The sequence below is a fragment of the Lepisosteus oculatus genome, chromosome 12, assembly GCF_040954835.1.
Source record: "Lepisosteus oculatus isolate fLepOcu1 chromosome 12, fLepOcu1.hap2, whole genome shotgun sequence".
In the NCBI taxonomy this organism is placed as follows: domain Eukaryota; kingdom Metazoa; phylum Chordata; class Actinopteri; order Semionotiformes; family Lepisosteidae; genus Lepisosteus; species Lepisosteus oculatus.
The window spans coordinates 14,107,898-14,159,188 of NC_090707.1; the positions used below are offsets into that span (position 1 = coordinate 14,107,898).

Genomic DNA, 51,291 nt, shown 5'->3' on the forward strand with positions numbered 1-51,291 from the left:
TCTTGCATTTAAAGCCCAAAACAATCATACTTTTAGCCGTACTGTAGTGGTATCCTTAATGCAATCCCACAAACGAAACAAGACATGCTCATGTTCTGCGCCATTTCAGGAGAAAGTGAGAAAAAGAAAAATACTGGAAATCTAAACAACACACTCACTGTAGACACATTGAATTGCTTAGAAACATTATTTTAAATGTTTCTGACAAGCTGGGAATGAATTGGGTGACTTTTCGAGCACAGTATTTGTAGACGTGTTTTTTAAACGTATGTGAGTTCCCAAAGTGCCCGACCTAGGGTTAGGGTTAGGGTTTCAATAAGAGCTAGACCCTTTCTGATGGATTTGCTGTGCTTTAGGAGGCTTTTGAAATGCAGGAAAAGAGTTGTTGGGTTGTTTCCTCGAGAAAAAAATATGGCCGTATTTTGCCATTTTTCTTAAGCCGCGCGGCTGTCGCTGAAAAAGGGTAAAAAATCAAAAGTTTGAAAACACACATTCTGTATGTGAATTTATGCTGATTTTTGCATTTAAAGCCCAAAACAATCATACTTTTAGCCGTACTGTAGTGGTAACCGTAATGCAATCCCACAAACGATACAAGACATGCTCATGTTCTGTGCCATTTCAGGAGAAAGTGAGAAAAAGAAAAATACTGGAAGTTTAAACAACACACTCACTGTAGACACACTGAATTGCTTAGAAACATTATTTTAAATGTTTCTGACTAGCTGGGAGTGATTTGGGTGACTTTTCAAACACTGTACTTGTAGACGTGTTTTTGATACAGTATGTGAGTTCCCAAAGTGCCCGACCTAGGGTTAGGGTTAGGGTTTCAGTAAGAACTAGACCTTTTCTGATGCATTTGCTGTGCTTTAGGAGGCTTTTGAAATGCAGGAAAAGTGTTGTTGGGTTGTTTCCTCGAGAAAAAAAAATGGCCGTATTTTGCCATTTTTCTTAAGCCGCGCAGCTGTCGCTCAAAAAGGGTCAAAAATCAAAAGTTTGAAAACACACATTCTGTATGTGAATTTATGCTGCCTCTTGCATTTAAAGCCCAAAACAATCATACTTTTAGCCGTACTGTAGTGGTATCCGTAATGCAATCCCACAAACGAAACAAGACATGCTCATGTTCTGCGCCATTCCAGGAGAAAGTGAGAAAAAGAAAAATACTGGAAATTTAAACAACACACTCACTGTAGACACATTGAATTGCTTGGAAACATTATTTTAAATGTTTCTGACTAGCTGGGAGTGATTTGGGTGACTTTTCGAGCACAGTATTTGTAGACGTGTTTTTGATACAGTATGTGAGTTCCCAAAGTGCCCGACCTAGGGTTAGGGTTAGGGTTTTAACAAGAGCTAGACCTTTTCTGATGCATTTGCTGTGCTTTAGGAGGCTTTTGAAATGCAGGAAAAGTGTTGTTGGGTTGTGTCCTCGAGAAAAAAATATGGCCGTATTTTGCCATTTTTCTTAAGCCAAGCGGCTGTTGCTCAAAAAGGGTCAAAAATCAAAAGTTTGAAAACACGCATTCTGTATGTGAATTTATGCTGCTTCTTGCATTTAAAGCCCAAAACAATCATACTTTTAGCCGTACTGTACTGGTATCCGTAATGCAATCCCACAAACAAAACAAGTCATGCTCATTTTCTGCGCCATTTCAGGAGAAAGTGAGAAAAAGAGAAATACTGGAAATTTAAACAACACACTCACTGTGGACACATTGAATTGCTTAGAAACATTATTTTAAATGTTTCTGACTAGCTGGGAGTGATTTGGGTGACTTTTCAAACATAGTATTTGTAGACGTGTTTTTAATACAGTATGTGAGTTCCCAAAGTGCCCGACCTAGGGTTAGGGTTAGGGTTTCAGTAAGAGCTAGACCTTTTCTGATGCATTTGCTGTGCTTTAAGAGGCTTTTGAAATGCAGGAAAAGTGTTGTTGGCATGTTTCCTCGAGAAAAAAATATGGCCGTATTTTTCAATTTTTCTTAAGCCGCGCAGCTGTCGCTCAAAAAGGGTCAAAAATCAAAAGTTTGAAAACACACATTCTGTATGTGAATTTATGCTGCCTCTTGCATTTAAAGCCCAAAACAATCATACTTTTAGCCGTACTGTACTGGTATCCGTAATGCAATCCCACAAACGAAACAAGACATGGTCATGTTCTGCGCCATTTCAGGAGAAAGTGAGGAAAAGAAAAATACTGGAAATTTAAACAACACACTCACTGTAGACACATTGAATTGCTTAGAAACATTATTTTAAATGTTTCTGACTAGCTGGGAGTGATTTGGGTGACTTTTCAAACAGTATTTGTAGATGTGTTTTTGATACAGTATGTGAGTTCCCAAAGTGCCCGACCTAGGGTTAGGGTTAGGGTTTCAATAAGAGCTAGACCTTTTCTGATGCATTTGCTGTGCTTTAGGAGGCTTTTGAAATGCAGGAAAAGTGTTGTTGGGATGTTTCCTCGAGAAAAAAAAATGGCCGTATTTTGCCATTTTTCTTAAGCCGCGCGGCTGTCGCTCAAAAAGGGTCAAAAATCAAAAGTTTGAAAACACACATTCTGTATGTGAATTTATGCTGCCTCTTGCATTTAAAGCCCAAAACAATCATACTTTTAGCCGTACTGTAGTGGTATCCGTAATGCAATCCCACAAACGAAACAAGACATGCTCATGTTCTGCGCCATTTCAGGAGAAAGTGAGAAAAAGAAAAATACTGGAAATTTAAACAACACACTCACTGTAGACACATTGAATTGCTTAGAAACATTATTTTAAATGTTTCTGTCTAGTTGACTTCCTGTTCTCAGTTTTAAAATGCACATCCTGTGTCCTCTGATTTGTGTTTTGCAATTAACTAAACTTATTACTGAGTTAATGATGGAACAATTTCTTTTAAACTGCAAAACCTTTATGAACATTGTGAATCATGGTAATCTTTGTAGGGAATCCTAGTACTGAATGCAAAAGTGGGTCCACAGAGATTATTGAAATGTGAATCTTGTCTTTTTATGTTTAAATTGAACGTTTTCCCTCTCTTTTGCTCAGTTTTTCAACCTAGCAAGAACCCTTCATGAGCACATGGATGATCTTGAAAGTACGTTTTGAATTTCTTTTGGGATATTGGTGTGATATCCATTTTTTTCTGTCATTAGTCATGTTCAGAAACTCTTGCGCAGTAATTTAATCATTGGCAGAAGAAGGCATTGAAGAATCAAAAGTGACATTGCCAACTTGTCACAATATTACAATAGATGTTAGTGCAAAGTGCCTTCTCTTTTCAAGTACATTTACACTGACCTATGAAATTAAGATGTAGAGAATAGTATGTTTGATGGGAATTACCCATCTTGTCCAAAACATGAATTGTCCAGCATGAAATAATCCCCTGGTTCCTGAGAGCAGTAAGGTAGTAGTAGACTTATTTCCTTAGTCTGATGTAAATGACACCACAAGAGGCTTGATTAGCCAGCTCTGCTGTTGCCTTCACCAGTAGTGTTCCAGTACTGGGTCTTAAGGATTTCCAGGCAAAATTTGTCAGATTAATGAAAACTGCAATTCAGACTGTAAGAAAATAATTAACTAGTGAAAGTGAGGTAATACAGATTGCTTTTTGTGAGCAGACCATCGTTAAATATCTTCATGGACATCCACAAACATTTAGTGGAGTCAGTTGTGTTACAGCTTTAATTTGTGATGGAAGCAGATTTTACTCACTAGAATTCTCTAGTATTTTTGAGTTTATGTGCAGGTAGTTACCAAGAGGATTAAATAAATTTAGCATCTTCAGACTTTGGCAATTGTTGCAAAGTACATGGAGGTTGAGATGCAAATGAACACTTGTAGCTGAAGCTGTGTTTTACTATTATATGAAATGCATGACTTTATGAAATAATGCCATGGATATTGTATTAATTGCTTATGTCCATACCATTCTTCTTTATGGTATATAGGATTTTTAGCATAAATAACATGACGCTTTTGAAAAACAAAAGTCTTCTCAACTGGAAAGTCTTGTTAAAGGCCACTATATTGATAGGAGCTGTTTGTAGCGTTTTGTCGTGTCTGAAACATCATACCAAGTTCCTTCACCTTTTGCAGGCTCTTATGAAGAATCTGAAGAGGAAGCTGAAACTGTCAGCAGACCATCCTTTGATTTTGAAGATGATGATGAGGAACAGTACTGAATAAAATGGTACTCAGGACGACGTGTAATGTCCCATTGTGTTATAAATCCTTTTCTGGAAACCATGCCTTTTTCAGTGTTGTTTCATGGGCCAAAAATCCCAATTTAGATTTGATTCTTTGTAAAATACAGATACGTTTTGCCTTAAAGGGTGGTTAATAGGTATGTGTAGGTAGTGTGAGGAATGTTATAGTGGTTGTGGGTTTTTCTTTATCAAAATTTAAACTTTTCTTTTTTTTGTCTGTATCATGATAAATTTGAGTGACTTCATTTTCATGCCTTGTTCATTTCATTCATTTATAATGGTAATCCACAACAAGTTACTGTATACCATGAGTGCTTTAAATACTTAAATGTAAAGTTAAAACTTCCTGTTTGGGAAGAAGACTCTGGTGTGTTATGTCTTACAGATGCAAGCAACTGTCATTGGTTTTTGTAGAGGAATGCCTTGTTTTGAATTCACTTGTGGTTTGAAAGTGTCTAAAAATTTTCAAACTCTGCGATGTGTTTTTCCTCTCAGACCTTTTATACTCTAATGCATCTGTTTTCAAGTAGGCCCTTCTTGTCATGAAGGGTGGAACAGGGCAGGAGGCCAGAGGTAATGACATTGCAAGAACCAGGAAAGATTATTGGAAAGAGTTTTGGGACATTTTTGTTTTTTTCACTATTCACTTTTTCGTTATAAATTAAGATAATTTACATAATTCACATTTATACTGCAATTCTAGATTTACTTTATGTTTAATAGTTAATCAGTATGTATTTGCCTTGACTTACATTTTGATGAAATTGTTGTTTTAAGATTAATAAAGTTAGATGTTCCTTCATACTTGCCTTTTTGTCTTTTATAATGTGTCATTGTCAGTACATGTTTTGTTCACAAATGTGCAGTCTTTTGTTGCCCAAATGGTTTAATTTTATAGCTTAACAATTTTCAGTTGTGTGCTCATTCTACTTGGGTTTGCTACAAAAATTAAGGTATGTGCATTAAACTAAGACATCACTTTAAAAGAAATATGATTCAATGTTTCATTAGTTTGAAGACTAAGTTATGGTATACAGTAAAATCAACAAATCATAAAATTCTTGAACCATCTGGCAAATATTTGTACCGTCTAGCAACATTGAAACATTCTTGTAAGATTGCAGTAGCAAATCCCCTTTCAAAGATTTGGAAGACTTGTTTAAATAATTGATTAATCAAGCAAGAAATGTTCCAGCGAAGAATCACTGGTCATTGAGAGCTGAAGAATATTTAGATTTTTTCCAAATGATCTCTACTTAATTGAACAACAGGTTTAATTGATAAGTTAAATTGTTCCAGGCCTTTAAAAATGGATGATTTAAAGGCTGCCTATAAAATGTGCTGGATTGGGGTTCTCTAAGAGTGGGTCTGGAGATCCCTGACCTAGTCTGTTTGGTTGCTAGTACCTAATTTATCCAGTTATGCTACCCAGCCATTTCTTGAAAGAAGCTAATATTTCAAGGCTTTAGCAAGCCTTTATGTAAAGAAGTAATTCCCATTCTTAACTTAGTCACTACTGTGCAGATTCCACTTCTGTCTTCTGAGCTTCACTTGATTATGAAATCGTCTATTTATCAGTGCTTTTGAAGATGCTGGATATGTGAATCAGATTTCCCGTGAGTCTACTCTTTAAAGACTAAAAAGGTTCAGTTCTTTTATCCATTACTTGGCGGACAGAATGTATCTGCAGTTCATGTTTTAAAGCTGTTCTTTACATGTGAAATGACATTAGTCCATCAACAGTTTCGGTTAACAATTTAAGGTTCAAGTATTATCACTGCCTAAGAGCATACTAAGGTTCTCTTTTTTTTTTAAATACTTGGTTCCCCTGAGAAAGTTGGATGACCTCTGGGAACATGGAGACCGCTTGTATGGGCAGGAGATTCATCGCAGATTAAGGCAATAACGGTGTAATTAAAAGTCTAAAAACCAGCTCTTTTCCATGTCATTTTAATTTATCTTATTACTTAATATAAAAATATGATATTCTCTTTCTATTGTGTTAAGGTACTTGATCGTATGTTGCATCACTATTTAAATGTAAATCAATTCACTTAAATAGTTTCGTGAATGGAAAATTATTTGATCCTTTCCGCGTTTCCCAGGAATAATCTGGGCCTTTTATCACTGAAGTATTATACTGGTGTAATAATTCTTTAAATTTATATAGTTCTTATCTGGACACTTCACTCAAAGAGGTTTACAGTTCACGGGGACTCCCCTCCACCACCACCAATGTGTAACCCACTCTGGATGATGTATCGCAATCAAAGCGCACCAGTATGCTCCCACACATCAGCTATTGGGAGGGAGGTGATCCTTGACAAGTTTTAACAGTGTTGCTAATGTAAGACAATGCTTTATTATACACTGCAGAATGTGCATTTTTTAAAATGTTTTAAAGTTTCCTGTTCCCTAGAGCTCCTTTACATTAATGAAATTAATGATAATCCCAGAAAAAGAAAGGAAAAATTTAATAGTTCTGTGAATCTAAAAATATTATGGAATATTACTGGTAGTATTTTTATACTGTGAGGCTATGGTTATAATATTCATCGAACCCCACCATGAAAACACTGAAAAATGTGCAAGAGATGGGTACAGTAATGCATCAGCCTTCCTAGCAATGTAATAGATAATGAAGTAGGGAAGGTTGGAGAGAGAGACATGCAGATAAGGGAGGGATCTTGAACAGCTTTTAAAGCGAAACCTTTTAACCCTTAATACTTAATACTTAAGAAATATAATGTTCCATTAAGTCCCCACATGAATGTAAGCCGTAGAAAATGGAAGCAAATGAGGTGGAGAAAGCAATGCAGAATAGAGGAAGGCAAGTGAAAAACCTTTATAATTAAAAAACATTTCAACCTAAATAAATTTTTATTTAAGGTAATTTTACATTGACTTGCTACGTTGTGTTACAAACAGTTTGCACTGGTAGTAATCACTGTTTTTTGTTCTTTGGCACAGCTTATGCAAAATGCTTGAGGTGGAGAGGCAAAATCAGAAAAGACCAGCAGACTACAATAAACAAGTGCAATTGACAGCACAGTGATTAAAAAGATACAGAACACAGCGGAGTATCAAAATATAAATTGGATACTTGGGATTCCAAACGGCATTTGGGAAAAAAATGCTTTTAAAAGATGTTAAAATAGTTCTTCAATGTTATAATGAGGAATATTCCTTTTGTACATCGGAAGTCATAATGTCACTTAACAATCACGAACCACAGCCAAGTGTGACAAACAGAAGCCAGCAGCAGCCTTCTTATTCTGTGCACAAAGTTTCTCATTATATCTCACTAAAAGAGCAAAATAATGAGGAATGGGTGGTCGTAAATTCCACTAAAATGTGTGTCTTGTGTAAGGGAATTGCTCCCTGTAGTGGTTGTTCTAACTGTTCCCAGAAGAACAATTTCCAGAGCTGATTAATTATTAAACCCTTTTTAATAAGGACTTCCAGCTTCTTGGGTGATTGTTCATTTACGCCGTGTATTCTTTTTCTTCTGCTTCCACTAAAGAAGTCTCATCGCCAGACGGTGATCTAAATGGAGGGTGGTACTCAAATGATGTAAACGAAGTGGAGCTGAAGTAATTTTTCTGATGCAAGAACCAGACCACAGCTGATATCCCGATAATGATCAGAACACTCAGAATAACTAGTGCCGAGAACAGAGGTCGATTATCTTTACCTGAAAGGGACAAAACATTTTTTTTAAAAGGATGCAGTTCAAAAGGATGTCATCATTGTAGACCCCACAAACATTATGCACTTAGCCAAAGGAAGCCTTTAGTACAAACTGTTTACCCAAGTCTTACAGTGACCTTAAGGCCTGAAGGCAACTAAATTTAATTCAGCCTTAATTTGTGATTTATTATACTTAAATAATCTGGTCCACTGCATATATATATATGTATGTACAAATGTGAGATATAAATATTTTCTGAAAAAAAGTACCTGTAAAACTTTGAGACCAGAAAGAAAAAAAAACACAATTTGTCTATTTTATCACATACTGTACAAGGTAAATAACATAATCTAATAAGATTTCCCAAACTGTGATGCTGACTTTCCTGAGCAAGACTTTTAAAGCACTTTCAGAAAACTTCACAGAACATTTTAGGGAGATTGGAAACCCCGTTATACAAGAGGCCTTGATGATAACTATTAACCGAGCTTGTGTTGTTAACACACCGATAACCTTGGACCAGACATTTCTGAATACAAAAAGCATACTCTTACTGTTACTCTGAGCGCTTTCACAGACAACACCGTGTTCAGGGTCGTCCTCACAGCTCACTTTCACCCACTTCCCTGAGCTGGTGTGTAAGGCCGCACAGACATCAATCAAAGCCAGGTCTGTGGAGCTATTGTCCCAGTTGTTTAAAACTACATCCGTTTTATCAAACCACTTCAGAGAATCACCTGCTCAGAGAAAAAAGGGAATGAGTGCACTCTACATAAAAGATCCACTACAAAAATGACTGTGCCTTTAAATTGTTTTGTTTTTTCTCCCTACAAGGTCACTGGATCCCCTGTTTATCTGGTGCGTGGAATAAGATAAAGGAATGCAGAGGCTCAAAAAAAGGCCTTGATTTTCTGGAGCTCATGAAATTGATCTGGAAACAACAAGCAGCTGCTCTGTCAGTTTTTTCACCAAGATAGAAATGCAGTTTTCTTTTATGATGTCTTGGGTATTGCCAAATGCATGAGGAGTAAAGTAACCACTATTATATCAAATTTGAAACAACAATAACAAAAAGAATGGTACAGTACTTTACTCATGAAGAAACATATGGTCCACAAATATAGAGGTTATTTTATTCCAAACCATAGGTAAAATAAGGGAAAAAAACAGTAATGGGTATATCACCTTGTTTAGAAATATCTGACCTGGCACATGAGATTAGGTTCAACATTACTCTGTTTATAACTGGTTTTATTTTTTGTACTGTTAAAAATTAGATTTTTGTACCTCGTGACTATCGGGTAGATAATGAATGCAAGGAATGACTTGCCCATCCTTTAGGGTATTGGTACTACTTGTGGCTTAACATTAGCACTTTCAGCTTAGCACTAGCACTTTCTGTGTGTTTTGATCCAACCGAGCTTCCAAATACTTCACTGACAACTAAGTGAACATAAGAATGGTTACAAAGAGAGAGAGGCCACTCATTCGACCTAACATATTTTGTTTCCAATAGCTAAGTGATAGGCATTTCTTTAAGTAAGTCATGGTGTCAGCTTTGCCAGTTTTGTAGGGTAGCTTAACTCCCATAACCTTACTATGTTTCCACTTGTGTCCTCTGGTTCATTTTTTTAATGGTTGATTCTGAAGACCTTCAATAGATTGACACTGTAGATAGCCTTAAGCATTCTGAATGCTTAAATCAGGTCTCCTCAAATTCTTCACTGTTCAAGTTTATAAAGATAGAGTTATCCGAGACTGAGTAGGATATTCCTTTTCTGGGAATAATTCCAGAGCCTAAAACCTTTTTAAATTGTTATCAGATAAAATCACCTAGAATGAAACCCAGAGAACACATGGGTCCCCAGAAATTAGGTCAATTTCAATAAAATAAATTCAGGAAGTCAAAAAATAAAACTACCCACACGGGAATACAAGGACATCAACCATCTTAGTTTCAGTAAGAAGGCCTTGATCTTACGTAATGTAAATTGTGTTTTCTATAGTACTGTTTTCCAAAGAACATTAACTTCCTGATTTTGTGAAGCCTCGAAATAAAATTATTTTCTGAGTTGAAAAGGCACAAAAGCAATATCTAGAAATTACAGGCTGATACGAAATTAACTTTTTTTTCCCTTCAAAACTCCATTTTCTGATGCTTGTTGACCTCAACCTTACCAAAATAATCCCTAAGTCCTCCCCTGAGACCAGAAAACAAAATCCAAACAAAACAAAACTACTTGGTGAACTGAGCAGGTTCAATGGTAAAAGAACCAAATCAGAAATGAACCACTAGTCACCTGTTCTGCTTGTTCTAATCAACCTGGGACATATCAAATATGGGGGAAAGGGAATTGAAAAAACTAGATAAAAATAAATTAAAACAGTTTTCTGAACAAAGTAATGTGTGAGTAAATTACACATAACTTGCATTATCACTAACCCTTCCAGGTCATTTAATACTTTTTCATATAGTAATTTTCATTAATGTCATTTAATGTTTTTTACTTACTGTCACTATCATAGAACATGCCCAACCACACATTTATTTGGTCTTTCCACACAAAGGAGCTGTATTTAACAATGAAATTATTCTCTTCAATAGTGTTGATGCTCAGAAGACCTGTCAAGTAAAATTTTAGAAAATAACATATTGCCAAAAAGAAGGTTCAGTTTTCTTCAGTTAATATTGCAAATTTTAAAATAATCAACTAATCCTGAAAATTAATTCTATAATTCCAAATCTCTTCATAACAGAATGTAAAAATTGTTCTTAGATTTTTATAGCATATGGCTACATTTAACTGTAAGAAGTCATTTCAATATGGCTGCACTTCCAGTAAAAAAAATGTATAAAACACATTGCAGTCCAATGTGAAATAAAATATGGATTGAAATAAAATATTCACATTTCCTGTGTTTTCTCTCTAAACGATAAGAGGAGTATTGTGCCTAATTATGAAACATTAAAAAATCCCACTATGTCCAGCTGTATAATGAACTTTCCAGTCTTATAGTATTAGAGTGAAACAATAATGGTACCATATTCCTTGCAGATATGTTTTGCATCTTCAATTGTGTAGCTCTTTGCAATGTCATCTTGTCCATGAACAAAATAATAACAACTGTTTTCAAAAGGAACCCAGGTGTGTCCATCTGCAGGGCAATCTGTGGAGATAATTCAGAGTTCAGGCATTAACAGTTTTGTATCTCTTATGGTTTGTGGTATACCAGGTTATTCTTAAACAACTTATGGCAGATTATACTTTTAAACACTTTTATGCTTAGTTTAGTATTCAGAAGATGAAATGACCATCTTACTGCAGTAAAAAACAATCCTGAACCACTGTATATATACTGTATAATATATCATATTACCAAAAAACGCTCAGTGTTGCAGACTCCAATACTTGTATTCTGGTTGTAATTACCTAGTAACATTAAATGAAATAATCACAGCACATTATAAACACTTATCATTAAAGACAGTATTTTCTATGCTCTGATTCATTGCTGATTACAAGAGTATGAGCATTTTGCACATTTGAAATCTGAGCCAGGAGAGGGTTTAAATGATTATGACATGCATGTAATCTGCAGTATACTGTATGTGCAACATTCAGTGGAGTGACTATTGAGAACACACATCATCGGCATATTCACAGGTTTGCTCGTACTGATCATCTTTGAACTGAATGCGCTAGACATAAAAAGGAGACTGTATTACACAATGATAACATTGTGGAGTTTCAGTCATGTGGGGTGTTTTCAAAATCACAACAACAAAGAGCTATCACGGTTCCCACAAAAGGAACTTCAAAGGTACACTAAAGGTACAAGTTGCACTTGTGTTCTTACTGATATTCTCTTCCCTTAAGCCACGTGGCTGTCGCTAAAAAAGGGTCAAAAATCAAAAGTTTGAAAAGACACATTCTGCACGTGAATTTATCCTGTTCCTTGCATTTAATGCCCAAAACAATGATACCTTTAGCCATACTGTAGAGGTAATTGTCATGCTATCCCACAAACGACACAAGACTTGCTCATTTTATGCGCCATTTCAGGAGAATGTGAGAAAAAGAAAAATACTGGAAATTTAAACAACAGATTCACTGTAGACACATTTAAATTGCTTAGAAACATTATTTTAAATGTTTCTGACTAATTGGGAGAGATTTGGGTGACTTTTGAAACACCATATTTGTAGGCATGTTTTTTGATACAGTATGTGTGTTCCCAAAGGGCCCGACCTAGGGTTAGGGTTTCAATAAGAACTAGACCTTTTCTGATTAATTTTATATGCTTTAGGATGCATTTGAAATGTACAGGTGCAGCCATTCAAAATGTATGGTACAAACCCATACTCCGGGCAACCATGCGTATGCCACCGCCCCATACCGCAGTACGTGATTGGCTGGCCAAAATGACCGACAGGGGCATTGGTCGGTAGTGGAAAGATTTAATCACTTAATCTCTTTTTTAATCCACTTAGTATTGAATATTTATATGGAATTTTACAACTAAAGGGACATTTTATTAGCTGAGCATAAAAAGAAGAGGAGCATAATGCATCTGAAGGTCATAAACAATATTAATTTAGGAACATAAGCATATTATGTAAACTGTATATTGTTGGTCTTGGTAGTTTAAAGAAAAAATACATGCCAGTATTCCATTTCTCCCTAAACATTTTAAGCGTCAAAGACTTACATGTGGTTATTTTTACGCGCTCCTTCTGACAATATTACTGTACATTTATAAACTTTGTGAAAATTGATTGTTTTAAGCTTTTCTGAAAATAAGCTCGTTATCAGATTAAACAAAAGCATACTTTTAGAATTGGATTAATAGGGTATATAATATGGATTTGCGTATCTAAATAAATTAATAACAGTATAACTATAATAACATATAGTCATGTTGCACAAACAGTAGTATAAGACCTTCCATTGATATGTGCTTGTCACATGACTGCTTTGGTAGCGTGATAGGTTAAATGACTGATTTATGATTTAAGGTTGAGTGTTCAAAACCAGCTGTCGCCATCACTTTTCTTTTAACAAACTTTTCTTAAAAAAACTAAAATATCAAATATTATTGGCACTATATTATATTTTTTATATTTCTAAATATCACAACATGTTCGTACTGTATGTACACAGTGGTACCGCAGAGCGTAGGGCGCAAATCCACATGAGCCTGAAAGCCCTACATTAATGTTGTGCATTTGGCTGGCACTGTGCGGTTATTGCGTCTCTCTCTCTTTGTCTATACTGTTTGTAAACAAACCGGTTTCAAAAGTATTTTCAAAGTAGAATAAGGGCAAGTCCACCTTTCCCCACTGACATGTTTTCATAAAAAAAACAGATTCACAATGCAAAGCTGTGTCAGTCTTCTGTGTAAATAAAATCGGGTTGAACACCATGGGTGCTGTTTTTAAGACACTACTGAGTAAAGTATAGGAATTTTCCTATAAACAGTACAGTTTACATAATATGTTTATGTTCCTAAATTAATATAATTTATGAGCATGTGAAAGGCATGGTGAATCGGAAATTCTCAACACTTACTTTGTATGATTGGAAACGAATACGTGATCGGATCAACTAAATGCTGTGGTGTTACTTTTTGTCAATGAAAAAATAAAGTATTTTCGTTTACAAAGACAATTACAAAGAATGTGGACCAGGGTAATACTTTGAGTTTACAGCTTGTACAAGCTTTTATAGTATTAGTGATATCTTCATAAAATATTTCTGCATAATTAAAATATTTGTGTTAAAGGTGGTAGGTTGTGTACTTTTGTCCAACTGAGCAATCTTGCTTTCATAAAATATTCCAACTTTTTAATGTATAATGATTAACATGCTGTAAAGCACAGTTTAAATTTAAAAGATTTAAGAGTATACAACTTAAATTCTTAACTGAATAAAGACTGTCCCTCAGCAGTGATCGGGATTCGAAACCAGGTGTTTTCTAGTGACAGCTCCACCTGCCAGTTTTACAAGGTGTTTCCGGATACTATTAACATAATCAAATTCGAATCTAATTTGCATATGGTAATCGCAGTATACCGCGACATGCCCACCGCGTTGTACCGCAGCATACCCCCCTTGTTTTAGATGGCTGCATCTGTAGGAAAAGTGTTGTTTGGTTGTTTCCTTCAGAAAACAATTTGGCCAGATTTTGTAGACTGTTAAATTTGCATGATGACAGAGGACATGGTACAAAACCTCTCAAGGCATAAAGAACAACATAAAGCAAAAGACTAACCCCCTGTTATCTCAGGTGTAAACATTTGTGAGACATAATTTTGCAAATGTTTGGTTGTGTCCAGTAAGATTCGTCAGGCAGGGTCCATCAAATGATATACAAGGCCTTTATTAAGGACCTCCTAATCTCTGTGGGACGAAAACGTTCAGATATCATTGCTAATATTGGTGACAGCACATAGCAACAAGTGACTAAAGCTAAGTACTTTGTGCACTGACACTAATAAACATTCACACCACCCTTTGATATCAAAATGTGATTGTTAGTTTTAGAAAACAGAAATCTAAGTATATGTCTCTTCCAAAGAGGCCAAAGTAACAATTTCTCAAATGTCTCAAAAGTGTTTCTTCATAAATTGAGTATTATTTTAAATGGCATTCGATACTTATGTTCTGACTGCAGGTAATGAATGCATCTGCAAATACAGCTCAATTGGTTTCAAAAACTGGAAAATACCAAAACTGCCCTTAGTCATTTAGTTGCTTAATGATGCAGAAAGACAATATTTGTCATATATAAAAAAAACGAGTCTGTACTAATCCTCAAAAATGTCAAACTAATTTACTGATTTCTAATTTACTAAACCAAACTATTTGTCAAAAACTGCAAGCGAGAAAAATGTATTTAGTCTTTAACCCTGTTCAAGGCCGTCTCTAGCCTTTTTACTATTATAAACAACGATAAAAGTTTAATAAGTAGCAATAGCAAAAGGCACAGCTCTTAATATATGTAGTGTTGTTAAATCGGTATAACATGATTAAAAATACCTGTAACAATAGGTGGAAAATAAAGGTTTTACTTTTCATGCTGTAATCACAGTACAAAGTTAACTAAAATTCAAGTTCTAATCAGCATAGTGACGCAACATTTTAGTGCATGTATTACATTTCTAAACCTACCAATACAGTGGAAATAATATATAGTCGGGAAGAGTGCATTTCAGTTTGTAATTTACAATTTAGTGCAGAGGTGGTAGTACAACAATAATAAGATACGTTTTATTATATTTATAAAAACACGACTAAAACATTACAATTTACATATTTATATTTTTTAAATTATCTGCAGTTTATGAGTCAGCTTTTTGGTTCCTTTCTAAATAATCAGGAAAAATACACACTTACCAGCCGCAACAGAATAATCCCAAAGCAGAAAAATAACACTCGAGCACAAGCGAAAAAAGCTATGCCGCTTTACAGACTCCATGTTTTTAAAGATTTTACAAACGCCAAGTTTTTCATCCGCTTGAAACGTAATCTTCAGGCGTCAACCAGTCATATGATTTATGAACAACTTTGCACAAATAACTTTCGACAGAGCTGTTGCACCGATTAATAGGAGTTAATTTTGCGACTGTTCCGTTTGTTGTAATACTGGAGGTTGAAAACTAAGAAACTTTATTTACAAACTATTATCTCGAACTTTAAATATTGTAGATAAAACAACACAAAAAGTAGCATTACTCCATACTGCCACAGCTCCCCCACTAGCCTTGAAGTGCACGAAAAAAGCAGTTATCTGTAATAAAAGACGCTTTTCGCCACTTTTCTCTGTGCTGTGCAAGATAAAGATTTTCGGGCGTCGTTAAATTGCACTGAGGCGTTCTCTGAGCGAATTGAAAATCTGAACATACAGTATGTGCATATTACGACCACAAAAGTGCTTTACCCCCACTCCTCCTACTGGAATATAAATACATTTTAAACCGTCAAAATATATGATCACCAGCGTGTTAGCCTCTACAGATAACTAAGCCACATTTTCAGATTCATTCCCACTTTCCAGTGTTGATGGAAAAATGTAGCACAAGTGCCTTATAATAGCATCATTCAAGCTTAGACTTGAAATAGACAAGTTAGCCAGTGCTTAAACAATGGTATAACCTAAACTGTCACAAACGCTGTCACAAAGCATTTATTTTTCTTCAATACCTTTATCAAAATCCAAGGACAAGGATGTTAAGCTCTCAATGCATTGAGTTTTCCATCCTTCACTGATGATCAGAGGCAATTTTTTACACAACAAAGCAAACTCTTCCACAACAGAGAGTGATAAAGCTAGCAAAACCTTGTGTACAGTACATTCCAAAACAAGTGTCCATGTGTGCCTCAGGCCAAGCTTGTACATAGTCATCACATTTTGAAATACTTGTAGTAAGTGCTATTTCAAATGGGCTGCAGCTACATGAGACTAATGAATATTCAAAAGATTAAAATGTGTATAAATTGTGTTTGTTTTTAAATAAGATGTGTGAAGACATGCTCAGGTAAATCTAAAAATTATATTTAATTGAAAATTAAAAATGAACAATTAGAACATATGACAGGACCCCTTCTAAATGTTTGGAGGCTAGGCATGTGCCTATACTTGAACCTGGCCCTGGTAATTGCCCCTCTATAGTGGTAAAGCCAATCTTTTTCTTACATTCCTTTTTTTATGTCCTTTGCCAGCTGTAACTGGGTTTTCCCAAACCACAGTGGCATGGGTGGTTGAGTGCAGAGTTGTGTCGGTGTATAATTGCTGCTAAGGAACCAGTAAAGATGAATTCCACAACATAGAAAAATAGAAAGAAAAAAAAACATGGTTTAACAGTAGCTGTTCATGAAACATACAGCTGTTTCAACAGCCTAATGTTCAGATTTTCCTGAACTGCACTTTCTAATTTTCCTTTTTGCTCTTTTAAATCTCTGTCTGGAATGAATTTTCCAAGATCTTGAAATGTCCAGATTTTTTTTCCTTAACCTTTTTCCCCAACGGTTTTCAATTTGAAATGGTTCCTTTACAGATATAGACTTGTACTGTATAACTATCACCAGCACTCCAATCCCTCCGGTCAACGGAGTGTATCCTAGAGTGAAAGTTCAAATATGCTAATGTCAAATTCGATACTTACACAAACATCATCGATACCCTCCTCTACATCCCCAACCCCCTCTGGTCGATGGTGTGTCCTTTTTCCATGCATCCAGTGTTTTAAATATCTGCAAAATGTTGCAGATCTACTTTTTCATTTTGGAATGAACCTTTACTTGGAATAATGGTCGAATAAAAGCCCTTTTGGGCTTTGGCAAACACACCCTGTGGTCTCCCAGGCTATTTCAGGCAGGTGCTGTCTGTGAAGAACAAGCTTCTCCTCCCTTTATCACTGAGTCTTCTGCAAGGGCCAATGAACCTTGGCTGGGTCAGGGGAGCCTGCCTGCACAAAAGTGCAGTCATGGATGTTAGTAGCCATGAAAAACACAAGTAACGAATTCAAATCTGGAGGAAATACTGTAGCAAAAAATAATTTAACATTCAATATTTTTTTTTTAAATCTCAAGATCATAATTTGGTGACTATTTGGTAATATCAAAGTTACAGCAGAATATGTTAAATTATATCAACTATGACCACAAATCTAAAGCACTTTGAGTGGAGTATCCAGAAAAGCGCTACTGGATATACAGCAGGTGTAGGCAATTATTATTAATTATTAGTATTATGTATACACTTATTAATTTACTGTATACAAAGTTTGGTGTAGCAAAAACATTTATTATATATATATAAAATAAATGTAGAAACTGGTTTATAGCCAACATCTGTGTTTTTCCATCTTTTCTGACCAATATTTGGGAATATGGTGCCATTAAGCAGTTTTTTTCCACTTCATTCCACTTGACTTACTGTAGAAACAGAGGTAGTTTCCATTACAGACATTTTCATCTGATAATTTATTACACACACTTCTGACCCCTAGTGGGAATAGCCAATCCTGTACTATCAAAATAATAGTTACCATTGTTGTACTATTAAAAACAATTCTGCTGTAGCACAATAAACAATCATTTAACAATCATTTAACAGTTTTTACTTTGTACTTAGCAATAAAAACTCAATCAATGTGAGCTTAGTGTCTTTGTATAGTACTAAATTTAGCTCATTGCTGAATAGCATCACTACTCACAGAAGAACAAATGAATTGGAAAACAATTGGCAGAAGTTTTTTATTGGAAGGTCTTGATTTTAGCAAAAATAAAGCAGGTGATTCTCCAGGGAAACAAAAAAAAACATTTAAAAACAAACTAAAACATTCCATAACAATTGAAGAGCAATTTATATAATTATGATATTTCTATCATTATTTTTCCTTATACATCCCTGTTAGTTTCCAAGAGTTGATTTTGTCCCTCAAGCAGTCAAAGGAATGTTCAACATCAACAGATCCAAATTGCGATGGTTCATTTTCATTTCACAAACCTCTTTGGTTTAGGCTGAAGTTCAAAAATATAAACATACAGTATCTTCATATATTTACAAAATATACAAAAGCAGGTACAGTGCTACTAACAGTTAAGTTACAATATCTTTATAATCTACTTAATTTGTGCCTTGCAAATGGTAAGACTTTTAAAATTTAAAGTGCACATATATTCAGTAGTTTAAGGGTTTGGCAATCTTGGAACATCCATCCAATTACATTTATCCACTTAACTGTGTCTGGTTACCCAATATACCCTGCTGATTACTTCCATAATTAAGGAAATTGATTATGGATTAGTTTACAGAAAGGAACCAGAGTGCCACAGAACCCTGGTTCTAGTGCAAGTATTTGGTGGTTTGTAGCAGTCACTTGAAAAACACAACATATCAATACAGTTCATGCACTGCTATCTCCTTATCCTCTAGATCTACATGGTAAAATTCAAGAAAACACACTGATGAGGTTTATACTCAGTGCAGCTCAATCAGCGTCCACTTTGGCATTTGGAAAGTAAAATTGTAGTGGTTTTAGTTCTGTTGCAGATCGCAACTAAAGGCTTAAGATTTACAGCAAATTCTAGTCTTAAATAATTAACACTAAATTAAAGGTACCTGTTCGAGACACTGAAGTTTGAATGGAGTGTAAGGAGTTTGTCTTCTTATTTGGTATTCTGATTCAGGACTGATTATTGAAGGCTTTGTAGAATTACTTCCTTAATATGACCTTAGTGTTGTTATAAAAAATGTTTGTAGTTTGTAAGTTAAAAAAAATCACTTCACCAGCTAAAGGAAGTAATAAACTATTCCCAAAATTTCAAATTATTTTTTAGGAACTTTTTTTACAAAAATGTATTAATTCAATAATCAGATACATTTACAATTAATACTAAACAGTTCTAAAATTTAAGAAAAAGATTTGTTCCAGTGATAGTTCAGGAGAAGATGTACTGTGATAAGCTTCAGCCTTCCAATAGTCTGAGCAGACCTGTTCAAATGGTTATTCCAGCAGGATGTGGTAAGCTCTTTTGCACTTATGGCTAAATTTAAATTAACAAAGCAACAATGTCATTTAAAATGAAACCTTAGAGAGTAAAGAAATTTAAAAAGACTTGTATAAAAACGTGCATGTATTTAACTAGCACTTCACCTCATCGCCTTTGACATTTTACCTTAAAACATTTTTACTGCAAGCTTAGGAGTTCTTCACTACAGACTGAAAGAATGTAACTGGAGTGCTTGTAGGCATTTGTTGGCAACAACGTAGCTCTTTTCCTCTTGGTGTAAAAAAAGGGAACTCTCGGTTTCAGTCAGTCTGTGTTATTATGCTTGTGCTGTCGGGGTCATCCACACTTCTCTTATAGCGTACCCTTGAAAACATGGATGGAAAGTGTACCCTGTTTCTTCTATATACTAAGAAAAGTATTCCAGCAATTATGGCTACGAGGATGAGCAAAAGGAAGGCGATAACTACTGATGTCCTCTCCGACCCTGAGGAGAAAGAGGAAATTAAGGAAATTCAGATACAGAATAGTGTACATATGAATACTACTATCACTTAGCATAGTTAATTTAGCATGTACAAAGGGATCATCCTAAAAAAATTGGATTTGAAAAACAAAATCAATAAAAAGGAATCTAAATTTGTCCATTCACTGCCCAAACTATTGGCAACACCCTGACAGGCAATTTGTGGCAACCTTGAAAAACATTAAACAAATCCCAATCACATGGCCTGGACCGCATCATCTCTAAATCCCTTTCTCTCGAAAACCACTGTAATCAGCAGATTGTTCCATTCACTTCCACATGCCCAGTGCCATCAGCAGAACCTGCAAATGTTTCAAACCCTTGTGGAGTAAATGGTACATTCACTTCAAGATCTTCCTGCTGCCCAATGAGGCCCAGCACAGGTACAGTATATGCAATGATTAAAGGAGATTAAAGTGCTGAATTAAAGTGAATGATCATATTTTCTTCATTAACCAAATCATCAAACAGGCCATTTATATCCAGGTGTCGTGGAGAGATTGAAAAAATTATTAAATCAATAATGAATGACCAACACACTTCTGGTAAAATGTAAACTGAACAGAATTATAGCAGAAGAGCTTTTATCAGCACTATGTTTGCAATAATATTGACAATTCTAATTGTATTTTATGAGACAAAGATGTCTTTATGCTAAACATGCAATTTCCACAATACTGCCAGGGCATGCTTTTTTAAAATACATGCAGAACTTACGGACAGGAGCTTTACAAACTATCCTACTGCGTATCGCATTGCAGCTAACATTTCTCCAGATCCCAGTTCTGCTCACAATGACAGCACAGCGGGATTCAGATTCCAGTGGAGAAGTATTATTTTCCCAGTTAGAGAAGCTGAGACTGGTGCCATCTAGCCAGCTGACTGGTTTATCTAGAACAGAAAAAATGCACTTAATGCCGACGCCATTTCACAATCAAAGGGCCTGGGTATGGAGCTTCCACAGATGTGTCTGCTGAGTACCTTTGGAGCCGGGATCAATGCCGAGCCAAACACGGCCAGTGATGATAGGATGCTCTTTGACATATTTGTAAACAAATTCATTCTCTTCCAAATCTTTAATGGTCAGCAGCTGTGAAGACGCATCTAGAAATTAAACATAATTTATAAATCAATGATCCTGAATAGAGAATGGTGTAGAAAATAACTCAATCTGCTTGAAAAATACCCTGCTACAGTACATCAAATAAGGCAACATCAGTTTCCTGTATAATCATCTGCATCAGGCAATGCATGATTCCAAAGTCCAAGGTAAGAGATACCGATGCTTTTTTCTGACTGTTGTGTTTATCATTTGAATTTGGGCTTTGCATAATGCTTAACAGGCCTGGACTACATCGAAGGAATCTACCGTATTCTTGAAGGGTAGCACAAAAGAAAATCAAACATACCAAGTTGCTGACAAATTTGTTTAGCTTCATTCATTGTGTACACTGAGTAGTTGAAGAAGTTTATGTCAAATGCATAGCAGTGGTCTTTGTACTGAATCCAGTTAGATGAGCCACTACTCTGAGGACACCCAGGAGATGAAACAGAAGTCCTTGGATCTGACTCTGTTACAAAAGTAACAGCACAAATAATATTAAAGCAAACAGAATATTTTCACTTCATTTTAGAAAAAAATAATTAAGACAGAACAATATGATAAATCTTTGGAATGTCCATGTCAATTATATGAAAATGATGCTAAAAATGTTGCCTACTTGGAGTAGTCACACTGTAACAAATAGCTCCTTGTACAACAGTGTCACACTCGGTGCGTTTCCAGAATCCTTTAGTATCCATGAAGACACAGGATCCATTGGAATCTTCTGAATGTTTAAACTCCCATGGCTTGTAATCAAAGTCATTTCCATCGGACCACTCAAAGGATGAGCCACTAGCCTAAGAGAGAAACCAATACCATATCCAAGACACTGTCAAAGAATAAGATGTTGCATTTAAAGTCTGGATGTTTCACTGATAAATATAGAGAAACAATTTGCAAATGAGGAGCAGCTAAATGTACAAAATAAATGCAATTATTCACAGTTTCAACATACAGCAGCTGTGAGCTGCTCAAGAAATTTCATAAATTATGTCAGTGATATATAGTACAGCATGTTAAAATGTGGTAAATATGACTATAATGAATCATTTACCATAAAGAAACAGGTGTGTGATACTAATTACTCCAATATTACCTGAAGTTTTAATTTACTAAACCCATCTTCCTGTCCAATACATATGAAAACCCCAATTAAAAAATATCCCAAATAAATGATTACAAAACACATGCCTCTACCACATTATTAGGCTTCTCATGCAGAAGCATTCCAAAACTTAATTACTTCAATGCACTCATAGAGTATGCCACATACGTCTAGACTGGAAAGGCCGATCCAAAGAGGAAATCCATCCATTCTTGTCAAGTTCTTCAAAAACATATGGTGGGGTTCATCATGGATACTAGCTAAATGGCTGCCACTTCTCTTGCACTCTTTCAGTGCCTCATGCCAGTTCATTTTCTTCTGTATCACTCTGTAGATGGAGTTTCCATACATCACAGTATCAGGCAATTTATTGTGATACTCCTCTTTCGAGCCTTAAATAAAAGAAACAAAAAACATACAACAAAGTCCTCATGCTGTTTGTTTGGAATACTTGCGTTCTTTTGAATACTGCAACAAATCACTCACTTCTTAAAAAAGCCTCCATATTCTTATTTGTTCTGACTTGTGTCTGTGCTGTTATAAAGTTCAGATTTTTAATGGAAATCGAAACTACAAGCCTGTAAGCTGCTGCTTTTGTTATCTTTCGATAAATCATGTTAAACACACTAATGGAAAACCCTTTTCGAAATTCACCTTTTTCGATCTTGCAGGCAACAATACTTTTCTGCTGGAAAAACGCACGATATGCATAAGGCACTATATCCCAGCTTCCATCATAATGAATTCCAGCAAAGAAGAAGCTATCATTTTGTTGCGGTCGTCCGTCTCTCCAGTTCGAGTACTGAACATAGGTGCCGTCAGACCACTTCATGGACACATCTAGAAAGGAACAACCAACCAAAATGAAGGCCATCAGTGCCATGTTCATATTTTGTGTGCAATTGTAACTGCTGCATTTTAAAACACACTCACCATTTGAGTCGAAATATAAACCAAGCCACACCCACTCTACAAGGTCTTTGAAAGGCAGAAGTTGCTCCATCACAAAAGTATTCTCGGTTTCATTCCTTATAATCAAAATGTCGGCATTGGGATCTGAAAAAAAATGGATAAAGGATCTCATCTAGGGTGGCACGGTGGTGCAGTGGCTAGCATTTCTGCCTCACAGCGCTGGGTCTTGGGTTCAGTTCTGAACCTGGTGCGCTATCTGCATGGAGTTTATATATTCCCCTCGTGTTCATGTGGGCATTTACATTTTGTAAAATCACAGTAATTGCAAGAACTAAATTTTGTTCCTACAAGTTAAATGCATAGTTGTGTAGTCTGATAGTTCTGAATCTTTCTAAACCTTTCACTTTTAAAACAAAAGTATATGTCTTCTCCAGCCACCATTTTTGTATGGATCAGCAGGGTAAAACTGGAGAACAATGATCCCTTGCTAGCTTCTTAAATACAGTTTATGAAATGACGTTCCATACCTAGTTTCTTGCACACTCCATGAATTTCCATTCCATCAAAATCCTCCCATCTTTTTGCAGACAACTGAAATGTGTAGCAGCTGTTTTCAAAAGGAACCCAGTTAGGTCCATTTTTTTTGTGCGGACATTTTGTGACATTTCTTTCAGTTATGTTAACAGTCTCATCTGGAAAAATAAAAAAAAACAGTCAGACATTAAGGATAAAAAAGAAAGGCTGGAGTAGTGGTAGCTCAGATGGCAAGGGTGTCTAGCTCCTGACTGGAAGGTCCCAGGTTCAATCCTAGGTAGGGGAAGCAATGTAGCTTGCTCTAATTCCTCCCAGACAGCTCCCAGGTCCACTCAGCCTGCTTTCCAAATGAGTACCGGGGGTTAATCCCTCCGGGGGTAATAGGCCGGCTGGAGCGTGATGCTGACCACAACACCTCCACCTCCAGTGTTGGATGGTCAAAGACAAATGGTGGTCCTTGCCCCCCATTCTCCCATGGGCCTTTATGCCCTGAAAAGGGACCTACCTACATATGAATACATACCAAAAGAGTCCATTATAATAATTATAATTAATATCTAATCAGCTTCAACAATGTGACTGTGTAACTTGTTCCAGACTCTCAAAATTGTATTTGACTGCTGTGTAGAAATACATTTGAGGATTCCTACATATGATTGCAAAATGAACGTTTACAAATGAGAGAAGTCTATTTGGTCCATGTAGCTCATTTGTTGGCCAACTGTTTTAAGAATCTCAACCAGCTGCACCTTGAAAGATCCTAAAGTATCTCTTGAGTAGTGTTTCAGACATCCCAACTCTTGTTTACAGAATTGCTTTCCCTCATAAATCCTGTACAACTTAATTTTCATTTGTTACTTACTCCTATAAAATTCTTTTTTGAATAGCGGCCATTCTTCTGAACTTCCATTTCAAAGTAATTGAGAATCTTTCTATAAAATGTCCCTTTTGTTGGAAAGACAAGTGATTTACAGTGGGAAGGGGGCAGAGATTTAGCTTCCTCATTTTCCAATCCCACAATGAACTAAAGTTGCACACCTTTTCCATGACTTACATAATTCCTTTCCTCAAGTCTTTTTATCACCTAAGTTTTGCATAATTCAGAAGTGAACATTTCTTAGCTGTTGCGTGAAAACAAATAATTACAATTCCCTGTATTTATAAATGTTTTACTTGAATTAAAGTTTTAAACCCTATAATTACAATAATAAACACAGAATAGCATAAACATACCGTACACTAAAACATATCTAAACACTGTAGAGAAAAAAACACCATTCAATTAATTTATAAATACTATTACTCTGCACTGCACAATAATTAAAGACAAAATTAAATACATAGTTAATAAGTTACAACAATAAAATCACAACTGAAATACTTCCCTGACAAGACTGCAAAACACTTTTTAAAAAAAGCACCAGTTAATAAGCAGAGGTTTACCACATGTGTGATAAGGCACGGCCACCTGACTGAACCCTTCATCAGTGGAAAGGGCTTGTTGCAATGCTTGCTCTGTACATAAACTTTCTTTAACTCCAAAATTGTATTATTGGATCTGAGGGAGGCTTTTATGGAAAGTCAAATAAACATATATCAAGTCTTACATAACCCCAGGAGAGGGTGTTGTTTACTCAGATATGCAACTGTATATGAAAGCTGTATGCCCCCTTCTTCCAAAATCAAAAGATACAATGCTCTAGGGATCCTAAACTAAACAACACCCTCTATAAAATACTTGCTTTTAGGAATGTGGCAAATGGCTCCTGAAAGCTGCTCTTCACACTCAGTGGCTTTCCAGAAGCCACCTGTGTCCAGGTAAACACAACCTCCACTGTGTGCTTCCTCAGACCAGCGACTGTACACTGTGTGGCTGCCATCTGACCAGCGGTAGTGGACCCCATTCTAGGAACAAACAGGTAGGAAAGTGTTCAACTATGCCACCAAGAGACCTCATTGACTACACCCATTTAATACTGTGCCCGGATTTAAGAACTGTTAAAAGGATTTTGATCCCGATGCCAAACTGTGACTTGAAATAGATACAAGTAGATAAAACGCTTCTAGCTTTAAATTCAAGCTTCCGGGTATGAAATGCAATTTTAGTGCATTCCTCTCATCCTAGAGATAAGGATCTGCACCAGACCTGGTAATATATCAAATACTGTATGCATAGAAGATTAGGATGCCAGTTTACTAAGATTAATTCCAACAGTATTTTTAAACTACGTTTACTTGCTAGCCAATGCAAATCATTAACAAAAGGTGATCTACAGATTCAATATCATTGCACATTAGGAACTAGTGTATTATAAGAATCATAAGACACTTTACTAGAATTGGAGAGACAAGAAAATGCACTCATACATCTTCACTGAAGAGACCGATCCACAGGGGTTGTGTGTACTGGTTGACTTTCACAGTGAGGTGAGACTGCTGGTAGGTGTCCGAGATGCTCGCCAGCTCCATATTGTACTGTTCGCACTGCTTAAGCGCCTCGTACCATGTGACATTCTTCCAGATAATTCTGAATCTGTGGTCTGCAACATTAACCTCAGTGTCCTGTGTGATTTCTGGCTGAACTGGTTTATCTAAAAAGAAATGAAATGCAATATAGTTAGGTTTTTGTTTCCCTAATAAATAAAACTAGTTATTCACTTCAGACATTTTCTAAATACTGTATCCTCTAACCACTTTCTGGAGTCTTCTCAAGACAGGCCTGCACAAATAGAACCTGTAGATCCTTTAATCCCTGTGTCTGCTACATGTACTCAGTAAAGCTTTGCAGAAGAACAATGCGGTCTTTTCAAGTCTAATCTTTTTTATGCAACTGTGTTTTATGTGGCATTGGATTCATTTTATTGTGTTTTGTGAATTTAAGTCAACCTGAACAAAAACAAAACCAGATCAGTTTATGTGGATAATTATTCTTCTAACGCCTCAGAAACCTGCCAGAGCACATAAGTTAATTTAATAATGCTTTGATCTGAATAACATCAGTAAGCCCTACTTGGCACTGTAACTGCAAGATAATGGTTTTTAACCTTTAGGATTGAAAAATATTCTTCATCGTCATCTAATACTTCTTTCTTCATCCTCATCATTTAAGTGCTTTGAGAAGCCACCTTTAAAGGCACTATATAAAATAGTGTTTATTACTATGTACCTGTGTAAAATTGGCAAGCTGCCATATACTGCGCATCATTGCAAGCAGTGAAATCCCAGGTCCCCACAAAAGTTGAACGGGCATCATTGAGGACATATACACACACACTGTCTGGGTTGCGAGGCTACAATGAAAAAACAGAAGTTATTTATAATCGTAATATTTAATGCCTCGTTAAGGAACCCTGTATCATTTTTCTTTATGTAACATCCATCCAATTTTCTAATTGCTTCATGCAATTCAGGGTCACAAGGGAGTTGGAACCTAGTCCTGCAAGCAACAGGCGCAAGGCAGGGTACACCCTAAACGGGATGCCAGGCCATTACAGGGTACACTCACAGACACAGACACAAACACACCAGGGCCAATTTTCCCAGAAGCCAAAAGCCTCACCCTAACCAACCAGTATGTCTTTGTACTGTGCACCTGGAGGAAACCCATGTGAACATGAGGAGAACATACAAACTCCACACAGAGAGCACCCCAGGTCTGGAATTGAACCCAGGGTCCCAGCGCTACAAGGCAGCAATGCTCACCACTGTGCCACCATATATCATTTGAATGACATAAACACTTCAATGAAGACCTGTGTTTTGAGATCTACAGACAAAATGAAGGGGGGGATTCAACTTGCATCGATCTTAATTCGCCGTTGGTTTCGATGAAGCAGGGGGTGGAAATTGACATATGTGACTGGGGAATTATCAGTCCACCGGAGAGAAGTACGCGTCATCTTCAAGCCAACCCACACTTTACTTTGCAGGCCGTACAGTAATGAGGTAACAAAATCTGCGAACAGAAACGGAGCACAGATGGAGAAAAAAAAAGTGTCATTTCAAAGAACTGCAGAGTAAGCTCTTGATACTTAGTGTAGCTAACTCTTTCTTTTTATAGAACATGTATGAATCTCCTATACTGCACAAACCTTACTGTCATTAAACACTGTTTCTTCACTCTCTCTGAATTTCAAATCTACAAGAATGCACTAAAGCATACAGCAATTTAGCACCCCAGATGTGGTTTAAAAACAAAGAATAAAATATTTTATAATGGTAGTATTATACAAATAAAGTATGATTCACAGCATGTATTACCTAGGACGCTATTTCTTGTACTGTATAAGCTATTGTACTTCCAAAGTGGAAGAAGGAAGATGACCTTTGCGCTCAGTTTAAAGAATACTGCATCTTCCCCCTTTTCAGATATAACGTTTGTTAGATGAACCCACCTTGTTCAGCTTGACTCGAGATGCTTGGAAGTGTTCCACCAAGTGACATGCACAATTCATTTGCTTTTTCAAATGTCAGGTAACGGGGTTTAATTGCAGTGTAACACTACAAATGAAAATTAAATATTATACTTTCTTTTCTTTCTTTTTTTCACCCTGCACATCCAGAATTTTCATTTTTGTTGTTACTCCATTATCTCCACAGCACTTTAGCAAACTCATAAATACCAGTGATGTCTCTATTGTCTTTTAGATTTAATGTTTCCTCTGAGAGTGTATTCTGATAATTAGAATTCAAGAAACACATTACAAAAATGAAAAGTCTTAAAAGTCTAAACATCAACATTCTTATATTTATATATTTAAATCACAACTGTAAATAACACAATAAATTAAAAATAACTTAATTGTGGAATGTAAAGTTGTCAGAACAGTCCAATACATGGGTTGTTGATAATTTCACTTTTAAGAACCTCATTGATTTTTGGCCTGCATGGGAATGGCATTTTCTAGAACAAAAATGTTTGCATAGTGAAGTCCAAATTGAAGGTTCAGGACTGATTTTGTTTAGGGTAGGGGGAATCACAGCTGCACACAACTGTAATGGAAGAACTGGAAATGTAAACAGAAAATTAAAACATTAAAACTGACCATTAAAAGCTCTCTTCATATTTAAAATGAAACTTTATTTCCTGTTCTGCAGCTATGTATCATTGTGACAATTACCTTTTCTCCAAGAGAAAGAGAATTATTTGGGCACGTCTTGTTAGAATGTCCCAGTGGGCCAGTCTCCATCACTGTTGAGTTGATTTTTTGACACACAAAAGGCAGGGGAAGCTCACAGTTATGTCCCATAATACCTGGAGATCACAGTACAAAGGAATCAGCTGTTACCATGTACATTTAAGTAAATGTAAAATGCTTAAAGTCTTTTTGAAAATGCAGTGTACTGAACAATTGTTCAGAAAAAGGCTTGGTTCTGTTTTAACATTTTTGCAACTGTGCAAATTCAAATAAAACTAACAGCATTACAGCATTTTTTTAAAAAAATAGCTAAAATTAATCACAGAATTACTAAACTAATATTTTTATTTACCTGGAAACATGGATTGTGGAGTCATAAAAGTACACATGCCCAGAAAAGGCGGCATAAAAGGATAAATTCTCCCATGAGGAAACCTGCGAGAGAAAATGGGCATTTCCATAATCAGTTAAATTATCAGTTTCTCCTTTTAATCAGCATTGAATTTCTAATTTAAATGTTTTTGATGAAAACATAGAAATGAAATAAAAACAAAATCAGAATACTTGCACACTGTGACAAAAGATTTTGTTTTACAGATGCAGAAAAACTGATATCTATGCCAAAACAGATCATTAACACTCTGGGCACAGTGCATAGAAATAGCGTTGTGTGAAACTATTACAAAGCCTTAAAATGTTACAAGTGCACCTGACTATGTGCAACCAGCACAGGCATGTGATTGGCTAACTACTTTTGCCAAGGATCTATGGTATGATGCATGCCTTCTGATTGTTTCATCTAAACCATCTGCCAGGCAGTTAAGTAATTGAAAGGTGCTCTAATGATTGGTCGACTAAGCATACCTGTTAGATGTTGATCCATTAAAATTATTCTTGATTGATTAATCTACCCTGTATAATGTGGCCAAAAAATCCATAATGGCTACATTCTGTTAATTGGTTCTCCCCTTTCCACCCTGCAGCAACACCTTTTCTGCTTCCTTCTTATCAGCACATCCTCATAGGACTCCAATAGAAGGAAGCAAAACAGGGCAATTGGATTCTCAATAATTAGGAGTTTGCCGAGTTCTCAGTTACATAATTAAGTCCTTAACTCCCACACAAATGGGATTCGTTTGAGCCGTTTTCAGTTCCTAAATTTATTTTAAAAAAGAGTTGTCTTCTTTTACACATCTAAGTTACGATCTCCAACATCTAAGAAGAAAGGTTGCATAGGTTCGGATCAACCAATAATTAATTTAACTAAGATTTACTTATGTTTCTTTGATGCATCTTCAATTGTTGTCAACTAATCTTCTAAATTTTATAACTAGCAGACTTACCCTATGGGATAGACGTGCTCAGCATCACGCATATTCACCCACCAACCCTGCCAGGTATTTCTAGAAATCTTAAATAAAAATATATAGAAATGCAATAAGCACAAAATCCAAATATAAATGTTATAACTGTATACAGAGCCTTCTTAAGAGTGCAGAAGGTGTATTGGCACTAAACCTCTGAGAATTAGTTGATGGTCAATATACAGGATCTCAAAGGTTTCATTAAAAAAACAAGTATAATTAAAGAAAAACATCACAGTTAAAGTAGAGATTATTATTATTGTTGTATTATGTTGTAGCACTCATAGTGGCTGCAGTACCTATTTTTATTAGTATGGAAATAGACTGTAAATATCTCTACAGTATTTTTAAAGAATATAGAATCTAAGAGCAGAATTTTTCTTAACTACCTAATAAATGTCTGTAAAAAAGTTACCTCTGAAGTAAAAGTAAGCAATTTTAAGAAATGCCTCCTATTTTACACTGCTGTGATATTTGTTTCAGTGTTAATACCTCAGACAGCTTTTCATTTATTTTTATTGCTGCATTGAAAGTCTGTGGAGCTGCCAGCTTGCTTTCGTTGGTTTTGCAATATAATTGAGCTTCATCATAGGACAGAACTGTATCATTCACAAACCAGAATTCATATCCGTCAATAAATATTGATGTTTCATGATGTCCTCCTGCAAAAATTATACACAACACATAAACAAGGGGACCATTCAATTAACATAAAATGCATTTTCAAAGATTAGTTAACCTAACCAAAACAAAAACGTATTTTTGCTCACTTCTGCTATTCAGATCTCATTTACCTCCAATATGCAACCTTTTGTAGACAAATCATACTCTTGTACTGTATACTATAAAGTCAATCCCCCCCTACCTGAGTGGTCACCCCTTTCAAACTGAAAGTCAAACTACTACTATTTATCTCCTGTTTTACAAACAATGTCAGATGAAAAATTACAGTGCTCAAGCGCTTAATATATTAACTACTGTTCTTTGCAGATGAAGACAGCAACATGCCTGATAAGTTAATTCATGGAAAAAAAATTACATTATGCTTAAGTCAAATAATTTCCTTACTTGATTTTCTGTGAAATGAAGCCCACTGACAAAGTAGTTCGGACTAAAGCAGACTATGATTTGATATAAAATGTTGTTGTTGCAGCTGCTATGCTGATATTTCTAATAGAATTTTGCTCACTTAAGAGTTTCCATAGTGTCTGTATTCTCTTATCTATTTTTGAATTTTAGGGAAGTGTACTTGCACAGTTAAGCAATCTCCTTACTACTGAATTTACAACAGTGGAACTACAATATGAACTCCCTTCCCCAGTATAAACTTACCAGGATTAAACCACTCTGGAGTCTTTGGCTTCACACCTGTGAATATTAAAAATGAACAGATAAAATGCAACAAACAAGGCTATTTTAAACAAGCATCCTAGAATTTTTTCTTGGCAATCATGTGTTATGCTTACTTAGGACTTGAGATTTTGGACTTTTTATTTTATTTTTGTTAATTTAGCAATTAGCAATTAATTTCACTTTTGATATATTTGTGGTTGAAATCAATGACGGGAATAAAGCAGAGGGAGATATTGTAAGTAGATCCATCCAGACTAGTTCTTGTTATCACTCTTCTACAATAAGCAGCCAAACACCAAGCCACTTCTTCTTAAGGTGGTGCAACTTTTTATTAATAATCAATCATAACTCTATCACGTTGAGATCATTCTGATAATATCACCATGGTTGTTTTTTTATTTAGATTCTCTTTGATTCTCTCCTCACCTTATAACATTCAGTGTAGAAAAGCCAATTATATGTAGCCTGAATTGCAATGCAAACATAATAATAACCCCATTTTCACTCTAATATGCCCTGTTTTGCCAAATCATCTGCCTCTCTTTATGCTGTGAGGCCAGAATACAAATTGCAGGGCTTTGGTGTCAACTAGAGGTCAAACACAGCTCTTGCTGACAAAACCCATTCTTTCAGGCACCTAGCCAGCAAACATCGGTCATCTGTGCCAGAGCTTTCTCAGTGAACTCCACCAACCTTTTGTCACCCTCCTGTGCTGGCAGTGCTTAACGGATTGTGCCATATACTCTCAGAACTTCCAACCAGAGCTGGCTGGAAACAGAACTCTTTGAGCTACCAGAGCTAAAAGAATCTTCCTGTACTCCAAGAGACTACTGATTGAGTTGTGCATGCTAAAGACTGATGATATGTTTTTGAACACTCTGAGAACAAATGATATGTAAAAGTCACGGAAGAGCCAAACTTTTAAATATAAATAAAAAGATTTAGGATTTTTGTGTACTGACAAATGTGACCCACTTTTAACCAATCCATTCACCTCTTGGTATCTGACATATCCACTCGAGTTTGGCATCACAATTGAAGGGATGTGCATAAAAATCCTTAGTCACTAAATCGTGAAACAGAATCATGAAGAAAGGCGTAAGTGTTCTCTTCTGTGTCTATTGGAAAAGATAGGATAAAACTGTGAATTAGAAAACGTTAAGTAGAATTTTAATTAGCAATTTAGTCAAATAAGTGCATGTCAAAATGTTAATACAGTATATGCCAGATAATGTTTCTCCAGAAATAAAAAAAAACAACTTAATTGCTGCACAGGTTTAAAAATCGACTCCTTGTTGTACCTATATAACCTATAATGTTGTTATATTCCCTCCTTGTCTCAAACATTACAGTTAAAGTATGTACACAATTAGATTTGATTTATATTATATTATATAACATATTTAAGTAGCAATACGTTTTTCTCCTGTTATTTTATTAATTTGCTTAGAAGATGCCCTTATCCATGGCAACACATATTGTACAGTTAACAAATTCTATATTAAGTATAGCAACACTAGTACAACGAAAACAATAGACATGATTGCAGGTAAGAGCAAGTGCAATAAAATACAGCAACGAACTAAAACAAAAGAAAAAATATTATCCTGCAACACTTGGCAAGTGTTTAAAATAGTTGTTTAACTGGTTTTTCAATTCCATTTGGCAAGATGAAGAATGTAGGTGACTCATAAGTAACTAGAAGAAAACAAAGGCGTTAAGCATGTTTGTGTCCCTAATAAATGCCAAACCATAAAACACTGAAGATGCAAATAAAAAACAGCTAAGAAAAGCAGGTATAATAATAAAGAGAAATAATAAATGGATGTTCTGGTAAATGATCAGGTCAAACAAAGTAAATTCATGACTTGTATTCTACCTTAAATGCAACGCAGTCACGATCATAATCATCATCTTCATGAAACTCTTCTGAAAAAACGACTGAGGAGACCTAAAACACAACAAAAAGCTACACTGTCAATGTTCATTGGAATGTTAATTGAAATATTAATTCCCCGACCTTAGTAAAATAATGTTTTGCTGTGTTTCAAACATGTGATTATGCATTACTATTATGCATTTACCACTGTTTTTCTAAAAAGGAAAGCTCTTTTCCTCCCTAATAATGACATCATCATAGCATTGATACATAATACTTGATTATCCCTCATAATCAGGGAGACTCATGCTCAATAATATAATGCCAGGCACTAGTTACAAAGGGACAGACAAAACTTCATCAGTTATTATTTTGCAATCCAAGTGCTGTATGAAAGTTACTTTCTACAACTTTGATCTTATCAGTCAAAATGCTGTGCAATAACTAATTCTTAATCTACTGTGTTCCAAATTGAAAGATTAACTAAAATAGTTATGCTGGCTACAGGGAAATACAGTACATTAACTTGTCTCATTGGTATTTTTAAAATGTCATAACAATATATAATAACAGTTAGCAAATGTAATTAATTCTAAACACATTTACGATGAAATACAAGTAAGACTTCCTTCAACTGTATACAATTAATAAATAAATGATGCACAATTAAAATGTATAAAACTTACTGGTCTGTTATCACTCCATTCCCACATGTTTTCAGATTCTGGGTTTCTCTTATTCAATCCAGTCCAAAAAAATCTATTGTTACTGTTTAGAAGCAAAATTAAAACAATATGAAAATGGCTCTAACAAAAATTAAAATTACTTGCATAGGTACTGTATTAGTAAATATTTTGTGTTTTAAGTGGGCGTTTTATATTCAGACCAATTTCCTAGTTATGTCCAATAAAAACTGTGCCATAGCATGTCCTTTATAACTTGATGAACAAGGCAGGATACAATTGTTTTAAGAAGAACAATGGTCTCATTTGATAAAAGCATATGAATAGTTGACAAAGTGGTACACAGAATTTGAATACAGAGTAGAAACAGACCATGAATTACACTGGTTTTGCATGATTCATAATTGGATGTACTTGAAAAACTCTAAAAATAAACACAGCTGAAGCATCACTGACATAGTCCACTTGGAGAAGATGGTGTCACTGAAGGGGTTCTGAGCTGTAGCTTTAATTCACCTGGTAACAATGTACCATGTGTAGGAGAAGAAAACATCTGGAGTCTCTGTTTTTGACACTAACAATGAGGTCCCTCTCTGTCTGGGACTGCTACAAGGGCACACACACAGTACAGCACAAAACGTTCTGTGCCTTCTGAATTTTTTTAATTGCTGTTATGATCCGCCAATTTAAATGTACACTAAACAAAGTAGTCAGACCTAATTGAAGAATAAAGTGCAGACTCTTTGTTTGCAGGATTATTGCTTAATCTTACATCACTGATCCACACACAAGAATACCTAACAGCTCCCTGATTGTGCAATTTACAGATAACTCCACTAAATATATTTACATGCTGGACTCTGCAGAAAAGGAAAATAAATCAAAGATGGGCATATTATTACTGTATGTAAAGTTCCTGGTTACTTAAGTGCACTTTCACACTGAAAAAAAAAAAGTAAAAAAGAGAATACAAAATGACCTGATTGTGTCCCTTAACAAGTAATGTAGGGCTTCCATCTCCTCATGGTGGCTGAAACTGGGCAAATGGGCTCCTAGCGCTTCACAGAACCTCTCTGCTTCTTCCCAAGTCCTCTTACGAACTATTCTTTCATGATGAAAAACCTGAAAACACAGCAGCACAAAGCCTTATAAAGGCATAACCTTTCTATATTCCACATGGGAGAAAGAGTGTAAGCCGCAACTTTAAAAGGTTGCACAACACTCTGCAATGATGATGGCAATAACTATCAACTGTGCGATGTACAATGCTGTTGTAATTTCTAACATTTTAAGTAATATTTCCTGTTCTATATATGAGCTGAGGAACTTAAATCACTGGTACTTTCTGTTGAATCTTGGCTGCTGGCTCTGTAACAAAGTCATGTTGCTGGAAACGCAATGTCTACTGTACATTTTTAACAGTCAGGTATCCCTGCCATGCATATGTCACCCTTAAGCATCAAGAGAGCTGGTGCATTAAGGTTGCGATTGTGGAAAAAACAGGGTAAGTGAATTCAGATATGAAAAATCTGGAGTAGTGGAGCATGTTATTGCCACCAGGTTTACTCTATCCCTTCTAAGACAGCAGACTGTTAGAAATTTTCCATTGTCATATGAACCAAGATTTGCATGTTGTGTAAATCATTTTACTAACCTTGTAACAGTAAAGAAGGCCTTTTTGAGACTGCCAACCAGGAGGACAGGGGGCATCAGGATTGGGTTCAGGTTCTGGTTCTGTGTGAGAACCGATGTCCATCTTGCAGATGGAGATGGCTTTAAAAGTATCACAATCCTTGACCTCCCACTTTCCCAGGGCCTTGCCAGCAGACATTGCAACACAGCCCTTGAGGTGAGCTGTAACAACACAGCTTGGGTTACATAAGTTTTACTTTCTTTCTGCATACACGGGTTTAAACAACAACTAGGCAATAGTTTATTTCACCTATTGCTTAGTTTGAACCATTTGTCTCCCAGTCAAACAAAGAAAATATTTGCATTAATGCTTGGATACATGGACAGAAACTTTCCACTTGTTTTGGCAGCAAGAGGACTCATTCACAATGGTAAAAACCCACTAAATATAAGTGACAACTCCCTTAGCAGGTTCTTAAAATAATATACTCAATAAACTTGAAAAAAGAGCAATGACTCATTGAAGTTATTTTCTAATTTCGAAATATTTTCCTAGTTTTAGTAGTTTGTGGTCAAAAAGCAATACAAATACCCCCCCCCCCCTTATTTTCTACCTGGTTCAAATGTATTCCAGTTAGTGTACGTGACACGATCCATTACTCCATTTTTGGTCAGCCACTGGTAGTCTCCAGTACCATTTGTGTCGTGAAAGCTTGTCCATATGTACTGAGCTTCTTCTCGAATGTTTTCTCTAATGAGGCTGTTAATAAATGCCTGTTCAAACCTGAAATGTGTTCAATAACAATGATGTTTGAATAGAGTCACAAAGACCAAAAGATTATCAATTTAAATACAAAGAATAGACATGATAAAAATGTGAAATGATTACCCGTTCCTTATTGTAAGATCACATCTATCCTTAAACATAACCTCTTTATTTTCCACTTTATAGCACGAATTGCCATGTCTCTTCCAATTCTGTAACATAAGAAGTAAAAACCACCCAATCTTTAGCAGCCTTGAAAAACATAAAAAATCTTTAAAAGTTTATGTTCAAAAGAAGACCATTTTTAGTGTCAAGACAAGTATCATGAGTGGCATGCTACAATACTTTAAATATATTAAACACTGATATATGCCTATACAGGCTAAAAAAAATTGTATATGTTTACAGTGTTAAACAGACTCTTAATGTTACCAAAGCCATTTGCTAAAAAAAAGAATAGTGTCAGCTGAATGAGATCAATTAGCTACTGTATGGCCTCCTCTCATCTTCAGTCTTATGTACTGTATATTCTTATTTCTCAAGATTTTGCACAGCTTCACGTATATATGTGGTAAAACACATTATTTGATTATTATTAAATTAAGGTAATCCTAATAGACATCCTAAAAGTACTGCTTAAAAACAGTATGTCATCATTATCAAGTGGGAACTGTATTCATGTTTCCAATTTGATAGTTGTACTAAATTGGATTGTTTGGCAGGAATTTTTATATCAACTGTAACCCTTTAGGAATTTCTTTGTACTAAATTTAATTCCCCACACAGGGAATACAGATATCTCAAGAGACCTCTAAACACATATTAAGAAAGCACATTTTTGCTACTCTATACTTACACATGCAAACCGCATCATTCTTTGACTAACTGCAGCTTAAAGTAGAATGCGATAAGTTTAAAAATACACTACCACCTAAACATTTGAAAGCCACAAACGATGCACAAAGGGCTTGGAAAACGGAACAGCATTGCTTATTTTCTTTGCAGAGAGCTCTCAGGCTTATTAAATAAACAGGGATTACTTAGAAAACCACTCTTTAAAAATCATGTGTAGGCTTGGCTTGATGAGAAGACTAAATCCAAAACAGCGCTGCCCCAACCTGCTTCTCCTTGCAGAGAAGTAGAGTTTGCAATGCTGGGCTTTTTATTTTAATAATTTCACATTATCTAGCCATTACTAACAGACATTATCTGGGTTATTAAGTTCCACATTATCAGGATTTTCTTATTCCTTTGATTTATTTCTTGAGGGATATAAAATATTAGGAGGTATCTGCATGAAATCTTCCATGTTAAAATTTGACTCCTAACACCTAGTGCCAAATGCTGCTTGCAGGAAGAACACAGAGAAAATATATCAATGTCTTCCCAAGCTTTTGTGTTATGGTATAATACATTTCCTCACATTCAGATATCAATATCTATTTCTAATAATATACAGTATAAAGCTAACACACTCTGCAATGTGTCCAGGTGGTATAATGTCCTTTGAGAAACATGTACAGTATCACCACAGAAGACCTTTAAAATTTACCTATTTAACTACAGGACACTATTAAATGCATCATTATGTATACAGTTTTATGGAACTACATTAATTTAACAAAATATCAACAAATGATTAATACATGTAGAGTAAATGTACTGTAGCTAATTCATCACTCATCTTGCAATGCTAACTTTTGCTGCTAAATATGTTGGTACAGGTGAAATCTGCTTACCCCTTCTGCCGGGCAGCCTGAGACTGACTCCGATTCATTTACCTCACCTCTCTTTTTGCACACATAAGGTAGCTTCTCATCACACGGTTTGATTTTCCAAAGACCAAGCTGAAGGTTTAAAGGCAGCAATGTTACCCTTGCAATACACTTCTCAATGTTCTTGGCAAGAGCATGTCTTTGGTGAAAAAACCATGTCTGAAATCCTGGTTTCACACATGCTGAATTTGCTTTCATTCAACACATGACACTATACGAAAAGCTAGCTCTTGTACAAGGACACTTTGCACTGTCATGAAACAGTATGACATGATGTTTGATGGTACACTTTTAATTACATTTCCAACAAAGATAAGTTGTATTTTGTCTAGGAAAATTTACTTTATGAAATTTGAAGGTTGTACTGTAAAAACAGAAGAAAATAGAACAAGAGGCAAACCAACATACTGTACCTCTCCTGAATATGCCACACAGTTAGCAGTACTAGCTGAAGGAAGACTTGGTTCATCCCTACTCCAGTATGTGAAGGAAACTGGAGATTCATCACTCCACTGGAACAAGCCTGAATTGCTCCTGAGTCCTGTCCACACTTCCTGTTCAGCATCTGCTCAATTTTTTATCATTATTTATTAGAATGGCAATGCTTTCATGGATAACACAGAACCTCTCAGCACATACTGAATGCAACTAACCATTTAAATATGACTTAAAACACAATGGTGTAATTCACAGTGTTGGGCTGTCAGGACCCCTCTGCTACTGTACTTTCCTTAAGGAACTCTGTTGTAGCTACTGGGTTTCGTTACCTTTTCCTTGTGACTGTTCTTTATAATTATATAGTTTATAGTTTGCCATTGTGATGAGATCAAAAACATAATTGAAACAGGTTTAAAAAACTTGACAACAAAAGTAAGCCCCACCTATTGCTAGCTTCTTTTGTCTAATTTCAAGTAAAGAAACATAAAATAAAACCTACTATACTGATTTATGGCAGTTAACAGATAATAAACCATGAGAGGTCAGGAATACCTTTATGGAGTTTAGTGATGATCAGCTCCACATCTGCTAAGGAGTGAATGCTGATTAAATCTCCTCCCCTCTCCTTACAGGAACTCTGAGCATTCTGCATGGTATTTGACTCCTCCACCATCATATAACAGAACCCATTAAATGGAAGCCACTCTTTTTCACAAGTGGTTGTTTTGTACATCCATGGGTCTGCCAAAACATTTTTGAGAAGATAGTAAAAGATTTCACATTACAGTTGGGTTGCATACAACAAAAGAGAAGTAAAAGTTACGCAAAATGGCTCCTTTAAAAGTTGGCAATTCAGCCTAAGAGAGGCCAAGAAGAGAATGGGCAGCCAATGAGCTTATCTGGATACAAATGACTAATTTAGGATGGATTTCATCCATGCATTTTCCTTGAGAATTAGCTTCAGCACTGCATAGTGTTGTACTGCAATGCAAATACATGGCAATCTTTAAATTCAAATCTTTAAAATGCCACAATTGTTACAGCTTTTCTGTTTCTACGTTCGCTTTTAACATACCAGATGCTTATTAAAGAATATGAGCAATATATAGAGAAAATGCATGCATGAACTTTCACTTCATGTCTCTTCAGGCCTGTTGTCAGAACAGTGTCAACGTCGCAAGTTAAGGTCTTCAGATTCAAAGCTCATCAGGTTATATAAAACTAGACTGTAATTAGTGATTTCTAATTTAAATATAACTTTAAAATCCAGTCTACCCACACAAATAACTCAATTTAAATGGGATTTAGTAGTTATGCAGGAAAGTAGTGATTCAAATCACTCACTACATAAAGAAACCTATAGAGATAACCTGTTATTTGTAGCATTGTTAAAAGTTTAAAAATAACATTTTGGAAACAAATTAACTTTTCTTTCCACTTCTCCCTTGCTGCATAAAAAATGATTTCCTGCTATCCTGATGTCCAAATAAGTACTGCCTGAAATTTGATTCTACTTATTTTCACAGCCACATGTACGGAGTCCATTTTCAAACTTGTAAGAGATGGGAGTTAATACATACATATTTCTAGACTGCTAAAATAACAAAAAGCAGTTTTTATTAAAGATATGTTTCCTGATTTGGATTCCCAAAACAGAATAAAGAGCTTACTTATTTCAGTCTGTGATTCATGAATGCGTTTCTTGCAGATGTATGGCAACTTCATTTCACAAGACCATCTCTCCCAGTCACCTTGAGAATTCATCACTCCACAGCTGGACTCTTTTAACATGGATCTCACAGGCATCCCTTACACACAAAAGGGAAAAAAAGGGAAGAATGTTCAATCACTTCCATAACCGCGAAAATACAACACATTTACAAGAACACAAAACGACCACTGGTTTAAAGCGGATGTCTTTGGCACCCAGTTTGGGTTTTATATAAATTATACTCGTGTCTTTCTTAAACTGAATTATAAAGAATCCATTCAGGCATCTGACTCTTATTGAACAAGTCCAACAATACCCACCACGCACACTGTGTTTTGCAGGCAATGACCTTGTTTGCTATAATGACTCCTTTGTTTGTACAGCTCTGTTTATTGTATTAACAAAATGCAGGCTGTCTGATTACTCAAACATGATTATTTAGAAAGAAGACAGTCTTATAGTTACCTTCATTCCAGCCCACAAACACAAGTGGAGTCCTGTCAGACCACTGCCACCCATGTGACATATCCAGCTGATTTAATCCAATCCAGACAGAATCAGGAAAGTTGCTTTCCACAGCTGGTGAACATAAACACAGATTAAAATATTAGAAACTGTCCTACACAGTGACTTATGATTGACCTTCATTAGCAATGCTGCTAGCACAGACACACACACAGATAAAGTTCTCCTAAACATTTTTCTGTTCAACAATGAAACAGAGTTTGCAAGACTTTTGAATTTGCTTCTGTAAAGAATTCAAGATAACACTTAAAAGTTTTTTTGACTGAAACTGTAAAAGAGCAATCCTTTATTAAGATTACCAGGACTAAACATCCGAACATTGTTTATAATTACTTGTTTGTATTCCAGATGACTGTATTACGTTGCTATCCTATATTAATATTTGAAAAACACAGCTAGACAAACATACATTTCTTTTATATTCACAAGAAACAACATGACTTGTTTTTCTTAGATACTGCATAAATTCAGTACAGTGTTCACACAAATGTTTACCCATGCAGAAGATTTTGAATGTTGAAGTATTATACAATTAACACCTTTAAATCATTTAAATTAAGTCAAAAGAATTCAAATATTCACTCTGCGCACTTAGTCGTAGTTAGATGCACATCGCTCTTTAACACATCTATTGTTATTACACCTTCTGACTCAAAATCTATCTCCAGTCTTAACAACACACAGTACACACTGTGGTATGAGTGACCTACTGGCAGAGTCTAAAAGCTAAAAAAAACAAATCCACAATCACAAAATAAATCAGATGGGAATTTCCTTTTGCACAGAAAAAAGCCTTCTCACCGTGTAGGGAAGCCTGCTCAGAGGAATTATACATGCTCAGTAAATCCCCTCCTTGACTCAGACATGACACACGAGCATCTTTCCAAGTCAGCGCCGACTGAAAGTTAAACTGGTAGCAGTGTTCGTCCCTCTCTTCCCACAAGACTTTGCATCCTTTTTCTATGAAAAAGTTTAACAGTGATTTGGTGAAAAACTACTCCCGAGATGTTTGAGCCAAAAAAAAAAAATAACACATAAAGCCGAGAGGACACTTGATTCAAAATGACATTATACAGCAAACTGTACAATGCATTAGCTTCATTTCAAGAATGAAAGTCCATTACAACAGCATTAATAGAAAAGTAGCATTTCTGTGTCTTCTAAAATGTTCTTGGATTGCAAAAATCAATTTAGGCTAGGCACTTGTCAAAGAATGCGGTCCATTAACAACAAAAGGCAATGCTAAAAACGAGTGCAGAAAAGCTGCTAAACTTGAAGTTCTGACAATTTGTAAGGTGTAGTCATACATACAGTAATGTTTTCTAACTGTGTTCTAACTGCACTCCTGGAAAATACAACAATGGGTGGTGTTGGGGACTGTCCTTTCCTTACAAAGAACTCTGCACAACAAATTGTTATATTACTTTATTACTTTCACATTTGATCCGTGAATGAGGAACGGCGAATAGCACTCACCAGGCTTCAGACAGACTCCCCACTTGCCATCTGTATCATAATCTGCAGTGGTGGGGCACCATTCCCTCCCTTCCTCTCTCCCATCGGAGATACAGTCATGATGCCAGGTCCCATTCACTTGAAACGGGAGTTCGCAAGGTGACCCAAAGGAGTTCCCTCTCGTCGTATACACCACTGAGGAGAGGACAGGCAGAGTGATGAACCGACTTCATATTTTGCAAAATGGTAAAAAACTCAGAAAAAACAGCACTCAGAAAAAATGGCTTCTACACCTAACACTGTATTTTAAACAGGTTGAGGGTTTATTAGTAGCAGTATATCCTTACTCCTACAAGTCTCTACATTGGCTGCCTATCAAGTCACATATTCAATATCATGCATAACAATCTTGTGACTGAATTTCAAGGCTCTAAATAAGGTGGTTCCCTCATACATCTCTGAACTCATTCATGTTTACATTCCCTCCTGTAATCTCTGTTCAGTTGACGCTGGTCCTTTGCTCACTGTACCTTGGACTAAATCTCAAACTTTTGGTGAACATGCTCTTTTTATCCCTGCTCCATAATGAGAAACATATTCTTTCACTCTCTTCAAATCACCTTTTTACCAAGAACTATGTCTGACTGCCCTACATTTTGTTTTTATGAACCTGTATGTTCTTGTTTAATTATTTTCTTTTGATTGTGCTATTTTTGTCTTATTCACTATGTATAAAGTCCGAGGCTTGGAAAGGCACTTTAGAAAATAAGATATTATTATGAAAATCTCTCTTTTTTCTTTGCAAGGAACATCTTGAACATTTTGAAACAAAGAGAGGGGGAAATTAGGAACCATACAGAACAAGACAAAATACGTTAAGCTTGTAAAACCAATCAAGCAAGCCTGTCCTTGAATGTTTGCATAACTTAATTTCTACTTGCTTAGGTTTAGTTTTCCACAAGTAGTTCAAAACAAGCTTCATTTATTGTGCTTGAAAAGAAAAAAAAGTATTAAAAAATTCAAAGGAATATCACCAGAACAAGGTTGTAGGTTAGCTGTGCATGTTCTTATGAAAACAGTATAGATGTTGCCTAATATAAACTTAAGCCATCATTATTTTATTCAGGGCTGACAATGTAATAAAAGCTATTCAAAGTTCGAATACAAGGAGTAGTACATCTTCAAGTTTGTGTTCTTTCAGAAATATTTTTTTTTAATTTTCATAATGTTCATAAGTAGATTCATCCATCATAAAACCATAAACCATTTATAATTGTGGCATAATAGTAGTATTTTAACCTGTTAACTGTCAGAATAACTAAAGAATCTTTTTGTTCACACTCTATTGAGCAGAAGTTGAATAAATTAAGAATTATTATTTTTCCAGTTCAAGAGAGTTTTAATCTATGGTGAATGTCTCAACAACCTGGCTAAACAGACTGACCAAAACTGGAGTGAAATCCTTTATCTACAGACTCAAGCCATTGAAGAGATAATGAACAAGAATTTCTTCTCTTTCAGAGTAAACATAAATTGTATGGACAATATGAAAAACACCTTTCTTCAGTTCCTTGTTAAAACCAAACTCCTGTGGCCCCGGAACTGAATTTTTGTTCTAACATTCACTTGTGTCACAGTCACTGGGTGGATCTTTTAGTTTTAATCCTACTAAAAAACTCCCTTAATCTTAAACAAGAAGCAGCTTCTGCCAAAACTCTAGGAATTCCCTTAGTTCTAAATGTTGTTGCTGGAACAGCATCCTTTGCAGATTTGAATTCTAAGAAAGTTTCAAACATTACTGTAAGTGATTACACTCCTTTTTTACAGTGTGGGTACCTAAAAAAACTTTACAAATTTCCTCTAATGTAACTCAACAGTAACAAAACAAGACTTTTAAATAAAATAATAAACGATCTAACTTAAACTATAAATCACTGTGGTACAACAGGCCAATTATAATAGTGTTACTCAAGTATATCATGTTACATTAAGGAGGTGAGTCTCTCAGGTCTTTATTTACTGTACTGGTGACCAGGATACATTCATAACCTGCTAAAAGAAAAAAATATTTATTCTAAATGTTATGAAATGTTTAACTTACAAGTGCCTTCATGTGAAACCATTTAGTGTAACCCAACATCAGCTCAGCCCTGGCACTCACCTTTATAAGGACGCTGGCAGATATTTTCAGAGCTGTTGTCTCTGACCCACGTATCCGTTAAATCACTGCTTGTAGTTATGGTTCCATTTGAAACAGCTAATGATCTCTGGAATACACCATACAGAATACCTCCTCTGCAGCGCCACCATAACATTACTTTTTTATGGTCACATTCATACATTCCAATGGTTTTGCTTGTGGAGTCAAATCCTAGGCACTGTGATGATCCAATGTGAAAAAGTCTGTGTTCGGATCCCCATTTCCACTGAACAGAAGCAGAAGAGTCTTTGCATTCCATTAAACTCAGCTTGGAGTTTTCAGCTTGAAGACACTTGTTGTAGCTTTCATGACGAATTGAAAATATGCCATTATCTAGGAACAGAAGAGAAGACAAAACTGAGAATGAGCTCTTTAAAATCTTTTTCTAAGCAATACATTCACAAATATAGTTTTTTTGCTAGAGTAAAAAAGATACTCTAGAATTAATCCAGAAAAGAGCAATCAGATACATTCCTGGTCTTTAAGAAATTCCCTTCACTGATCGGCTAAAAGAACTGAATCTTTTTAGTCTTGAACAGTGAAGACATCTGGGGGACCTGATTCAACTATTTGCAGCTATTCAAAGGCTTTAGCAAAGGCTTCTCAATGGACTTCTGATAACTAAGCTTATTTCAAGAATTAAATTGAGATTTTTGGATCTCTTTCTACTATAAAAAAACAAATAACAATAGATGGGCCAAATTACCCCTCCCCCCCCCCATAAGTAACCATTCTTTTATCGCATAGTGACTTTCAAAATGTAACTCACATTGTATATCTTTTAAAAGTTAAATTACTTTTCATGTACAATTAATAATAAATATTTCATATGAAGTCAATTCACTGATGTGCACTGTGCTGTTAATGAGGCAGCAGGTATTGATTGTGTAGATCTATACTGTAAAATAATGCCAAGGGACAAACAGTACACTCCTCTCCAAGAATCAACCAAGGGGCAAGTCAGTTCCTGTTCTGCCCGGCATGCATTTCTTCAGAAATGAAGAGCAGGTTCAGCAATAGACTGATTCATCCACGGTGCGACAGGGAGCGCTACAGGAGGTCATTCTTGCTTTCTGCCATAAGACTGTAAAACGCATCCACCTTGCGTCTGGGCAGAGGCAACATTGACAGTGACCTGTTTCTGGACTGAACGCATCTACACATCTACTGCTATATCTGTTCTCTTTCTTTTCTTTTCCTGTTTACAACCATTTTTTGTGCAATATATGCCAGGGACCTGTGCAATACATTTATATCTATATCTTTATTTACATCTATATTTATATTCATATGTGTGATACGATTTTTCTGTGCACTGTTCTGTTCTAGTTTGTTCTTTGTGTGTCTGGACTGTGAGTAACTCTTTTAGTGCACTCCTCACTGTACTGATTGTATTGTATGTATTGTCCTATGTATGTATTGTATTATTATTATTATTATTATTATTATTATTATTATTATTGTATCATTCGTTACACTGTGGCTGTGTTGTTTGTGTTAAGCTGCTGTTGCACTGCAATTTCCCTCACGGGATCCAAGTATCTATCTATTCAGATTTGGGTAGGGGGACTGTATAACCCTGTAGGGACTATGTAGATTGAGTTGGGAAAGCTTGCGGTGTATGTTTTAAGATTAGTTTTGAAACCATACCCTATCTTATTTCATGTTTTGAAACTCCCAAAATGAATTTAACTATAACTGACCTCTGGCCCTATTCTTTTTCTTCATTAAACCATAACATGAGACGTTCCTGAGAACATAAGACAGGTTACAAACAGCTGGAGGCCATTTGGCCCATCTGACCTATTTGGTAGTTTATTACTTATTGATCGAAGGATCTCATCCACCTCCCTCTTGAAGATTGGAAAGCCAGGGTATCGGCTTCAACCACATAGCTGGGTAGCTTGTTCCATTCTCCCACTAACCTCACTATAAGCAATGACATATTTTGTAGTGTAATTACACTGGCAGGAGCAAAGTGCAGTCTTATCTGCCCTACTAATCAAGGAATAAGACCACATAACCATATAGTGAGTAAGCCAAATGAACAGAAACCAGGGCTCAGTTAACATTCAGTTTTTCAGATGAATCTTTACAGTGCGCTGTTCATCCTTGACATCAGATCTTTAATTCACTTTTATACTGCTTCTCAAGGACAAAAAAGCAGCAACAGTTCAACTCAGGAATACTGTCAACTTGCTGGATAAAATTGTATATTAAATTGTATATTAAAAACTCAGAACACTGTATAAATCAAAATCAATACATGATCAATCAACACTACCTGAACTACATTTCTAGCTCCAAATGAAAGGTTTTCATATTAAGTAATTTCCAAAACAACATTGACAAATGTTTAGATGTAAATCCCACCACGGCTATCACTGCAGGACTCTTTCTGACTGGTAATTTCAGATGACACTGGCACAGTTCACACCATGATCAAGAGACAATTCTATTGTATCACATTATGATGCATGATTGTCCTTGCTTTGTGCTCAAAATATGTGCACTTGCTTCCTTCTATTATTATATTGTTACTGGATTTATTTATGCTGTGCTTTACAATATCCCTCACACTCACATGTGTTTACTAGCATGATTTTAAGAAATACTCAGCTCACATTTGACTCTAAACTTATTACAACCCATTTTTCCCCCCTTTTCGTGGATCAATAGACCACAAATCCAGGGGGGAATTGCATAGAAGCCCACTGTAGTTTGCAGTTATTTTAAAGTTATGTCAAAAGCATGATGACAATTTCAAAAATAATTTTAAGACACTTTTAAAGGAAGGAGAAAGGCCCAGTGCAAGACTTCGTGGCTCCTGTATCTTCCCTTTTTCTCTGAGCACTTGGTTATTTAACTGAACACCACATTAACCTATTTTGTAAAGAAGGCTTTTTAATTGTCTTTATCTCTAAAACCACAAGACATTAAGCAGGAACTCTTCAGAGGAAGAAAACAATGAAAAAAGCATGGAAATTATTATTGAATTATTATGACACCATTAAACAACCAAAAGTCAAGCAGGAATGTGAGCCAATATGAAATTCAGTCGTGAGGGCAGAGAAAGCCCAGGGCTAGGATGAGCCATCCCTGGTGGAGATATCAAGGTGTGAATGAGTTTTATGTGGCTGGATCTACTCGGAGAGGAAGCTTATTTGTGACCGTGAACTATGCGTGTCCGCATTTTGAGCACGAATTAAAAAGAGATGTATCAGACCAGCTACAGTAGAATTCGTTTCAGTCAAGGGTGTCTAATCCTTGTCGCGCACAGCTGCTTTCTCTGCAGTGTTGGGTTCTGGCTCAGCTCTTTACTACCTTGTTCCACAAATTACTGGGTTGGTCAATTGATTAGGACAAGTTTAGCAGCTTTTCGCATTTCTCAAGGTGCCGCAGACTTACGAAGCTCCCCTACCCCCAAGGACTAGACAGCCATAATATCTGCGACTTTCCAGAAAGAAATGAGGGTGAATGGAGATGATCGTGTTTGGGATCATACACCTTCTTGTAATGGTGTTTAGCAATTCCACGTTTTAAATACACACAGGTCTTCTTAATAAACGAAAAAATAATAATTGAGTGAAACACGGACATATTACACTGATAACAAATGTTTTAAATCGATAATTATTTTAGCTTTCAGAACGGTGTTATTGATTATGTTGCTTTTAAGAATAAGAACCTGGCTATGGCAACATGATCGATCACAAAAATACTGTATAACAAAAAAGTTACTTTTTGCATTTTCTAAAGTTCACTTTACATTCTACTTTCAAATTTTTATGTTTACGTAGACAGTAGACATAAACCAAACAAAATCTATTCCCGAAAAACAGCAAATGCAGACACTTTGTTCTGTAATCTGTGACTAACAAAATCATGTTATCGGGTTTATTATATATGACTAAGCGATACTGTGTTGCCTCACTGTGTGACACCGAACTGTCTGGGAAATTTTCGAAGATTACCCAATCGCTAGTTTGTTAATTTCAGTTTCGGTTCTGAATTGTTCTTAATATTGGTGAAATCGAATTTAATGAGTGCTGAGACTTTCAGAGCGTCTTCTCTAGACGAAATCTTAGTTTTCCTTACTCTTCAATTTCGGCATGGAGATAACACTGCACAATTCGCGGTTCCTCACATGGCCGTTGCTAGCAAACTTAAGACTTCCGGGTTTTAACTTAAAAAAAGTACATATCTAGCAGGCTAATCCTTAAACCCCCACACCCTTTTGCTGCCCGAAGCGCTGCACCAAAATGAAGTTTCGAATTCGAAATAGAAAGGTGATCACTTACCCGTATCTCCATTTGCTGTACAGGTTACAAAATAAAGGGGCGTACAGCCCAGGAGTAAAAACACAGAAATATGAGCCCTTAGTCTCGGACCCTTCTTCATGCTTATAACAGTGCACCTGCTATACAACCTAAAGCATTAAATTTACAATATATCTGCGCAATAAACCCACCCTTCTCTATGACCGCCAGAGCAGCTGACAGCCCTTATCATTAGTCTCCACCCTTTCTGAAAGCTTACCATAATAAACTAGTCTTCGGAACGCTTTCAACACCCTCCATTGGACGCTTCAACAACTCGTCATGTGTTTCTGTCTTAAAGTGTAGCCGCTTCTCCGACGAAGACGACACTTTTTACTCGAGATGTGGGTTTAGAAATTACTCGAAATGTATGTGCTTATTTTATACTTTGCGTAATATGTTATTTTGATAAATTAGTTTCCATTACTCTTTCTTTCTATAAAAAATAATACCCTTAAAATTAAGGCTTTTAAAAAAAATGAATATTTTCGAAAAGTAAGTGAAATTCTATAGATAACGAATTAGGTGTGCGACAGTACTTTATTCTATGCTTTGTGATTAATACATATTTTAAAAAAGGTCTGAATTGTACCTCAGTGTTAAAAATATACCTTTTTACTAATACTATTGAAAAGAGTGTGGTACAGTGCAGTCTTCCATTTTCACCGAAGAACAAGGCCGTAGTGTTCTTTTATTTTGTATCATTAGGGAAATGTTGATTAATTAGCTATGCTGTATGTCCTTTACATTTCTTTGTATTTAATTTGAGTAAAAAGGCACCAAACCGGAAGAGTTACAGGGCTTGCAGTTCTAATTTGTGACAGAAGAATCTGCAATCTTAAAAAATTGTACAGAGACTGACAGTGAGAGTCACTGGAAAATGAAAAAGACGTGACAGATGAAGCTCTGAAGAGCTAATGTTGCGAGAAATTGCTTTTACTGTACCTTTATAACACAGGTATTTGAGTTTTCTCTGGGTGCTTCCGTTTTCACCCCCAGTAAAAACATACAGTTAGGTTCATTGGGTTTAGATGTCAGTGTGTTTGTCTGTATCTGTGTGTCTGCACTGCGATGGACTGGGTGTCCCCTGCCTTGAGCCCATTGCTTGCCAGGATAGGCTCTGGCTCCCCTGCGATGCTGAATTGGAAGTAATGCATGGCTGTAACACTGGTCTTGTATTTTAGAGCACCAAATGGGATGTTGTGGCTTAACTAACATTTGTCTCCAGCTCCAGTTAGCTCCAGCTACACGGGCAATATCTGTAGGGTTGCTCTTCTTATTTAAGTAGAGCAAAGAGTCTTGGATGCTGAGAAGGAGTAAGAAGAAGACGTATTGTGATCTCAATGAGGCTGGGATCAGTACATTCTTCACTACTGCTACCCTGACCGGAAAAAAAGGCGATGATGTTTGTCATTTTCAACACGGCCCTCTGAATAGAATTGCTGGTGCAGTATTGGGGCAGTAATTTAAAATTGATGAATCCACTCAAGCTCATGTCCTTCTTGGCAAGAATCCATCTGTGTGCTCTTCAGTCTGAACAGTCACCTGGGCTGTCTCTAGGGAAAATGGCACACCTCACCCCTACTAATGGGCACAGGACAGAGCTGGAGGCAGTGCGCATCTTTTTGAGGATATGAGTTATGGTAAGCGTACATCATCGAATATTTGTACAAAACAATTTCAACTTCAAAATGCTATGTTTCATTAACCCAGCATGTCCAATTCAAACATTTTTCAGGTAACCGGTCCTTTCATATGATACACAAAACCATAAGTTATCCAAGATGTTACATTTTAACCCTGTATATGCAGATTTTTTATTTCATTTAACACCTTTTTGACCTTGGTGCTGTGCCCACTTATAAAGCTGGGCCTGAAGCTCACCTGGATATTTGGAACTGGATCTCTCTCCAGCCCCTTCTGGTTTGCTTTTGTCCTCAACACACAACCAGACTTGCTCCTGATAGCTCATCGCCTGCATCATCATGACATGTTTAAGACTATAGTTTTGGTTTAGGAAAGTTTTTAAGCTTCAAGCGCATCCAGAGCAGCTGCAAAAATAGTAGAGAAATAAAAATACATCCACAAAAAGACATTAAAGGAAAACCACCCCACTATAGCAGCATCAAACAGGCCACCCACAGCCACATTTCCAAAACATCTCTCTCTTTCTTGTGAGAGCTTCCTGACCTACTGTATCCACATCCTCCTACTTTTATTTGCACTGACCCTATGTCTCGTTTGCTGTGGCTTGTTGATTGCCGATAACCATTTCTTTAAATGCTAATTCACAGTTAACCAGCAAAAGCCCTTATCACATGCCTTTAAATTATTCCATCTTTCACCAAGTACCAATTGATAAAAAATTTTCATTTACAATAACAGCCGTTTACGCAGGCTGGTGTTTAATGGGGCAATTTGAGTGAAGTACTTGTCTCCATGGTACAACGGCAG

At 36.0% G+C, this 51,291-nt stretch overlaps 2 protein-coding genes across 3 annotated transcripts; both read right to left on the reverse strand.

The window, feature by feature from the left end:
- Nucleotides 1-7,071: 7,071 nt before the first annotated feature.
- Nucleotides 7,072-15,862, reverse strand: LOC107078793 (CD302 antigen-like). 2 transcript variants are annotated; one of them, XM_015358902.2, is made up of 5 exons: nt 15,299-15,862; nt 10,944-11,069; nt 10,414-10,524; nt 8,456-8,638; nt 7,072-7,904 (listed from the first exon to the last, which is right to left on the reverse strand). In XM_015358902.2, exons 1-5 carry the CDS (start codon nt 15,378-15,380, stop codon nt 7,696-7,698), a joined length of 711 nt encoding a protein of 236 aa, XP_015214388.2. In that variant the 5' UTR covers nt 15,381-15,862; the 3' UTR covers nt 7,072-7,695. The 2 variants fall into 2 exon arrangements, with proteins under 2 accessions (XP_015214388.2, XP_015214390.2); XM_015358904.2 differs by lacking the exon at nt 15,299-15,862 and adding an exon at nt 14,175-14,274.
- A 2,284-nt stretch (nt 15,863-18,146) lies between these two features.
- Nucleotides 18,147-49,018, reverse strand: ly75 (lymphocyte antigen 75). Its single transcript, XM_015358898.2, has 35 exons — nt 48,820-49,018; nt 44,480-44,851; nt 42,340-42,513; nt 41,665-41,823; nt 40,804-40,917; nt 40,298-40,435; nt 39,180-39,368; nt 38,603-38,754; nt 38,154-38,261; nt 36,538-36,626; nt 36,263-36,432; nt 35,671-35,870; nt 34,996-35,138; nt 34,020-34,101; nt 33,334-33,405; nt 32,449-32,572; nt 31,434-31,469; nt 30,594-30,763; nt 30,081-30,148; nt 29,090-29,172; nt 28,720-28,853; nt 27,994-28,099; nt 27,400-27,554; nt 26,766-26,889; nt 25,967-26,190; nt 25,342-25,504; nt 23,593-23,757; nt 23,087-23,209; nt 22,808-22,993; nt 22,322-22,545; nt 21,665-21,845; nt 21,353-21,514; nt 20,925-21,047; nt 20,661-20,834; nt 18,147-19,904 (listed from the first exon to the last, which is right to left on the reverse strand). Exons 1-35 carry the CDS (start codon nt 48,917-48,919, stop codon nt 19,720-19,722), a joined length of 5,172 nt encoding a protein of 1,723 aa, XP_015214384.2. The 5' UTR covers nt 48,920-49,018; the 3' UTR covers nt 18,147-19,719.
- Nucleotides 49,019-51,291: the final 2,273 nt, after the last annotated feature.

Bases quoted from the DNA above. Each gene is read 5' to 3' on its own strand.
- ly75 (XM_015358898.2), bottom strand. From the start codon at position 48,919: ATGAAGAAGGGTCCGAGACTAAGGGCTCATATTTCTGTGTTTTTACTC. The intron at 34,102-34,995 runs GTCATTTTGTAT...GCTTCTAAACAG, and splicing joins TTGTTAAGGGACACAATCAG to TAACAATAGATTTTTTTGGA. The intron at 21,846-22,321 runs GTATGTGGCATA...TTTCTCTCTTAG, and splicing joins TCGGCCTTTCCAGTCTAGAC to GCTAGTGGCTCATCCTTTGA.
- LOC107078793 (XM_015358902.2), bottom strand. From the start codon at position 15,380: ATGGAGTCTGTAAAGCGGCATAGCTTTTTTCGCTTGTGCTCGAGTGTT. The intron at 10,525-10,943 runs GTACCATTATTG...TTTACTTGACAG, and splicing joins ACATATCTGCAAGGAATATG to GTCTTCTGAGCATCAACACT. The intron at 8,639-10,413 runs GTAAGTAAAAAA...TTCTCTGAGCAG, and splicing joins CATGTTCTATGATAGTGACA to GTGATTCTCTGAAGTGGTTT.